We start from the raw sequence: 72,089 nt of genomic DNA, 5'->3' as shown, positions 1-72,089 counted from the left end.
TTAGAAAGCCAAATGTTTCAGGGGAGGAAAGAAAATGCCACAATGATTTGGGTTCTGCCAAGTTTCTGGTGGCTTGGGAAGCAAACCTGCAAACCATACATGCAGTCTCTGCTGGATTACTGCCACCATGGTAGTATCAGTTAGCACTAAAAGCCAGCAACCAGAAGATGAGTCCCAAAATGAAAGTGAATCCTTGCAGTGAATGAATATTTGGAGTGCGGGCTTCAACTATCCAGCTTCCTTGGGCTTCACTTGTCTGCAATCACTATTTCAAGGAGGTCTGTAGCCATTCCAGCATAACCCTGAACACTAAACATGAGGTACTAGCTCAATACCTAAACCAACATAATGCTACATAGCTTATCACCAGCAGGTATTCCCAGAATTCAAATGTAACATGGTGAAAGGGAAACACTTAGAAAAGGGATGCAAATGCCCCTTTCACTAAAAATCCCAGGTATTTTCACATGGCATGGAATATTTAGACTCCACAACTCATGTAGTGAACCCAGGGACCTGGACCAAGTGTGTCTAGTTTTCTGTTGTCCTCTTCTTGGAAACAGCATTTTATGTAGTTGTTGAAACAGGCCTTGAGATAAATTCGTAGCCCAAGATGGACTGGAACTCCCAAGGATCCATCCACCTCAGCCCCCAGATTGCTGGGATTATAGGCATGAGCGGCCATGCCAAGCATGTGCACAGAGATTCTTACATAATTTGTGAAATCCCACTACTGGTCTATAGGTAGCTTCTGTGCTTCAGACTTTAGGAATATGCCTCTCTTTGTTTTGGCTCCCCTTGTTCAGGTGTCCATTTCTATTGTGATAAGCTCCAAGGCCCCAGGCAAGGGGGTGGCTGCCCTTCCTCTCCTGTGTCCTTGGATGATTACAGCCCAGGTGAACAGGGTTCAAATATATTGGATCCTGTGCATTTGAAGAGGAAATGAGTAAAAATTCATGAGTTAATGTGGACATGCCAGGGAATTGAGGGGCCATGATAGAGACAAAACTTCAGGCCATGGGCTGAAGGCTGAGGCTTCTGTACCTCTAGCTTCTTGAATAGTGGGCCTGCTCAGCAATTGTGGGCTCTCAAATGTAATTTGATGGGTTTTGTTTTAATTTATTTTCTTTTTTGCTTTGGTTTTTTACATGGAAGGAACAGTACCATGGTTTGATGAAGCTGGAGTGTCTTACCTAAGAGAAATTTGAAAAAAGGGGCAATTCAGCAGCCAAGAATTTCTGAAATGCGCTTGGCGTTTTAAAAACAGTGACATAAACTTCAGCGGGTCATGTCCATGTCTCTTTACAAAAGATTTTACCTCCTATTTCATAGGAATTACTGTTTCTTTGAAAGGTCAACCTGCACTGAAATAAAGATAATCCCTCCTTTCCTCATTGGGCTTGAAACCACATCCTTTGTTACTTATATTTTCTTACGCAGAAACAGTTGGAAGTGAATACAGCAAGAGTTTCCCATTGGTGGAAATTCCACGGAGACACATGAAGTAATACTGCACAACTTCAAGTGAAGTGCACTGTCCCTTGACAATGGCAAGTCTGGGCAAACCTCTAGTAACTGAAAATCTTAGAAAGTCTGAAAGTGAGTGAATGAAAATGGGCCTCTCCACATTTGGACAGGGCCTCTCCTGAAGCACACATTTGTGGAAAAAGTAATTATGAGAGACGAATGAACTCCCAAAACGGAATGGAAATTTTCTTGTTTAGGCCTGGAACACTATGGCCTGGAGCCCTGTGGTTCTAACAGGATGAGCAAAGTGTGAGCAGAGATCAAAGTAAAACACACACCATTTAGGGAACTCGATATTTAACCAGGTGTCCAGAGTAGTGGCAAACTGTACTTGTGTCAATTTGCTCAAATCCTGTCTTCACAAGAAAGTAAATTCCAGCATGACCAGTGACTAGAGGAGGACACATTTCAAAGGACCTGTAAAAAGTCCAAAACTGAATTTAGCCCAACACTGAATTTAGATGAAAAGTAGCAGATCCTTTTTTTTCTTTCAAGTTTTAATAGGAGAAACTTATAACATGTAATAGCTGTTACATTCATAACTTCAGAGCTTTTGGAGAGGTCTAAATCACTATGAGTGAGGGCTTCCGAGACTCACAAATTTCAAAATAGTAAAACAAACAATTTGAAAAACCAATCAACCAATTAAATACAAACACTAAGTCCAAAGGGGTTCCCTGGTTTTAAAACCACTTATGGAATGCACAACTATTGAAGAGGCTTACTCTGCATTCTGCTTTACTCAGGCCCGGTACATGAGCAAGTGTGAAAGCAAAATTCAAAATGTTATGTGAAGTGACCATTTCATTGTTGAAACCATGACCCAAAAGATATTTTCTCTTTTGAAACTTCATACATTATCCATATATGTTCTCAAAGGGAAGGAATACACAGGATTTAGGCTGAATTTTTTTCAGTATTTTGTGTTCCACCAGATTTATTTGAAGATCTCCTGTCCTGCATCCACCGCCCAATGCAGAAGGACACACATAGGACAATCAACATGAGAAGTTCACTTCTACAGCCTGAATATATCATCATGAGAATATAATTTTCCTTTCATCATCAAAGATTTTTACATCAGGTTAACCAGCTCTCTTGCTTTCCCATGTATTTCCCTGGTTTTTGTACCTTGAAATGGGTGTGCACTCTTCTCAGGCTTGATCTCCATCTTCCCCCGCATTTCCAAACATATTCATCTGGGAAACATGTAAAGATCTTATTCCGGGCTTGTTAAATTGTTTTCAAATATATGCCCTTGAAATTCAACTTCCACCACTGTTTCTCATATCCAAAGCTATGTGCTTGCAGAGGATTTCTGCTGAGAAATTTCACAGAAAGCTCTTATACTGCAGTGAATGATGCCAGCAAGTCTTGACTGAATAGCTTAAGGAACAGTACTTAGCCAAATGACAGACATGACAAGGGAAAAGCATATGCTCAATGATAGGACATGGCAGAGATCATCTGCCAGGCCCTGGCATATTTCATATCCCATTGAAAGTACATCCATGTGTAGATTGGCAAGCATTTCCATCAACAAATTCTGAGCAGTCAAGCCTTCAGAGAGAATATTGTGGCACACCAGGCCAAGAATATTCATCCTATTTAAAACTTGCCCTACAAGGTCCTCTGTGCCACTGAGGTCTCCATGGCAACGCCCAGCATTGTGACTCAGATCTCCTACTGCACACTTGTGTCCTAGAGCCTAAAGTCCAGCTCACAATGGTGCTCAGCCAATTGCAGCCCAGTGTGGTTTCCTGGCAACCACAAGCTTGTGGATTTCTGTGAACTGTTTCAGCCCAACTCTGCAGCTTTCCACCTCATACACCCACAGCCATTCCAATCATGCAGTATTTGATTAGCCTCTCTATGTTGCCTCAGAATTTTTTTTACAGTTGTAGTGATCAAGAAAATTTGACATATTTTGAGAAGTGGAGGGAAGTAATTGAAAGACCTTTTGGTCTGTCTGTGGTCGATGGGTTCCAAACTTGACTACCCCAGTCTTTTAAATTTTCAAACCTAGAGCCTAAAATCCACCTCACAGTGATGTTCAGCCAGTCTCAGCCCAGTGTGTTTGCCTGGCAACCACAAGCCTGTGGGTTTCTGTGAACAGTTTCAGCCCAACTCTTCAGCTTTCCACCTCATACAACCACAGCCATTCCAATCATGCAGTATTTGATTAACCTCTCTAAGTTGCCTCAGAATTTTCTTTGAAGTTGTGGTGATCAAGCAAATTTGACATATTTTGACAAGTGGAGGGAAGTAATTGGCTCTGTCTTTAGCTCTGTTGGTGGTACATGGGGTCCAAACTTGACTAGCCCAGTCTATTCAATTTTCAAACTTAGAAAACCAAATGTTTCAGGGGAGGAAAGAAAATGCCACAATGATTTGGGTTCTGCCAAGTTTCTGGTGGCTTGGGAAGCAAACCTGCAAACCATACATGCAGTCTCTGCTGGATTACTGCCACGATGGTAGTATCAGTTAGCACTAAATGCCAGCATCCAGAAGATGAGTCCCAAAATGAAAGTGAACCCTTGCAGTACATGAATATTTGGAGTGCCTGCTTCAACTATCCAACTTCCTCAGGGTTCACTTGTCTGCAATCGCTATTTCAAGGAGGTCTGCAGCCATTCCAGCATAACCCTGAACACTAAACATGAGGTACTAGCTCAATACCTAAACCAACATAATGCTAGATAGCTTATCACCAGCAGGTTTTCTAAGAATTCAAATGTAACATGGTGAAAGGGAAACCCTTAGAAAAGGGATGCAAATGCCCCTTTCACTAAAAATCCCAGGTATTTTCTCATGGCATGGAATATTTAGACTCCACAACTCATGGAGTGAACCCAGGGACCTGGACCAAGTGTGTCTACTTTTCTGTTGTCCTCTTCTTGGAAACAGCATCTTATGTAGTTGTTCAAACAGGCCTTGAGATAAATTCGTAGCCCAAGATGGACTGGAACTCCCAAGGATCCATCCACCTCAGCCCCCAGATTGCTGGGATTATAGGCATGAGCGGCCATGCCAAGCATGTGCACAGAGATTCTTACATAATTTGTGAAATCCCACTACTGGTCTATAGGTAGCTTCTGTGCTTCAGACTTTAGGAATATGCCTCTCTTTGTTTTGGCTCCCCTTGTTCAGGTGTCCATTTCTATTGTGATAAGCTCCAAGGCCCCAGGCAAGGGGGTGGCTGCCCTTCCTCTGGTGTGTCCTTGGATGATTACAGCCCAGGTGAACAGGGTTCAAATATATTGGATCCTGTGCATTTGAAGAGGAAATGAGTAAAGATTCATGAGTTAATGTGGACATGCCAGGGAATTGATGGGCCATGATAGAGACAAAACTTCAGGCCATGGGTTGAAAGCTGAGGCTTCTGTACGTCTAGTTTCTTGAATAGTGGGCCTGCTGAGCAATTGTGGGCTCTCAAATGTAATTTGATGGGTTTGGTTTAATTTATTTTCTTTTTTGCTTTGGTTTTTTATATGGAAGGAACAGTAACATGGTTTGACGAAGCTGGAGTGTCTTACCTAAGAGAAATTTGAAAAAAGGGACAATTCAGCAGCCAAGAATTTCTCAAATGCCCTTGTCGTTTTAAAAAAAGTGACATAAAGTTGAGCGCGTGATGTCCATGTCTCTTTACCAAAGATTTTACCTCCTTTTTCATAGGATTTACTGTATCTTTGAAAGGTCAACCTGCACTGAAATAAAGATAATCCCTCCTTTCCTCATTGGGCTTGAAACCACATCCTTTGTTAGTTATATTTTCTTACACAGAAACACTTGGAGATGACTACAGCAAGAGTTTCCCATTGGTGGAAATTCCACGGAGACACATGAAGTAATACTGCACAACTTCAAGTGAAGTGCACTGTCCCTTGACAATGGCAAGTCTGGGCGAACCTCTAGTAACTGAAAACCTTAGAAAGTCTGAAAGTGAGTGAATGAAAATGGGCCTCTCCACATTTGGATAGGGCCTCTCCTGAAGCACACATTTGTGGAAAAAGTAATTATGAGAGACGAATGAACTCCCAAAACGGAATGGAAATTTTCTTGTTTAGGCCTGGAACGCTATGGCCTGGAGCCCTGTGGTTCTAACTGGATGAGCAAAGTGTGGGCAGAGATCAAAGTAAAACACACACCATTTAGGGAACTCGATATTTAACCAGGTGTCCAGAGTAGTGGTAAACTGTACTTGTGTCAATTTGCTCAAATCCTGTCTTCACAAGAAAGTAAATTCCAGCACGACCAGTGACTAGAGGAGGACACATTTCAAAGGACTTGTAAAAAGTCCAACACTGAATTTAGCCCAACACTGAATTTAGATGAAAAGTAGCAGAGTCTGTTTCTCTTTCAAGTTTTAATAGGAGAAACTTATAACATGTAATAGCTGTTACATGAATAACTTCAGAGCTTTTGGAGAGGTCTGAATCTCTATGAGTGAGGGCTTCCCTGACTCACAAAGTTAAAAATAGTAAAACAAACAATTTGAAAAACCAATCAACCAATTAAATACAAACACTAAGTCCAAAGGGGTTCCCTGGTTTTAAAACCACTTGTGGAATGCACAACCATTGAAGAGGCTTACTCTGCATTCTGCTTTACTCAGGCCCGGTACATGAGCAAGTGTGAAAGCAAAATTCAAAATGTTATGTGAAGTGACAATTTCATTGTTGAAACCATGACCCAAAAGACATTTTCTCTTTTGAAACTTCATACATTATCCATATATGTTCTCAAAGGGAAGGAATACACAGGATTTAGGCTGAATTTTTTTTTCAGTATTTTGTGTTCCACCAGATTTATTTGAAGATCTCCTGTCCTACATCCACCACCCAATGCAGAAGGCCACACATAGGACAACCAACATGAGAAGTTCACTTCTACAGCCTGATTATATCATCATGAGAATAAAATTTTCCTTTCATCATCAAAGGTATTTACATCAGATTAACCAGCTCTCTTGCTTTCCCATGTTTTTCCAGGGTTTTTGTACCTTGAAATGGGTGTGCACTCTTCTCAGGCTTGATATCCATCTTCCCCTGTATTTCCAAACATATTCATCTGGGAAACATGTAAAGATCTTATTCGGGGCTTGTTTCATTGTTTTCAAATATCTGCCCTTGAAATTCAACTTCCACCACTGTCTCTCATATCCAAAGCTATGTGCTTGCAGAGGATTTCTGCTGAGAAATTTCACAGAAAGCTCTTATACTTCAGGTGAATGATGCCAGCAAGTCTTGACTGAATAGCTTAGGGAACAGTACTCAGCCAAATGACAGACATGACAAGGGAAAAGCGTATGCTCAATGATAGGACATGGCAGAGATCATCTGCCAGGCCCTGGCATATTTCATATCCCATTGAAAGTACATCCATGTGTAGATTGGCAAGCATTTCCATCCAAAAATTCTGAGCAGTGAAGCCTTCAGAGAGAATATTGTGGCACACCAGGCCAAGAATATTCATCCTATTTAAAACTTGCCCTACAAGGTCCTCAGTGCCACTGAGGTCTCCATGGCAACGCCCAGCATTGTGACTCTGTCTCCTACTACACACTTGTGTCCTAGAGCCTAAAGTCCAGCTAACAATGGTGCTCAGCCAATTGCAGCCCAGTGTGGTTTCCTGGCAACCACAAGCTTGTGGATTTCTGTGAACTGTTTCAGCCCAACTCTGCAGCTTTCCACCTCATACAACCACAGCCATTCCAATCATGCAGTATTTGATTAGTCTCTCTATGTTGCCTCAGAATTTTTTTTACAGTTGTAGTGATCAAGAAAATTTGACATATTTTGAGAAGTGGAGGGAAGTAATTGAAAGGCCTTTTGGTCTGTCTGTGGTCGAAGGGTTCCAAACTTGACTACCCCAGTCTTTTAAATTTTCAAACCTAGAGCCTAAAATCCACCTCACAGTGATGTTCAGCCAGTCTCAGCCCAGTGTGGTTGCCTGGCAACCACAAGCCTGTGGGTTTCTGTGAACAGTTTCAGCCCAACTCTGCAGCTTTCCACCTCATACAACCACAGCCATTCCAATCGTGCAGTATTTGATTAACCTCTCTAAGTTGCCTCAGAATTTTCTTTGAAGTTGTGGTGATCAAGCATATTTGACATATTTTGACAAGTGGAGGGAAGTAGTTAGCACTGTCTTTAGCTCTGTTGGTGGTACATGGGGTCCAAACTTGACTAGCCCAGTCTATTCAATTTTCAAACTTAGAAAGCCAAATGTTTCAGGGGAGGAAAGAAAATGCCACAATGATTTGAGTTCTGCCAAGTTTCTGGTGGCTTGGGAAGCAAATCTGCAAACCATACATGCAGTCTCTGCTGGATTACTGCCCCCATGGTAGTATCAGTTAGCACTAAAAGCCAGCAAGCAGAAGATGAGTCCCAAAATGAAAGTGAATCCTTGCAGTGCATGAATATTTGGAGTGCCTGCTTCAACTATCCAGCTTCCTCGGGGTTCACTTGTCTGCAATCGCTATTTCAAGGAGGTCTGCAGCCATCCAGCATAACCCTGAACACTAAACATGAGGTACTAGCTCAATACCTAAACCAACATAATGCTACATAGCTTATCACCAGCAGGTTTTCTCAGAATTCAAATGTAACATGGTGAAAGGGAAACCCTTAGAAAAGGGATGCAAATGCCCCTTTCACTAAAAATCCCAGGTATTTTCTCATGGCATGGAATATTTAGACTCCACAACTCATGGAGTGAACCCAGGGACCTGGATCAAGTGTGTCTACTTTTCTCTTGTCCTCTTTTTGGAAACAGCATCTTATGTAGTTGTTGAAAGAGGCCTTGAGATAAATTCGTAGCCCAAGATGGACTGGAACTCCCAAGGATCCATCCACCTCAGCCCCCAGATTGCTGGGATTATAGGCATGAGCGGCCATGCCAAGCATGTGCACAGAGATTCTTACATAATTTGTGAAATCCCACTACTTGTCTATAGGTAGCTTCTGTGCTTCAGACTTTAGGAATATGCCTCTCTTTGTTTTGGCTCCCCTTGTTCAGGTGTCCATTTCTATTGTGATAAGCTCCAAGGCCCCAGGCAAGGGGGTGGCTGCCCTTCCTCTGGTGTGTCCTTGGATGATTACAGCCCAGGTGAACAGGGTTCAAATATATTGGATCCTGTGCATTTGAAGAGGAAATGAGTAAAGATTCATGAGTTAATGTGGACATGCCAGGGAATTGAGGGGCCATGATAGTGACAAAACTTCAGGCCATGGGCTGAAGGCTGAGGCTTCTGTACTTCTAGCTTCTTGAATCGTGGGCCTGCTGAGCAATTGTGGACTCTCAAATGTAATTTGATGGGGTTTGTTTTAATTTATTTTCTTTTTTGCTTTGGTTTTTTACATGGAAGGAACAGTACAATGGTTTGACGAAGCTGGAGTGTCTCACCTAAGAGAAATTTGAAAAAGGGGCACTTCAGTAGCCAAGAATTTCTGAAATTCCCTTGGCGTTTTAAAAACAGTGACATAAACTTCAGCGGGTCATGTCCATGTCTCTTTACAAAAGATTTTACCTCCTATTTCATAGGAATTACTGTTTCTTTGAAAGGTCAACCTGCACTGAAACAAAGATAATCCCTCCTTTCCTCATTGGGCTTGAAACCACATCCTTTGTTACTTATATTTTCTTACCCAGAAACACTTGGAGATGAATACAGCAAGAGTTTCCCATTGGTGCAAATTCCACGGAAACACATGAAGTAATACTGCACAACTTCAAGTGAAGTGCACTGTCCCTTGACAATGGCAAGTCTGCGCAAAACTCTAGTAACTGAAAATCTTAGAAAGTCTGAAAGTGAGTGAATGAAAATGGGCCTCTCCACATTTGGACAGGGCCTATCCTGAAGCACACATCTGTGGAAAAAGTAATTCTGAGAGACGAATGACCTCCCAAAACGGAATGGAAATTTTCTTGTTTAGGCCTGGAATGCTATGGCCTGGAGCCCTGTGGTTCTAACTGGATGAGCAAAGTGTGGGCAGAGATCAAAGTAAAACACACACCATTTAGGGAACTCGATATTTAACCAGGTGTCCAGAGTAGTGGTAAAATGTACTTATGTCAATTTGCTCAAATCCTGTCTTCACAAGAAAGTAAATTCCAGCAGGACCAGTGACTAGAGGAGGACACATTTCAAAGGACTTGTAAAAAGTCCAACACTGAATTTAGCCCAACACTGAATTTAGATGAAAAGTAGCAGAGTCTGTTTCTCTTTCAAGTTTTAATAGGAGAAACTTATAACATGTAATAGCTGTTACATGAATAACTTCAGAGCTTTTGGAGAGGTCTGAATCTCTATGAGTGAGGGCTTCCCTGACTCACAAAGTTAAAAATAGTAAAACAAACAATTTGAAAAACCAATCAACCAATTAAATACAAACACTAAGTCCAAACGGGTTCCCTGGTTTTAAAACCACTTATGGAATGCACAACCATTGAAGAGGCTTACTCTGCATTCTGCTTTACTCATGCCCGGTACATGAGCAAGTTTGAAAGCAAAATTCAAAATGTTATGTGAAGTGACCATTTCATTGTTGAAACCATGACCCAAAAGACATTTTCTCTTTTGAAACTTCATACATTATCCATATATGTTCTCAAAGGGAAGGAATACACAGGATTTAGGCTGAATTTTTTTTTCAGTATTTTGTGTTCCACCAGATTTATTTGAAGATCTCCTGTCCTACATCCACCGCCCAATGCAGAAGGCCACACATAGGAGAACCAACATGAGAAGTTCACTTCTACAGCCTGATTATATCATCATGAGAATATAATTTTCCTTTCATCATCAAAGGTTTTTACATCAGATTAACCAGCTCTCTTGCTTTCCCATGTTTTTCCCTGGTTTTTGTACCTTGAAATGGGTGTGCACTCTTCTCAGGCTTGATATCCATCTTCCCCTGTATTTCCAAACATATTCATCTGGGAAACATGTAAAGATCTTATTCGGGGCTTGTTTCATTGTTTTCAAATATCTGCCCTTGAAATTCAACTTCCACCACTGTCTCTCATATCCAAAGCTATGTGCTTGCAGAGGATTTCTGCTGAGAAATTTCACAGAAAGCTCTTATACTGCAGGTGAATGATGCCAGCAAGTCTTGACTGAATAGCTTAGGGAACAGTACTCAGCCAAATGACAGACATGACAAGGGAAAAGCGTATGCTCAATGATAGGACATGGCAGAGATCATCTGCCAGGCCCTGGCATATTTCATATCCCATTGAAAGTACATCCATGTGTAGATTGGCAAGCATTTCCATCCACAAATTCTGAGCAGTGAAGCCTTCAGAGAGAATATTGTGGCACACCAGGCCAAGAATATTCATCCTATTTAAATCTTGCCCTACAAGGTCCTCTGTGCCACTGAGGTCTGCATGGCAACGCCCAGCATTGTGACTCAGGTCTCCTACTGCACACTTGTGTCCTAGAGCCTAAAGTCCAGCTAACAATGGTGCTCAGCCAATTGCAGCCCAGTGTGGTTTCCTGGCAACCACAAGCTTGTGGATTTCTGTGAACTGTTTCAGCCCAACTCTGCAGCTTTCCACCTCATAAAACCACAGCCATTCCAATCATGCAGTATTTGATTAGTCTCTCTATGTTGCCTCAGAATTTTTTTTACAGTTGTAGTGATCAAGAAAATTTGACATATTTTGAGAAGTGGAGGGAAGTAATTGAAAGACCTTTTGGTCTGTCTGTGGTCGATGGGTTCCAAATTTGACGACCCCAGTCTTTTAAATTTTCAAACCTAGAGCCTAAAATCCACCTCACAGTGATGTTCAGCCAGTCTCAGCCCAGTGTGGTTGCCTGGCAACCACAAGCCTGTGGGTTTCTGTGAACAGTTTCAGCCCAACTCTGCAGCTTTCCACCTCATACAACCACAGCCATTCCAATCATGCAGTATTTGATTAACCTCTCTAAGTTGCCTCAGAATTTTCTTTGAAGTTGTGGTGATCAAGCAAATTTGACATATTTTGACAAGTGGAGGGAAGTAATTGGCTCTGTCTTTAGCTATGTTGGTGGTACATGGGGTCCAAACTTGACTAGCCCAGTCTATTCAATTTTCAAACTTAGAAAGCCAAATGTTTCAGGGGAGGAAAGAAAATGCCACAATGATTTGGGTTCTGCCAAGTTTCTGGTGGCTTGGGAAGCAAACCTGCAAACCATACATGCAGTCTCTGCTGGATTACTGCCACCATGGTAGTATCAGTTAGCACTAAAAGCCAGCAAGCAGAAGATGAGTCCCAAAATGAAAGTGAATCCTTGCAGTGCATGAATATTTGGAGTGCCTGCTTCAACTATCCAGCTTCCTCGGGGTTCACTTGTCTACAATCACTATTTCAAGGAGCTCTGCAGCCATTCCAGCATAACCCTGAACACTAAACATGAGGTACTAGCTCAATACCTAAACCAACATAATGCTACATAGCTTATCACCAGCAGGTTTTCTCAGAATTCAAATGTAACATGGTGAAAGGGAAACCCTTAGAAAAGGGATGCAAATGCCCCTTTCACTAAAAATCCCAGGTATTTTCTCATGGCATGGAATATTTAGACTCCACAACTCATGTAGTGAACCCAGGGACCTGGATCAAGTGTGTCTACTTTTCTGTTGTCCTCTTTTTGGAAACAGCATCTTATGTAGTTGTTGAAACAGGCCTTGAGATAAATTCGTAGCCCAAGATGGACTGGAACTCCCAAGGATCCATCCACCTCAGCCCCCAGATTGCTGGGATTATAGGCATGAGCGGCCATGCCAAGCATGTGCACAGAGATTCTTACATAATTTGTGAAATCCCACTACTGGTCTATAGGTAGCTTCTGTGCTTCAGACTTTAGGAATATGCCTCTCTTTGTTTTGGCTCCCCTTGTTCAGGTGTCCATTTCTATTGTGATAAGCTCCAAGGCCCCAGGCAAGGGGGTGGCTGCCCTTCCTCTGGTGTGTCCTTGGATGATTACAGCCCAGGTGAACAGGGTTCAAATATATTGGATCCTGTGCATTTGAAGAGGAAATGAGTAAAGATTCATGAGTTAATGTGGACATGCCAGGGAATTGAGGGGCCATGATAGAGACAAAACTTCAGGCCATGGGCTGAAGGCTGAGGCTTCTGTACCTGTAGCTTCTTGAATGGTGGGCCTGCTGAGCAATTGTGTGCTCTCAAATGTAATTTGATGGGTTTTGTTTTAATTTATTTTCTTTTTTGATTTGGTTTTTTACATGGAAGGAACAGTACCATGGTTTGACGAAGCTGGAGTGTCTTACCTAAGAGAAATTTGAAAAAAGGGGCACTTCAGTAGCCAAGAATTTCTGAAATGCCCTTGGCGTTTTAAAAACAGTGACATAAACTTCAGCGGGTCATGTCCATGTCTCTTTACAAAAGATTTTACCTCCTATTTCATAGGAATTACTGTTTCTTTGAAAGGTCAACCTGCACTGAAACAAAGATAATCCCTCCTTTCCTCATTGGCCTTGAAACCACATCTTTGTTACTTATATTTTCTTACCCAGAAACACTTGGAGATGAATACAGCAAGAGTTTCCCATAGGTGGAAATTCCACGGAGACACATGAAGTAATACTGCACAACTTCAAGTGAAGTGTACTGTCCCTTGACAATGGCAAGTCTGCGCAAACCTCTAGTAACTGAAAATCTTAGAAAGTCTGAAAGTGAGTGAATGAAAATGGGCCTCTCCACATTTGGACAGGGCCTATCCTGAAACACACATCTGTGGAAAAAGTAATTATGAGAGACGAATGAACTCCCAAAACGGAATGGAAATTTTCTTGTTTAGGCCTGGAACGCTATGGCCTGGAGCCCTGTGGTTCTAACTGGATGAGCAAAGTGTGGGCAGAGATCAAAGTAAAACACACACCATTTAGGGAACGCGATATTTAACCAGGTGTCCAGAGTAGTGGCAAACTGTACTTGTGTCAATTTGCTCAAATCCTGTCTTCACAAGAAAGTAAATTCCAGCAGGACCAGTGACTAGAGGAGGACACATTTCAAAGGACTTGTAAAAAGTCCAACACTGAATTTAGCCCAACACTGAATTTAGATGAAAAGTAGCAGAGTCTGTTTCTCTTTCAAGTTTTAATAGGAGAAACTTATAACATTTAATAGCTGTTACATGAATAACTTCAGAGCTTTTGGAGACGTCTGAATCTCTATGAGTGAGGGCTTCCCTGACTCACAAAGTTCAAAATAGTAAAACAAACAATTTGAAAAACCAATCAACCAATAAAATACAAATACTAAGTCCAAAGGGGTTCCCTGGTTTTAAAACCACTTATGGAATGCACAACCATTGAAGAGGCTTACTCTGCATTCTGCTTTACTCAGGCCCAGTACATGAGCAAGTGTGAAAGCAAAATTCAAAATGTTATGTGAAGTGACCATTTCATTGTTGAAACCATGACCCAAAAGACATTTTCTCTTTTGAAACTTCATACATTATCCATATATGTTCTCAAAGGGAAGGAATACACAGGATTCAGGCTGAATTTTTTTTCAGTATTTTGTGTTCCACCAGATTTATTTGAAGATTTCCTGTCCTACATCCACCGCCCAATGCAGAAGGCCACACATAGGAGAACCAACATGAAAAGTTCACTTCTACAGCCTGATTATATCATCATGAGAATATAATTTTCCTTTCATCATCAAAGGTTTTTACATCAGATTAACCAGCTCTCTTGCTTTCCCATGTTTTTCCCTGGTTTTTGTACCTTGAAATGGGTGTGCACTCTTCTCAGGCTTGATATCCATCTTCCCCTGTATTTCCAAACATATTCATCTGGGAAACATGTAAAGATCTTATTCGGGGCTTGTTTCATTGTTTTCAAATATCTGCCGTTTGTCGGTGTCACTCCCGGCCGGCAGGAAGGACACACAACAAAGTCTGGCAGTGGACAACCTTTTCTTTTATTTTCCTTCTCCGTACAGCCTGCCCCGGGAATCCTCCTGGCCGAAGCCTCTGTTGGTCCGCTCCCCGCGGCTCCTTGCGTGCTTCTCCCTACAGTCTGTCCCGAAGCCTCTACCGGTCCGCTCTCCGCGGCTCCTTGCGTGCTTCTCCCTACAGTCTGTCCCGAAGCCTCTACCGGTCCGCTCTCCGCGGCTCCTTGCGTGCTTCTTCTGCTTCTTTTGCTTCTTCTGCTTCTTCTGCTTCTTCTTTCGTGGCGGGAGAGGCACTCACTTTTATAGGGTTACAGTGGCCAATCAGTTCAAAGCGCGCGATGCGGGCTGATTGGCTAACATCAGTTGTTGCTAGGCAGACTATCTTACAGGGCAGGTTGTGAAGCAGGAGATCTTACAGGGCGGGCTGTTTACCAAGCAGGAAGCAGGAGATAAGCGCCATCTTAGCACACTCGATGGGAGGGGTAATCTAGCTCAGGCTTTGCTCTTTCCTACAGGCCTCACGTCCGCCAAGTAAGGCGACCGGGCTCGGGGTTGCGGCTCCCAACATCTCCCCCTTTTTCATTTTTTATGAATGTGCGCATCGTAGCCCTTCCTGGACTGGGTGCAGAGGCTTATGCCCTATGCGTAGGCCCACCGTAGGTCCTTGGCTTAGACCCTTTTCGCCCGTCCCATGGTCTGCCAAGGCCCTGAGTCCCTCGTCCTTTTTCTAGGGCCAGGCACAAACTGGACGGAACCTGGATGCACACAAACTTGCACTCATTTCCTCTCCGTAAAGAAATCCCCTCGGAGAGAAATTTAGACCTGGGCAGCATCTAACAGTCCAGTGGCTTAAGTGCAGGATGGGGTAGGGCCTGGCTTAGGTTGAGTCGCACCGGGGGAGTACGCTCTTACCCGTCATTGACTCTCCTACCCAGCTATGTCATAATTTTTTAGAGGAGGAGTGTGGGAAGCTCACCGCCCCTAGACTCGGTCGTAGGTTAGGCGAGCGAGCCATGCATATGCCTGAGGATCTTTTTGTCCATTTTGGGCTACCGCTATTTCTATTCATCTTGTTGGTTGTTCTGTGATGGATCTCTGGTAGGGCAGGTCTGATCTTCAGTCGAGGGCTTTGTTGCCCGTGTCAGTCTCTCCAGTACCCACAGTGGTTCTCGTCCCGGTTCCTGTGGGAAAACACAAACTGCGCCTCGGCTCCAGCTGATTACCGGATCCGGGCCCATCCATTGTCCTGTTAGGACATCTTTCCATTTAACCCACCCTTTATGGTTGGGGGAAGGGTTGCAGTGCTCCATAGCTGGGGAGCAATTATCATTATTTAAATTTAAAAAATTGTGTGTGAATAGTGCCATGGATAATCGTGCCTTTGGGGCCAGGCCTTGGCCTACTCCCCCTTTTTGTTTTTGTAAAATTTCTTTGAGGCTTCTATGAGCCCTCTCAATGATTCCTTGACCTTCGGGATTGTATGGGATACCATGTTTTAATTGAACCTCCATCATTTTGCAGAACTCATTGAAGGCTTTGCGTTATTTCCTGTACTGACGGAAGAGGGGGGAGTTCCCATGCGGCGGTCTCGCGGCGAGGGACCGCTTCCGGGAACGAGTTCCAGGGCGGAGCAGAAGGTTCTGTCTCCCTCCCCTGCCAGGGGGCGCTCAGAAGCTCTCTGCTTTTTCATAAGCCTAGCTGAGCGGAGCGCAATTCGCGGCGCAACGCAGCGAAAGAGCCTTGCGTCTCCCCATCAAGCGACTTAGACCCCTGACAGCTGGTCTCTTTGGCCTCCTCACCATTCAACCTTCCCTCGTCCTCGGAGTCAGACGACTCCAAGGCTTGAGCCCCGTCCTCCTCCTTAGCATCTTTGTTCCCCTTGACGGACCCCTCTCGGGAGCTCCCTGACTGGGCCTGCTCAAATACCCTGCGTACTTTTGTAAGCTCTTGAGAGCTTTCCCCGCAACCACCCTCACTCTTAGTGCCGCTACCTAGCATGTTTCCCATTTTTAATATATCTTCTGTTATTTTTACTTCTATGTTTATGTTTTACACTCTTTTATTACCTTAAGTTCTGGTGTTATGTTTCATACTCACCGCGTGAGGCCCAAGAAACCCGCCACTTACGCGTGAGGTTGAGAGGAGTCTAAAAACCCTGTAGGTGTGCGCCACCCAGGGCCCAGGTTTATCCTCTACTCACCTGTCTTGCAGCTCTGCGTTGGAGCGTTGTCCACTGCCACGTCTCGGGGGTGATCACCTCCCCGAACGGGCCACCAGATGTCGGTGTCACTCCCGGCCGGCAGGAAGGACACACAACAAAGTCTGGCAGTGGACAACCTTTTCTTTTATTTTCCTTCTCCGTACAGCCTGCCCCGGGAATCCTCCCGGCCGAAGCCTCTGTTGGTCCGCTCCCCGCGGCTCCTTGCGTGCTTCTCCCTACAGTCTGTCCCGAAGCCTCTACCGGTCCGCTCTCCGCGGCTCCTTGCGTGCTTCTCCCTACAGTCTGTCCCGAAGCCTCTACCGGTCCGCTCTCCACGGCTCCTTGCGTGCTTCTTCTGCTTCTTTTGCTTCTTCTGCTTCTTCTGCTTCTTCTTTCCTGGCGGGAGAGGCACTCACTTTTATAGGGTTACAGTGGCCAATCAGTTCAAAGCGCGCGATGCGGGCTGATTGGCTAACATCAGTTGTTGCTAGGCAGACTATCTTACAGGGCGGGTTGTGAAGCAGGAGATCTTACAGGGCGGGTTGTTTACCAAGCAGGAAGCAGGAGATAAGCGCCATCTTAGCACACTCGATGGGAGGGGTATTCTAGCTCAGGCTTTGCTCTTTCCTACAGGCCTCACGTCCGCCAAGGAAGGCGACCGGGCTCGGGGCTGCGGCTCCCAACAGCCGTTGAAATTCAACTTCCACCACTGTCTCTCATATCCAAAGCTATGTGCTTGCAGAGGATTTCTGCTGGGAAATTTCACAGAAAGCTCTTATACTGCAGGTGAATGATGCCAGCAAGTCTTGACTGAATAGCTTAGGGAACAGTACTCAGCCAAATGACAGACATGACAAGGGAAAAGCGTATGCTCAATGATAGGACATGGCAGAGATCATCTGCCAGGCCCTGGCATATTTCATATCCCATTGAAAGTACATCCATGTGTAGATTGGCAAGCATTTCCATCCACAAATTCTGAGCAGTGAAGCCTTCAGAGAGAATATTGTGGCACACCAGGCCAAGAATATTCATCCTATTTAAAACTTGCCCTACAAGGTCCTCTGTGCCACTGAGGTCTCCATGGCAACGCCCAGCATTGTGACTCAGGTCTCCTACTGCACACTTGTGTCCTAGAGCCTAAAGTCCAGCTAACAATGGTGCTCAGCCAATTGCAGCCCAGTGTGGTTTCCTGGCAACCACAAGCATGTGGATTTCTGTGAACTGTTTCAGCCCAACTCTGCAGCTTTCCACCTCATACAACCACAGCCATTCCAATCATGCAGTATTTGATTAGTCTCTCTATGTTGCCTCAGAATTTTTTTTACAGTTGTAGTGATCAAGAAAATTTGACATATTTTGAGAAGTGGAGGGAAGTAATTGAAAGACCTTTTGGTCTGTCTGTGGTCAATGGGTTCCAAACTTGACGACCCCAGTCTTTTAAATTTTCAAATCTTGAGCCTAAAATCCACCTCACAGTGATGTTCAGCCAGTCTCAGCCCAGTGTGGTTGCCTGGCAACCACAAGCCTGTGGGTTTCTGTGAACAGTTTCAGCCCAACTCTGCAGCTTTCCACCTCATAAAACCACAGCCATTCCAATCGTGCAGTATTTGATTAACCTCTCTAAATTGCCTCAGAATTTTCTTTGAAGTTGTGGTGATCAAGCAAATTTGACATATTTTGACAAGTGGAGGGAAGTAGTTGGCTCTGTCTTTAGCTCTGTTGGTGGTACATGGGGTCCAAACTTGACTAGCGCAGTCTATTCAATTTTCAAACTTAGAAAGCCAAATGTTTCAGGGGAGGAAAGAAAATGCCACAATGATTTGGGTTCTGCCAAGTTTCTGGTGGCTTGGGAAGCAAACCTGCAAACCATACATGCAGTCTCTGCTGGATTACTGCCACCATGGTAGTATCAGTTAGCACTAAAAGCCAGCAAGCAGAAGATGAGTCCCAAAATGAAAGTGAATCCTTGCAGTGCATGAATATTTGGAGTGCCTGCTTCAACTATCCAGCTTCCTCGGGGTTCACTTGTCTGCAATCGCTACTTCAAGGAGGTCTGCAGCCATTCCAGCATAACCCTGAACACTAAACATGAGGTACTAGCTCAATACCTAAACCAACATAATGCTAGATAGCTTATCACAAGCAGGTTTTCTCAGAATTCAAATGTAACATGGTGAAAGGGAAACCCTTAGAAAAGGGATGCAAATGCCCCTTTCCCTAAAAATCCCAGGTATTTTCTCATGGCATGGAATATTTAGACTCCACAACTCATGTAGTGAACCCAGGGACCTGGATCAAGTGTGTCTACTTTTCTGTTGTCCTCTTTTTGGAAACAGCATCTTATGTAGTTGTTGAAAGAGGCCTTGAGATAAATTCGTAGCCCAAGATGGACTGGAACTCCCAAGGATCCATCCACCTCAGCCCCCAGATTGCTGGGATTATAGGCATGAGCGGCCATGCCAAGCATGTGCACAGAGATTCTTACATAATTTGTGAAATCCCACTACTGGTCTATAGGTAGCTTCTGTGCTTCAGACTTTAGGAATATGCCTCTCTTTGTTTTGGATCCCCTTGTTCAGGTGTCCATTTCTATTGTGATAAGCTCCAAGGCCCCAGGCAAGGGGGTGGCTGACCTTCCTCTGGTGTGTCCTTGGATGATTACAGCCAAGGTGAACAGGGTTCAAATATATTGGATCCTGTGCATTTGAAGAGGAAATGAGTAAAGATTCATGAGTTAATGTGGACATGCCAGGGAATTGAGGGGCCATGATAGAGACAAAACTTCAGGCCATGGGCTGAAGGCTGAGGCTTCTGTACCTCTAGCTTCTTGAATGGTGGGCCTGCTGAGCAATTGTGTGCTCTCAAATGTAATTTGATTGGTTTTGTTTTAATTTATTTTCTTTTTTGCTTTGGATTTTTACATGGAAGGAACAGTACCATGGTTTGACGAAGCTGGAGTGTCTTACCTAAGAGAAATTTGAAAAAAGGGGCACTTCAGTAGCCAAGAATTTCTGAAATGCCCTTGACGTTTTAAAAACAGTGACATAAACTTCAGCGGGTCATGTCCATGTGTCTTTACAAAAGATTTTACCTCCTATTTCATAGGAATTACTGTTTCTTTGAAAGGTCAACCTGCACTGAAACAAAGATAATCCCTCCTTTCCTCATTGGCCTTGAAACCACATCTTTGTTACTTATATTTTCTTACCCAGAAACACTTGGAGATGAATACAGCAAGAGTTTCCCACTGGTGGAAATTCCACGGAGACACATGAAGTAATACTGCACAACTTCAAGTGAAGTGTACTGTCCCTTGACAATGGCAAGTCTGTGCAAACCTCTAGTAACTGAAAATCTTAGAAAGTCTGAAAGTGAGTGAATGAAAATGGGCCTCTCCACATTTGGACAGGGCCTATCCTGAAGCACACATCTGAGGAAAAAGTAATTATGAGAGACGAATGAACTCCCAAAACGGAATGGAAATTTTCTTGTTTAGGCCTGGAACGCTATGGCCTGGAGCCCTGTGGTTCTAACTGGATGAGCAAAGTGTGGGCAGAGATCAAAGTAAAACACACACCATTTAGGGAACTCGATATTTAACCAGGTGTCCAGAGTAGTGGCAAACTGTACTTGTGTCAATTTGCTCAAATCCTGTCTTCACAAGAAAGTAAATTCCAGCACGACCAGTGACTAGAGGAGGACACATTTCAAAGGACTTGTAAAAAGTCCAACACTGAATTTAGCCCAACACTGAATTTAGATGAAAAGTAGCAGAGTCTGTTTCTCTTTCAAGTTTTAATAGGAGAAACATATAACATGTAATAGCTGTTACATGAATAACTTCAGAGCTTTTGGAGAGGTCTGAATCTCTATGAGTGAGGGCTTCCCTGACTCACAAAGTTAAAAATAGTAAAACAAACAATTTGAAAAACCAATCAACCAATAAAATACAAACACTAAGTCCAAAGGGGTTCCCTGGTTTTAAAACCACTTATGGAATGCACAACCATTGAAGAGGCTTACTCTGCATTCTGCTTTACTCAGGCCCGGTACATGAGCAAGTGTGAAAGCAAAATTCAAAATGTTATGTGAAGTGACCATTTCATTGTTGAAACCATGACCCAAAAGACATTTTCTCTTTTGAAACTTCATACATTATCCATATATGTTCTCAAAGGAAAGGAATACACATGATTTAGGCTGAATTTTTTTTTCAGTATTTTGTGTTCCACCAGATTTATTTGAAGATTTCCTGTCCTACATCCACCGCCCAATGCAGGAGGCCACACATAGGAGAACCAACATGAGAAGTTCACTTCTACAGCCTGATTATATCATCATGAGAATATAATTTTCCTTTCATCATCAAAGGTTTTTACATCAGATTAACCAGCTCTCTTGCTTTCCCATGTTTTTCCCTGGTTTTTGTACCTTGAAATGGGTGTGCACTCTTCTCAGGCTTGATATCCATCTTCCCCTGTATTTCCAAACATATTCATCTGGGAAACATGTAAAGATCTTATTCGGGGCTTGTTTCATTGTTGTCAAATATCTGCCCTTGAAATTCAACTTCCACAACTATCTCTCATATCCAAAGCTATGTGCTTGCAGAGGATTTCTGCTGAGAAATTTCACAGAAAGCTCTTATACTGCAGGTGAATGATGCCAGCAAGTCTTGACTGAATAGCTTAGGGAACAGTACTCAGCCAAATGACAGACATGACAAGGGAAAAACGTATGCTCAATGATAGGACATGGCAGAGATCATCTGCCAGGCCCTGGCATATTTCATATCCCATTGAAAGTACATCCATGTGTAGATTGGCAAGCATTTCCATCCACAAATTCTGAGCAGTGAAGCCTTCAGAGAGAATATTGTGGCACACCAGGCCAAGAATATTCATCCTATTTAAAACTTGCCCTACAAGGTCCTCTGTGCCACTGAGGTCTCCATGGCAACGCCCAGCATTGTGACTCAGGTCTCCTACTGCACACTTGTGTCCTAGAGCCTAAAGTCCAGCTAACAATGGTGCTCAGCCAATTGCAGCCCAGTGTGGTTTCCTGGCAACCACAAGCTTGTGGATTTCTGTGAACTGTTTCAGCCCAACTCTGCAGCTTTCCACCTCATACAACCACAGCCATTCCAATCATGCAGTATTTGATTAGTCTCTCTATGTTGCCTCAGAATTTTTTTTACAGTTGTAGTGATCAAGAAAATTTGACATATTTTGAGAAGTGGAGGGAAGTAATTGAAAGACCTTTTGGTCTGTCTGTGGTCGATGGGTTCCAAATTTGACGACCCCAGTCTTTTAAATTTTCAAACCTAGAGCCTAAAATCCACCTCACAGTGATGTTCAGCCAGTCTCAGCCCAGTGTGTTTGCCTGGCAACCAAAAGCCTGTGGGTTTCTGTGAACAGTTTCAGCCCAACTCTGCAGCTTTCCACCTCATAAAACCACAGCCATTCCAATCGTGCAGTATTTGATTAACCTCTCTAAGTTCCCTCAGAATTTTCTTTGAAGTTGTGGTGATCAAGCAAATTTGACATATTTTGACAAGTGGAGGGAAGTAGTTGGCTCTGTCTTTAGCTCTGTTGGTGGGACATGGGGTCCAAACTTGACTACCACAGTCTATTCAATTTTCAAACTTAGAAAGCCAAATGTTTCAGGGGAGGAAAGAAAATGCCACAATGATTTGGGTTCTGCCAAGTTTCTGGTAGCTTGGGAAGCAAACCTGCAAACCATACATGCAGTCTCTGCTGGATTACTGCCACCATGGTAGTATCAGTTAGCACTAAAAGCCAGCAAGCAGAAGATGAGTCCCAAAATGAAAGTGAATCCTTGCAGTGCATGAATATTTGGAGTGCCTGCTTCAACTATCCAGCTTCCTCGGGGTTCACTTGTCTGCAATCGCTATTTCAAGGAGCTCTGCAGCCATTCCAGCATAACCCTGAACACTAAACATGAGGTACTAGCTCAATACCTAAACCAACATAATGCTACATAGCTTATCACCAGCAGGTTTTCTCAGAATTCAAATGTAACATGGTGAAAGGGAAACCCTTAGAAAAGGGATGCAAATGCCCCTTTCACTAAAAATCCCAGGTATTTTCTCATGGCATGGAATATTTAGACTCCACAACTCATGTAGTGAACCCAGGGACCTGGATCAAGTGTGTCTACTTTTCTGTTGTCCTCTTTTTGGAAACAGCATCTTATGTAGTTGTGGAAAGAGGCCTTGAGATAAATTCGTAGCCCAAGATGGACTGGAACTCCCAAGGATCCATCCACCTCAGCCCCCAGATTGCTGGGATTATAGGCATGAGCGGCCATGCCAAGCATGTGCACAGAGATTCTTACATAATTTGTGAAATCCCACTACTGGTCTATAGGTAGCTTCTGTGCTTCAGACTTTAGGAATATGCCTCTCTTTGTTTTGGCTCCCCTTGTTCAGGTGTCCATTTCTATTGTGATAAGCTCCAAGGCCCCAGGCAAGGGGGTGGCTGCCCTTCCTCTGGTGTGTCCTTGGATGATTACAGCCCAGGTGAACAGGGTTCAAATATATTGGATCCTGTGCATTTGAAGAGGAAATGAGTAAAGATTCATGAGTTAATGTGGACATGCCAGGGAATTGAGGGGCCATGATAGAGACAAAACTTCAGGCCATGGGCTGAAGGCTGAGGCTTCTGTACCTCTAGCTTCTTGAATGGTGGGCCTGCTGAGCAATTGTGTGCTCTCAAATGTAATTTGATGGGTTTTGTTTTAATTTATTTTCTTTTTTGCTTTGGTTTTTTACATGGAAGGAACAGTACCATGGTTTGACGAAGCTGGAGTGTCTTACCTAAGAGAAATTTGAAAAAAGGGGCACTTCAGTAGCCAAGAATTTCTGAAATGCCCTTGACGTTTTAAAAACAGTGACATAAACTTCAGCGGGTCATGTCCATGTGTCTTTACAAAAGATTTTACCTCCTATCTCATAGGAATTACTGTTTCTTTGAAAGGTCAACCTGCACTGAAACAAAGATATCCCTCCTTTCCTCATTGGCCTTGAAACCACATCTTTGTTACTTATATTTTCTTACCCAGAAACACTTGGAGATGAATACAGCAAGAGTTTCAAACTGGTGGAAATTCCACGGAGACACATGAAGTAATACTGCACAACTTCAAGTGAAGTGTACTGTCCCTTGACAATGGCAAGTCTGTGCAAACCTCTAGTAACTGAAAATCTTAGAAAGTCTGAAAGTGAGTGAATGAAAATGGGCCTCTCCACATTTGGACAGGGCCTATCCTGAAGCACACATCTGAGGAAAAAGTAATTATGAGAGACGAATGAACTCCCAAAACGGAATGGAAATTTTCTTGTTTAGGCCTGGAACGCTATGGCCTGGAGCCCTGTGGTTCTAACTGGATGAGCAAAGTGTGGGCAGAGATCAAAGTAAAACACACACCATTTAGGGAACTCGATATTTATCCAGGTGTCCAGAGTAGTGGCAAACTGTACTTGTGTCAATTTGCTCAAATCCTGTCTTCACAAGAAAGTAAATTCCAGCACGACCAGTGACTAGAGGAGGACACATTTCAAAGGACTTGTAAAAAGTCCAACACTGAATTTAGCCCAACACTGAATTTAGATGAAAAGTAGCAGAGTCTGTTTCTCTTTCAAGTTTTAATAGGAGAAACTTATAACATGTAATAGCTGTTACATGAATAACTTCAGAGCTTTTGGAGAGGTCTGAATCTCTATGAGTGAGGGCTTGCCTGACTCACAAAGTTAAAAATAGTAAAACAAACAATTTGAAAAACCAATCAACCAATAAAATACAAACACTAAGTCCAAAGGGGTTCCCTGGTTTTAAAACCACTTATGGAATGCACAACCATTGAAGAGGCTTACTCTGCATTCTGCTTTACTCAGGCCCGGTACATGAGCAAGTGTGAAAGCAAAATTCAAAATGTTATGTGAAGTGACCATTTCATTGTTGAAACCATGACCCAAAAGACATTTTCTCTTTTGAAACTTCATACATTATCCATATATGTTCTCAAAGGAAAGGAATACACAGGATTTAGGCTGAATTTTTTTTTCAGTATTTTGTGTTCCACCAGATTTATTTGAAGATTTCCTGTCCTACATCCACCGCCCAATGCAGGAGGCCACACATAGGAGAACCAACATGAGAAGTTCACTTCTACAGCCTGATTATATCATCATGAGAATATAATTTTCCTTTCATCATCAAAGGTTTTTACATCAGATTAACCAGCTCTCTTGCTTTCCCATGTTTTTCCCTGGTTTTTGTACCTTGAAATGGGTGTGCACTCTTCTCAGGCTTGATATCCATCTTCCCCTGTATTTCCAAACATATTCATCTGGGAAACATGTAAAGATCTTATTCGGGGCTTGTTTCATTGTTTTCAAATATCTGCCCTTGAAATTCAACTTCCACCACTATCTCTCATATCCAAAGCTATGTGCTTGCAGAGGATTTCTGCTGAGAAATTTCACAGAAAGCTCTTATACTGCAGGTGAATGATGCCAGCAAGTCTTGACTGAATAGCTTAGGGAACAGTACTCAGCCAAATGACAGACATGACAAGGGAAAAGCGTATGCTCAATGATAGGACATGGCAGAGATCATCTGCCAGGCCCTGGCATATTTCATATCCCATTGAAAGTACATCCATGTGTAGATTGGCAAGCATTTCCATCCACAAATTCTGAGCAGTGAAGCCTTCAGAGAGAATATTGTGGCACACCAGGCCAAGAATATTCATCCTATTTAAAACTTGCCCTACAAGGTCCTCTGTGCCACTGAGGTCTCCATGGCAACGCCCAGCATTGTGACTCAGGTCTCCTACTGCACACTTGTGTCCTAGAGCCTAAAGTCCAGCTAACAATGGTGCTCAGCCAATTGCAGCCCAGTGTGGTTTCCTGGCAACCACAAGCTTGTGGATTTCTGTGAACTGTTTCAGCCCAACTCTGCAGCTTTCCACCTCATACAACCACAGCCATTCCAATCATGCAGTATTTGATTAGTCTCTCTATGTTGCCTCAGAATTTTTTTTACAGTTGTAGTGATCAAGAAAATTTGACATATTTTGAGAAGTGGAGGGAAGTAATTGAAAGACCTTTTGGTCTGTCTGTGGTCGATGGGTTCCAAATTTGACGACCCCAGTCTTTTAAATTTTCAAACCTAGAGCCTAAAATCCACCTCACAGTGATGTTCAGCCAGTCTCAGCCCAGTGTGTTTGCTGGGCAACCAAAAGCCTGTGGGTTTCTGTGAACAGTTTGAGCCCAACTCTGCAGCTTTCCACCTCATAAAACCACAGCCATTCCAATCGTGCAGTATTTGATTAACCTCTCTAAGTTGCCTCAGAATTTTCTTTGAAGTTGTGGTGATCAAGCAAATTTGACATATTTTGACAAGTGGAGGGAAGTAGTTGGCTCTGTCTTATCTCTGTTGGTGGGACATGGGGTCCAAACTTGACTACCGCAGTCTATTCAATTTTCAAACTTAGAAAGCCAAATGTTTCAGGGGAGGAAAGAAAATGCCACAATGATTTGGGTTCTGCCAAGTTTCTGGTGGCTTGGGAAGCAAACCTGCAAACCATACATGCAGTCTCTGCTGGATTACTGCCACCATGGTAGTATCAGTTAGCACTAAAAGCCAGCAAGCAGAAGATGAGTCCCAAAATGAAAGTGAATCCTTGCAGTGCATGAATATTTGGAGTGCCTGCTTCAACTATCCAGCTTCCTCGGGGTTCACTTGTCTGCAATCGCTATTTCAAGGAGCTCTGCAGCCATTCCAGCATAACCCTGAACACTAAACATGAGGTACTAGCTCAATACCTAAACCAACATAATGCTACATAGCTTATCACCAGCAGGTTTTCTCAGAATTCAAATGTAACATGGTGAAAGGGAAACCCTTAGAAAAGGGATGCAAATGCCCCTTTCACTAAAAATCCCAGGTATTTTCTCATGGCATGGAATATTTAGACTCCACAACTCATGTAGTGAACCCAGGGACCTGGATCAAGTGTGTCTACTTTTCTGTTGTCCTCTTTTTGGAAACAGCATCTTATGTAGTTGTGGAAAGAGGCCTTGAGATAAATTCGTAGCCCAAGATGGACTGGAACTCCCAAGGATCCATCCACCTCAGCCCCCAGATTGCTGGGATTATAGGCATGAGCGGCCATGCCAAGCATGTGCACAGAGATTCTTACATAATTTGTGAAATCCCACTACTGGTCTATAGGTAGCTTCTGTGCTTCAGACTTTAGGAATATGCCTCTCTTTGTTTTGGATCCCCTTGTTCAGGTGTCCATTTCTATTGTGATAAGCTCCAAGGCCCCAGGCAAGGGGGTGGCTGCCCTTCCTCTGGTGTGTCCTTGGATGATTACAGCCCAGGTGAACAGGGTTCAAATATATTGGATCCTGTGCATTTGAAGTGGAAATGAATAAAGATTCATGAGTTAATGTGGACATGCCAGGGAATTGAGGGGCCATGATAGAGACAAAAGTTCAGGCCATGGGCTGAAGGCTGAGGCTTCTGTACCTCTAGCTTCTTGAATGGTGGGCCTGCTGAGCAATTGTGTGCTCTCAAATGTAATTTGATGGGTTTTGTTTTAATTTATTTTCTTTTTTGCTTTGGTTTTTTACATGGAAGGAACAATACCATGGTTTGACGAAGCTGGAGTGTCTTACCTAAGAGAAATTTGAAAAAAGGGGCACTTCAGTAGCCAAGAATTTCTGAAATGCCCTTGGCGTTTCAAAAACAGTGACATAAACTTCAGCGGGTCATGTCCATGTCTCTTTACAAAAGATTTTACCTCCTATTTCATAGGAATTACTGTTTCTTTGAAAGGTCAACCTGCACTGAAACAAAGATAATCCCTTCTTTGCTCATTGGCCTTGAAACCACATCTTTGTTACTTATATTTTCTTACCCAGAAACACTTGGAGATGAATACAGCAAGAGTTTCCCACTGGTGGAAATTCCACGGAGACACATGAAGTAATACTGCACAACTTCAAGTGAAGTGTACTGTCCCTTGACAATGGCAAGTCTGTGCAAACCTCTAGTAACTGAAAATCTTAGAAAGTCTGAAAGTGAGTGAATGAAAATGGGCCTCTCCACATTTGGACAGGGCCTATCCTGAAGCACACATCTGAGGAAAAAGTAATTATGAGAGACGAATGAACTCCCAAAACGGAATGGAAATTTTCTTGTTTAGGCCTGGAACGCTATGGCCTGGAGCCCTGTGGTTCTAACTGGATGAGCAAAGTGTGGGCAGAGATCAAAGTAAAACACACACCATTTAGGGAACTCGATATTTATCCAGGTGTCCAGAGTAGTGGCAAACTGTACTTGTGTCAATTTGCTCAAATCCTGTCTTCACAAGAAAGTAAATTCCAGCACGACCAGTGACTAGAGGAGGACACATTTCAAAGGACTTGTAAAAAGTCCAACACTGAATTTAGCCCAACACTGAATTTAGATGAAAAGTAGCAGAGTCTGTTTCTCTTTCAAGTTTTAATAGGAGAAACTTATAACATGTAATAGCTGTTACATGAATAACTTCAGAGCTTTTGGAGAGGTCTGAATCTCTATGAGTGAGGGCTTGCCTGACTCACAAAGTTAAAAATAGTAAAACAAACAATTTGAAAAACCAATCAACCAATAAAATACAAACACTAAGTCCAAAGGGGTTCCCTGGTTTTAAAACCACTTATGGAATGCACAACCATTGAAGAGGCTTACTCTGCATTCTGCTTTACTCAGGCCCGGTACATGAGCAAGTGTGAAAGCAAAATTCAAAATGTTATGTGAAGTGACCATTTCATTGTTGAAACCATGACCCAAAAGACATTTTCTCTTTTGAAACTTCATACATTATCCATATATGTTCTCAAAGGAAAGGAATACACAGGATTTAGGCTGAATTTTTTTTTCAGTATTTTGTGTTCCACCAGATTTATTTGAAGATTTCCTGTCCTACATCCACCGCCCAATGCAGGAGGCCACACATAGGAGAACCAACATGAGAAGTTCACTTCTACAGCCTGATTATATCATCATGAGCATATAATTTTCCTTTCATCATCAAAGGTTTTTACATCAGATTAACCAGCTCTCTTGCTTTCCCATGTTTTTCCCTGGTTTTTGTACCTTGAAATGGGTGTGCACTCTTCTCAGGCTTGATATCCATCTTCCCCTGTATTTCCAAACATATTCATCTGGGAAACATGTAAAGATCTTATTCGGGGCTTGTTTCATTGTTTTCAAATATCTGCCCTTGAAATTCAACTTCCACCACTATCTCTCATATCCAAAGCTATGTGCTTGCAGAGGATTTCTGCTGAGAAATTTCACAGAAAGCTCTTATACTGCAGGTGAATGATGCCAGCAAGTCTTGACTGAATAGCTTAGGGAACAGTACTCAGCCAAATGACAGACATGACAAGGGAAAAGCGTATGCTCAATGATAGGACATGGCAGAGATCATCTGCCAGGCCCTGGCATATTTCATATCCCATTGAAAGTACATCCATGTGTAGATTGGCAAGCTTTTCCATCCACAAATTCTGAGCAGTGAAGCCTTCAGAGAGAATATTGTGGCACACCAGGCCAAGAATATTCATCCTATTTAAAACTTGCCCTACAAGGTCCTCTGTGCCACTGAGGTCTCCATGGCAACGCCCAGCATTGTGACTCAGGTCTCCTACTGCACACTTGTGTCCTAGAGCCTAAAGTCCAGCTAACAATGGTGCTCAGCCAATTGCAGCCCAGTGTGGTTTCCTGGCAACCACAAGCTTGTGGATTTCTGTGAACTGTTTCAGCCCAACTCTGCAGCTTTCCACCTCATACAACCACAGCCATTCCAATCATGCAGTATTTGATTAGTCTCTCTATGTTGCCTCAGAATTTTTTTTACAGTTGTAGTGATCAAGAAAATTTGACATATTTTGAGAAGTGGAGGGAAGTAATTGAAAGACCTTTTGGTCTGTCTGTGGTCGATGGGTTCCAAATTTGACGACCCCAGTCTTTTAAATTTTCAAACCTAGAGCCTAAAATCCACCTCACAGTGATGTTCAGCCAGTCTCAGCCCAGTGTGTTTGCCTGGCAACCAAAAGCCTGTGGGTTTCTGTGAACAGTTTCAGCCCAACTCTGCAGCTTTCCACCTCATAAAACCACAGCCATTCCAATCGTGCAGTATTTGATTAACCTCTCTAAGTTGCCTCAGAATTTTCTTTGAAGTTGTGGTGATCAAGCAAATTTGACATATTTTGACAAGTGGAGGGAAGTAGTTGGCTCTGTCTTATCTCTGTTGGTGGGACATGGGGTCCAAACTTGACTAGCCCAGTCTATTCAATTTTCAAACTTAGAAAGCCAAATGTTTCAGGGGAGGAAAGAAAATGCCACAATGATTTGGGTTCTGCCAAGTTTCTGGTGGCTTGGGAAGCAAACCTGCAAACCATACATGCAGTCTCTGCTGGATTACTGCCACCATGGTAGTATCAGTTAGCACTAAAAGCCAGCAAGCAGAAGATGAGTCCCAAAATGAAAGTGAATCCTTGCAGTGCATGAATATTTGGAGTGCCTGCTTCAACTATCCAGCTTCCTCGGGGTTCACTTGTCTGCAATCGCTATTTCAAGGAGCTCTGCAGCCATTCCAGCATAACCCTGAACACTAAACATGAGGTACTAGCTCAATACCTAAACCAACATAATGCTACATAGCTTATCACCAGCAGGTTTTCTCAGAATTCAAATGTAACATGGTGAAAGGGAAACCCTTAGAAAAGGGATGCAAATGCCCCTTTCACTAAAAATCCCAGGTATTTTCTCATGGCATGGAATATTTAGACTCCACAACTCATGTAGTGAACCCAGGGACCTGGATCAAGTGTGTCTACTTTTCTGTTGTCCTCTTTTTGGAAACAGCATCTTATGTAGTTGTGGAAAGAGGCCTTGAGATAAATTCGTAGAACAAGATGGACTGGAACTCCCAAGGATCCATCCACCTCAGCCCCCAGATTGCTGGGATTATAGGCATGAGCGGCCATGCCAAGCATGTGCACAGAGATTCTTACATAATTTGTGAAATCCCACTACTGGTCTATAGGTAGCTTCTGTGTTTCAGACTTTAGGAATATGCCTCTCTTTGTTTTGGATCCCCTTGTTCAGGTGTCCATTTCTATTGTGATAAGCTCCAAGGCCCCAGGCAAGGGGGTGGCTGCCCTTCCTCTGGTGTGTCCTTGGATGATTACAGCCCAGGTGAACAGGGTTCAAATATATTGGATCCTGTGCATTTGAAGTGGAAATGAATAAAGATTCATGAGTTAATGTGGACATGTCAGGGAATTGAGGGGCCATGATAGAGACAAAAGTTCAGGCCATGGGCTGAAGGCTGAGGCTTCTGTACCTCTAGCTTCTTGAATGGTGGGCCTGCTGAGCAATTGTGTGCTCTCAAATGTAATTTGATGGGTTTTGTTTTAATTTATTTTCTTTTTTGCTTTGGTTTTTTACATGGAAGGAACAATACCATGGTTTGACGAAGCTGGAGTGTCTTACCTAAGAGAAATTTGAAAAAGGGGGCACTTCAGTAGCCAAGAATTTCTGAAATGCCCTTGGCGTTTCAAAAACAGTGACATAAACTTCAGCGGGTCATGTCCATGTCTCTTTACAAAAGATTTTACCTCCTATTTCATAGGAATTACTGTTTCTTTGAAAGGTCAACCTGCACTGAAACAAAGATAATCCCTCCTTTGCTCATTGGCCTTGAAACCACATCTTTGTTACTTATATTTTCTTACCCAGAAACACTTGGAGATGAATACAGTAAGAGTTTCCCACTGGTGGAAATTCCACGGAGACACATGAAGTAATACTGCACAACTTCAAGTGAAGTGTACTGTCCCTTGACAATGGCAAGTCTGCGCAAACCTCTAGTAACTGAAAATCTTAGAAAGTCTGAAAGTGAGTGAATGAAAATGGGCCTCTCCACATTTGGACAGGGCCTATCCTGAAGCACACATCTGTGGAAAAAGTAATTATGAGAGACGAATGAACTCCCAAAACGGAATGGAAATTTTCTTGTTTAGGCCTGGAACGCTATGGCCTGGAGCCCTGTGGTTCTAACTGGATGAGCAAAGTGTGGGCAGAGATCAAAGTAAAACACACACCATTTAGGGAACTCGATATTTAACCAGGTGTCCAGAGTAGTGGCAAACTGTACTTGTGTCAATTTGCTCAAATCCTGTCTTCACAAGAAAGTAAATTCCAGCACGACCAGTGACTAGAGGAGGACACATTTCAAAGGACTTGTAAAAAGTCCAACACTGAATTTAGCCCAACACTGAATTTAGATGAAAAGTAGCAGAGTCTGTTTCTCTTTCAAGTTTTAATAGGAGAAACTTATAACATGTAATAGCTGTTACATGAATAACTTCAGAGCTTTTGGAGAGGTCTGAATCTCTATGAGTGAGGGCTTCCCTGACTCACAAAGTTAAAAATAGTAAAACAAACAATTTGAAAAACCAATCAACCAATAAAATACAAACACTAAGTCCAAAGAGGTTCCCTGGTTTTAAAACCACTTATGGAATGCACAACCATTGAAGAGGCTTACTCTGCATTCTGCTTTACTCAGGCCCGGTACATGAGCAAGTGTGAAAGCAAAATTCAAAATGTTATGTGAAGTGACCATTTCATTGTTGAAACCATGACCCAAAAGACATTTTCTCTTTTGAAACTTCATACATTATCCATATATGTTCTCAAAGGAAAGGAATACACAGGATTTAGGCTGAATTTTTTTTTCAGTATTTTGTGTTCCACCAGATTTATTTGAAGATTTCCTGTCCTACATCCACCGCCCAATGCAGAAGGCCACACATAGGAGAACCAACATGAGAAGTTCACTTCTACAGCCTGATTATATCATCATGAGAATATAATTTTCCTTTCATCATCAAAGGTTTTTACATCAGATTAACCAGCTCTCTTGCTTTCCCATGTTTTTCCCTGGTTTTTGTACCTTGAAATGGGTGTGCACTCTTCTCAGGCTTGATATCCATCTTCCCCTGTATTTCCAAACATATTCATCTGGGAAACATGTAAAGATCTTATTCGGGGCTTGTTTCATTGTTTTCAAATATCTGCCCTTGAAATTCAACTTCCACCACTGTCTCTCATATCCAAAGCTATGTGCTTGCAGAGGATTTCTGCTGAGAAATTTCACAGAAAGCTCTTATACTGCAGGTGAATGATGCCAGCAAGTCTTGACTGAATAGCTTAGGGAACAGTACTCAGCCAAATGACAGACATGACAAGGGAAAAGCGTATGCTCAATGATAGGACATGGCAGAGATCATCTGCCAGGCCCTGGCATATTTCATATCCCATTGAAAGTACATCCATGTGTAGATTGGCAAGCATTTCCATCCACAAATTCTGAGCAGTGAAGCCTTCAGAGAGAATATTGTGGCACACCAGGCCAAGAATATTCATCCTATTTAAAACTTGCCCTACAAGGTCCTCTGTGCCACTGAGGTCTCCATGGCAACGCCCAGCATTGTGACTCAGGTCTCCTACTGCACACTTGTGTCCTAGAGCCTAAAGTCCAGCTAACAATGGTGCTCAGCCAATTGCAGCCCAGTGTGGTTTCCTGGCAACCACAAGCTTGTGGATTTCTGTGAACTGTTTCAGCCCAACTCTGCAGCTTTCCACCTCATACAACCACAGCCATTCCAATCATGCAGTATTTGTTTAGTCTCTCTATGTTGCCTCAGAATTTTTTTTACAGTTGTAGTGATCAAGAAAATTTGACATATTTTGAGAAGTGGAGGGAAGTAATTGAAAGACCTTTTGGTCTGTCTGTGGTCGATGGGTTCCAAACTTGACTACCCCAGTCTTTTAAATTTTCAAACCTAGAGCCTAAAATCCACCTCACAGTGATGTTCAGCCAGTCTCAGCCCAGTGTGGTTGCCTGGCAACCACAAGCCTGTGGGTTTCTGTGAACAGTTTCAGCCCAACCCTGCAGCTTTCCACCTCATAAAACCACAGCCATTCCAATCGTGCAGTATTTGATTAACCTCTCTAAGTTGCCTCAGAATTTTCTTTGAAGTAGTGGGGATCAAGCAAATTTGACATATTTTGACAAGTGGAGGGAAGTAGTTGGCTCTGTCTTTAGCTCTGTTGGTGGTACATGGGGTCCAAACTTGACTAGCCCAGTCTATTCAATTTTCAAACTTAGAAAGCCAAATGTTTCAGGGGAGGAAAGAAAATGCCACAATGATTTGGGTTCTGCCAAGTTTCTGGTGGCTTGGGAAGCAAACCTGCAAACCATACATGCAGTCTCTGCTGGATTACTGCCACCATGGTAGTATCAGTTAGCACTAAAAGCCAGCAAGCAGAAGATGAGTCCCAAAATGAAAGTGAATCCTTGCAGTGCATGAATATTTGGAGTGCCTGCTTCAACTATCCAGCTTCCTCGGGGTTCACTTGTCTGCAATCGCTACTTCAAGGAGGTCTGCAGCCATTCCAGCATAACCCTGAACACTAAACATGAGGTACTAGCTCAATACCTAAACCAACATAATGCTAGATAGCTTATCACAAGCAGGTTTTCTCAGAATTCAAATGTAACATGGTGAAAGGGAAACCCTTAGAAAAGGGATGCAAATGCCCCTTTCCCTAAAAATCCCAGGTATTTTCTCATGGCATGGAATATTTAGACTCCACAACTCATGTAGTGAACCCAGGGACCTGGATCAAGTGTGTCTACTTTTCTGTTGTCCTCTTTTTGGAAACAGCATCTTATGTAGTTGTTGAAACAGGCCTTGAGATAAATTCGTAGCCCAAGATGGACTGGAACTCCCAAGGATCCATCCACCTCAGCCCCCAGATTGCTGGGATTATAGGCATGAGCGGCCATGCCAAGCATGTGCACAGAGATTCTTACATAATTTGTGAAATCCCACTACTGGTCTATAGGTAGCTTCTGTGCTTCAGACTTTAGGAATATGCCTCTCTTTGTTTTGGCTCCCCTTGTTCAGGTGTCCATTTCTATTGTGATAAGCTCCAAGGCCCCAGGCAAGGGGGTGGCTGCCCTTCCTCTGGTGTGTCCTTGGATGATTACAGCCCAGGTGAACAGGGTTCAAATATATTGGATCCTGTGCATTTGAAGTGGAAATGAATAAAGATTCATGAGTTAATGTGGACATGCCAGGGAATTGAGGGGCCATGATAGAGACAAAACTTCAGGCCATGGGCTGAAGGCTGAGGCTTCTGTACCTCTAGCTTCTTGAATGGTGGGCCTGCTGAGCAATTGTGTGCTCTCAAATGTAATTTGATGGGTTTTGTTTTAATTTATTTTCTTTTTTGCTTTGGTTTTTTACATGGAAGGAACAGTTCCATGGTTGACGAAGCTGGAGTGTCTTACTTAAGAGAAATTTGAAAAAAGGGGCACTTCAGTAGCCAAGAATTTCTGAAATGCCCTTGGCGTTTTAAAAACAGTGACATAAACTTCAGCGGGTCATGTCCATGTCTCTTTACAAAAGATTTTACCTCCTATTTCATAGGAATTACTGTTTCTTTGAAAGGTCAACCTGCACTGAAACAAAGATAATCCCTCCTTTCCTCATTGGGCTTGAAACCACATCCTTTGTTACTTATATTTTCTTACCCAGAAACACTTGGAGATGAATACAGCAAGAGTTTCCCACTGGTGGAAATTCCACGGAGACACATGAAATAATACTGCACAACTTCAAGTGAAGTGTACTGTCCCTTGACAATGGCAAGTCTGCGCAAACCTCTAGTAACTGAAAATCTTAGAAAGTCGGAAAGTGAGTGAATGAAAATGGGCCTCTCCACATTTGGACAGGGCCTATCCTGAAGCACATATCTGTGGAAAAAGTAATTCTGAGAGACGAATGAACTCCCAAAACGGAATGGAAATTTTCTTGTTTAGGCCTGGAACGCTATGGCCTGGAGCCCTGTGGTTCTAACTGGATGAGCAAAGTGTGGGCAGAGATCAAAGTAAAACACACACCATTTAGGGAACTCGATATTTAACCAGGTGTCCAGAGTAGTGGCAAACTGTACTTGTGTCAATTTGCTCAAATCCTGTCTTCACAAGAAAGTAAATTCCAGCACGACCAGTGACTAGAGGAGGACACATTTCAAAGGACTTGTAAAAAGTCCAACACTGAATTTAGCCCAACACTGAATTTAGATGAAAAGTAGCAGAGTCTGTTTCTCTTTCAAGTTTTAATAGGAGAAACTTATAACATGTAATAGCTGTTACATGAATAACTTCAGAGCTTTTGGAGAGGTCTGAATCTCTATTAGTGAGGGCTTCCCTGACTCACAAAGTTCAAAATAGTAAAACAAACAATTTGAAAAACCAATCAACCAATTAAATACAAACACTAAGTCCAAAGGGGTTCCCTGGTTTTAAAACCACTTATGGAACGCACAACTATTGAAGAGGCTTACTCTGCATTCTGCTTTACTCAGGCCCGGTACATGAGCAAGTGTGAAAGCAAAATTCAAAATGTTATGTGAAGTGACCATTTCATTGTTGAAACCATGACCCAATAGACATTTTCTCTTTTGAAACTTCATACATTATCCATATATGTTCTCAAAGGGAAGGAATACACAGGATTTAGGCTGAATTTTTTTTTCAGTATTTTGTGTTCCACCAGATTTATTTGAAGATCTCCTGTCCTACATCCACCGCCCAATGCAGAAGGCCACACATAGGAGAACCAACATGAGAAGTTCACTTCTACAGCCTGATTATATCATCATGAGAATATAATTTTCCTTTCATCATCAAAGGTTTTTACATCAGATTAACCAGCTCTCTTGCTTTCCCATGTTTTTCCCTGGTTTTTGTACCTTGAAATGGGTGTGCACTCTTCTCAGGCTTGATATCCATCTTCCCCTGTATTTCCAAACATATTCATCTGGGAAACATGTAAAGATCTTATTCGGGGCTTGTTTCATTGTTTTCAAATATCTGCCCTTGAAATTCAACTTCCACCACTGTCTCTCATATCCAAAGCTATGTGCTTGCAGAGGATTTCTGCTGAGAAATTTCACAGAAAGCTCTTATACTGCAGGTGAATGATGCCAGCAAGTCTTGACTGAATAGCTTAGGGAACAGTACTCAGCCAAATGACAGACATGACAAGGGAAAAGCGTATGCTCAATGATAGGACAAGGCAGAGATCATCTGCCAGGCCCTGGCATATTTCATATCCCATTGAAAGTACATCCATGTGTAGATTGGCAAGCATTTCCATCCACAAATTCTGAGCAGTGAAGCCTTCAGAGAGAATATTGTGGCACACCAGGCCAAGAATATTCATCCTATTTAAAACTTGCCCTACAAGGTCCTCTGTGCCACTGAGGTCTCCATGGCAACGCCCAGCATTGTGACTCAGGTCTCCTACTGCACACTTGTGTCCTAGAGCTTAAAGTCCAGCTAACAATTGTGCTCAGCCAATTGCAGCCCAGTGTGGTTTCCTGGCAACCACAAGCTTGTGGATTTCTGTGAACTGTTTCAGCCCAACTCTGCAGCTTTCCACCTCATAAAACCACAGCCATTCCAATCATGCAGTATTTGATTAGTCTCTCTATGTTGCCTCAGAATTTTTTTTACAGTTGTAGTGATCAAGAAAATTTGACATATTTTGAGAAGTGGAGGGAAGTAATTGAAAGACCTTTTGGTCTGTCTGTGGTCGATGGGTTCCAAACTTGACTACCCCAGTCTTTTAAATTTTCAAACCTAGAGCCTAAAATCCACCTCACAGTGATGTTCAGCCAGTCTCAGCCCAGTGTGGTTGCCTGGCAACCACAAGCCTGTGGGTTTCTGTGAACAGTTTCAGCCCAACTCTGCAGCTTTCCACCTCATAAAACCACAGCCATTCCAATCGTGCAGTATTTGATTAACCTCTCTAAGTTGCCTCAGAATTTTCTTTGAAGTTGTGGTGATCAAGCAATTTTGACATATTTTGACAAGTGGAGGGAAGTAGTTGGCTCTGTCTTTAGCTCTGTTGGTGGTACATGGGGTCCAAACTTGACTAGCGCAGTCTATTCAATTTTCAAACTTAGAAAGCCAAATGTTTCAGGGGAGGAAAGAAAATGCCACAATGATTTGGGTTCTGCCAAGTTTCTGGTGGCTTGGGAAGCAAACCTGCAAACCATACATGCAGTCTCTGCTGGATTACTGCCACCATGGTAGTATCAGTTAGCACTAAAAGCCAGCAAGCAGAAGATGAGTCCCAAAATGAAAGTGAATCCTTGCAGTGCATGAATATTTGGAGTGCCTGCTTCAACTATCCAGCTTCCTCGGGGTTCACTTGTCTGCAATCGCTATTTCAAGGAGTTCTGCAGCCATTCGAGCATAACCCTGAACACTAAACATGAGGTACTAGCTCAATACCTAAACCAACATAATGCTAGATAGCTTATCACCAGCAGGTTTTCTCAGAATTCAAATGTAACATGGTGAAAGGGAAACCCTTAGAAAAGGGATGCAAATGCCCCTTTCACTAAAAATCCCAGGTATTTTCTCATGGCATGGAATATTTAGACTCCACAACTCATGTAGTGAACCCAGGGACCTGGATCAACTGTGTCTACTTTTCTCTTGTCCTCTTTTTGGAAACAGCATCTTATGTAGTTGTTGAAAGAGGCCTTGAGATAAATTCGTAGCCCAAGATGGACTGGAACTCCCAAGGATCCATCCACCTCAGCCCCCAGATTGCTGGGATTATAGGCATGAGCGGCCATGCCAAGCATGTGCACAGAGATTCTTACATAATTTGTGAAATCCCACTACTGGTCTATAGGTAGCTTCTGTGCTTCAGACTTTAGGAATATGCCTCTCTTTGTTTTGGCTCCCCTTGTTCAGGTGTCCATTTCTATTGTGATAAGCTCCAAGGCCCCAGGCAAGGGGGTGGCTGCCCTTCCTCTGGTGTGTCCTTGGATGATTACAGCCCAGGTGAACAGGGTTCAAATATATTGGATCCTGTGCATTTGAAGAGGAAATGAGTAAAGATTCATGAGTTAATGTGGACATGCCAGGGAATTGAGGGGCCATGATAGAGACAAAACTTCAGGCCATGGGCTGAAGGCTGAGGCTTCTGTACCTCTAGCTTCTTGAATGGTGGGCCTGCTGAGCAATTGTGTGCTCTCAAATGTAATTTGATGGGTTTTGTTTTAATTTATTTTCATTTTTGCTTTGGTTTTTTACATGGAAGGAACAATACCATGGTTTGACGAAGCTGGAGTGTCTTACCTAAGAGAAATTTGAAAAAAGGGGCACTTCAGTAGCCAAGAATTTCTGAAATGCCCTTGGCGTTTCAAAAACAGTGACATAAACTTCAGCGGGTCATGTCCATGTCTCTTTACAAAAGATTTTACATCCTATTTCATAGGAATTACTGTTTCTTTGAAAGGTCAACCTGCACTGAAACAAAGATAATCCCTCCTTTCCTCATTGGCCTTGAAACCACATCCTTTGTTACTTATATTTTCTTACCCAGAAACACTTGGAGATGAATACAGCAAGAGTTTCCCACTGGTGGAAATTCCACGGAGACACATGAAGTAATACTGCACAACTTCAAGTGAAGTGTACTGTCCCTTGACAATGGCAAGTCTGCGCAAACCTCTAGTAACTGAAAATCTTAGAAAGTCTGAAAGTGAGTGAATGAAAATGGGCCTCTCCACATTTGGACAGGGCCTATCCTGAAGCACACATCTGTGGAAAAAGTAATTATGAGAGACGAATGAACTCCCAAAACGGAATGGAAATTTTCTTGTTTAGGCCTGGAACGCTATGGCCTGGAGCCCTGTGGTTCTAACTGGATGAGCAAAGTGTGGGCAGAGATCAAAGTAAAACACACACCATTTAGGGAACTCGATATTTAACCAGGTGTCCAGAGTAGTGGCAAACTGCACTTGTGTCAATTTGCTCAAATCCTGTCTTCACAAGAAAGTAAATTCCAGCACGACCAGTGACTAGAGGAGGACACATTTCAAAGGACTTGTAAAAAGTCCAACACTGAATTTAGCCCAACACTGAATTTAGATGAAAAGTAGCAGAGTCTGTTTCTCTTTCAAGTTTTAATAGTAGAAACTTATAACATGTAATAGCTGTTACATGAATAACTTCAGAGCTTTTGGAGAGGTCTGAATCTCTATGAGTGAGGGCTTCCCTGACTCACAAAGTTAAAAATAGTAAAACAAACAATTTGAAAAACCAATCAACCAATAAAATACAAACACTAAGTCCAAAGGGGTTCCCTGGTTTTAAAACCACTTATGGAATGCACAACCATTGAAGAGGCTTACTCTGCATTCTGCTTTACTCAGGCCCGGAACATGAGCAAGTGTGAAAGCAAAATTCAAAATGTTATGTGAAGTGACCATTTCATTGTTGAAACCATGACCCAAAAGACATTTTCTCTTTTGAAACTTCATACATTATCCATATATGTTCTCAAAGGGAAGGAATACACAGGATTTAGGCTGAATTATTTTTTCAGTATTTTGTGTTCCACCAGATTTATTTGAAGATTTCCTGTCCTACATCCACCACCCAATGCAGAAGGCCACACATAGGAGAACCAACATGAGAAGTTCACTTCTACAGCCTGATTATATCATCATGAGAATATAATTTTCCTTTCATCATCAAAGGTTTTTACATCAGATTAACCAGCTCTCTTGCTTTCCCATGTTTTTCCCTGGTTTTTGTACCTTGAAATGGGTGTGCACTCTTCTCAGGCTTGATATCCATCTTCCCCTGTATTTCCAAACATATTCATCTGGGAAACATGTAAAGATCTTATTCGGGGCTTGTTTCATTGTTTTCAAATATCTGCCCTTGAAATTCAACTTCCACCACTGTCTCTCATATCCAAAGCTATGTGCTTGCAGAGGATTTCTGCTGAGAAATTTCACAGAAAGCTCTTATACTGCAGGTGAATGATGCCAGCAAGTCTTGACTGAATAGCTTAGGGAACAGGACTCAGCCAAATGACAGACATGACAAGGGAAAAGCGTATGCTCAATGATAGGACATGGCAGAGATCATCTGCCAGGCCCTTGCATATTTCATATCCCATTGAAAGTACATCCATGTGTAGATTGGCAAGCATTTCCATCCACAAATTCTGAGCAGTGAAGCCTTCAGAGAGAATATTGTGGCACACCAGGCCAAGAATATTCATCCTATTTAAAACTTGCCCTACAAGGTCCTCTGTGCCACTGAGGTCTCCATGGCAACGCCCAGCATTGTGACTCAGGTCTCCTACTGCACACTTGTGTCCTAGAGCCTAAAGTCCAGCTAACAATGGTGCTCAGCCAATTGCAGCCCAGTGTGGTTTCCTGGCAACCACAAGCTTGTGGATTTCTGTGAACTGTTTCAGCCCAACTCTGCAGCTTTCCACCTCATACAACCACAGCCATTCCAATCATGCAGTATTTGATTAGTCTCTCTATGTTGCCTCAGAATTTTTTTTACAGTTGTAGTGATCAAGAAAATTTGACATATTTTGAGAAGTGGAGGGAAGTAATTGAAAGACCTTTTGGTCTGTCTGTGGTCGATGGGTTCCAAACTTGACTACCCCAGTCTTTTAAATTTTCAAACCTAGAGCCTAAAATCCACCTCACAGTGATGTTCAGCCAGTCTCAGCCCAATGTGGTTGCCTGGCAACCACAAGCCTGTGGGTTTCTGTGAACAGTTTCAGCCCAACTCTGCAGCTTTCCACCTCATAAAACCACAGCCATTCCAATCGTGCAGTATTTGATTAACCTCTCTAAGTTGCCTCAGAATTTTCTTTGAAGTTGTGGTGATCAAGCAAATTTGACATATTTTGACAAGTGGAGGGAAGTAGTTGGCTCTGTCTTTAGCTCTGTTGGTGGTACATGGGGTCCAAACTTGACTAGCGCAGTCTATTCAATTTTCAAACTTAGAAAGCCAAATGTTTCAGGGGAGGAAAGAAAATGCCACAATGATTTGGGTTCTGCCAAGTTTCTGGTGGCTTGGGAAGCAAACCTGCAAACCATACATGCAGTCTCTGCTGGATTACTGCCACCATGGTAGTATCAGTTAGCACTAAAAGCCAGCAAGCAGAAGATGAGTCCCAAAATGAAAGTGAATCCTTGCAGTGCATGAATATTTGGAGTGCCTGCTTCAACTATCCAGCTTCCTCGGGGTTCACTTGTCTGCAATCGCTATTTCAAGGAGCTCTGCAGCCATTCCAGCATAACCCTGAACACTAAACATGAGGTACTAGCTCAATACCTAAACCAACATAATGCTAGATAGCTTATCACCAGCAGGTTTTCTCAGAATTCAAATGTAACATGGTGAAAGGGAAACCCTTAGAAAAGGGATGCAAATGCCACTTTCACTAAAAATCCCAGGTATTTTCTCATGGCATGGAATATTTAGATTCCACAACTCATGTAGTGAACCCAGGGACCTGGATCAAGTGTGTCTACTTTTCTCTTGTCCTCTTTTTGGAAACAGCATCTTATGTAGTTGTTGAAAGAGGCCTTGAGATAAATTCGTAACCCAAGATGGACTGGAACTCCCAAGGATCCATCCACCTCAGCCCCCAGATTGCTGGGATTATAGGCATGAGCGGCCATGCCAAGCATGTGCACAGAGATTCTTACATAATTTGTGAAATCCCACTACTGGTCTATAGGTAGCTTCTGTGCTTCAGACTTTAGGAATATGCCTCTCTTTGTTTTGGCTCCCCTTGTTCAGGTGTCCATTTCTATTGTGATAAGCTCCAAGGCCCCAGGCAAGGGGGTGGCTGCCCTTCCTCTGGTGTGTCCTTGGATGATTACAGCCCAGGTGAACAGGGTTCAAATATATTGGATCCTGTGCATTTGAAGAGGAAATGATTAAAGATTCATGAGTTAATGTGGACATGCCAGGGAATTGAGGGGCCATGATAGAGACAAAACTTCAGGCCATGGGCTGAAGGCTGAGGCTTCTGTACCTCTAGCATCTTGAATAGCGGACCTGCTGAGCAATTGTGTGCTCTCAAATGTAATTTGATGGGTTTTGTTTTAATTTATTTTCTTTTTTGCTTTGGTTTTTTACATTGAAGGAACTGTACCATGGTTTGACGAAGCTGGAGTGTCTTACCTAAGAGAAATTTGAAAAAAGGGGCACTTCAGTAGCCAAGAATTTCTGAAGTGCCCTTGGCGTTTTAAAAACAGTGACATAAACTTCAGCGGGTCATGTCCATGTCTCTTTACAAAAGATTTTATCTCCTATTTCATAGGAATTACTGTTTCTTTGAAAGGTCAACCTGCACTGAAACAAAGATAATCCATCCTTTCCTCATTGGGCTTGAAACCACATCCTTTGTTACTTATATTTTCTTATGCAGAAACACTTGGAGATGAATACAGCAAGAGTTTCCCATTGGTGGAAATTCCACGGAGACACATGAAGTAATACTGCACAACTTCAAGTGAAGTGCACTGTCCCTTGACAATGGCAAGTCTGCGCAAACCTCTAGTAACTGAAAATCTTAGAAAGTCGGAAAGTGAGTGAATGAAAATGGGCCTCTCCACATTTGGACAGGGCCTATCCTGAAGCACATATCTGTGGCAAAAGTAATTCTGAGAGACGAATGAACTCCCAAAACGTAATGGAAATTTTCTTGTTTAGGCCTGGAACGCTATGGTCTGGAGCCCTGTGGTTCTAACTGGATGAGCAAAGTGTGGGCAGAGATCAAAGTAAAACACAAACCATTTAGGGAACTCGATATTTAACCAGGTGTCCAGAGTAGTGGCAAACTGTACTTGTGTCAATTTGCTCAAATCCTGTCTTCACAAGAAAGTAAATTCCAGCACGACCAGTGACTAGAGGAGGACACATTTCAAAGGACTTGTAAAAAGTCCAACACTGAATTTAGCCCAACACTGAATTTAGATGAAAAGTAGCAGAGTCTGTTTCTCTTTCAAGTTTTAATAGGAGAAACTTATAACATGTAATAGCTGTTACATGAATAACTTCAGAGCTTTTGGAGAGGTCTGAATCTCTATGAGTGAGGGCTTCCCTGACTCACAAAGTTAAAAATAGTAAAACAAACAATTTGAAAAATCAATCAACCAATTAAATACAAACACTAAGTCCAAAGGGGTTCCCTGGTTTTAAAACCACTTATGGAACGCACAACTATTGAAGAGGCTTACTCTGCATTCTGCTTTACTCAGGCCCGGTACATGAGCAAGTGTGAAAGCAAAATTCAAAATGTTATGTGAAGTGACCATTTCATTGTTGAAACCATGACCCAATAGACATTTTCTCTTTTGAAACTTCATACATTATCCATATATGTTCTCAAAGGGAAGGAATACACAGGATTTAGGCTGAATTTTTTTTTTTCAGTATTTTGTGTTCCATCAGATTTATTTGAAGATCTCCTGTCCTACATCCACCGCCCAATGCAGAAGGCCACACATAGGAGAACCAACATGAGAAGTTCACTTCTACAGCCTGATTATATCATCATGAGAATATAATTTTCCTTTCATCATCAAAGGTTTTTACATCAGATTAACCAGCTCTCTTGCTTTCCCATGTTTTTCCCTGGTTTTTGTACCTTGAAATGGGTGTGCACTCTTCTCAGGCTTGATATCCATCTTCCCCTGTATTTCCAAACATATTCATCTGGGAAACATGTAAAGATCTTATTCGGGGCTTGTTTCATTGTTTTCATATATCTGCCCTTGAAATTCAACTTCCACCACTTTCTCTCATATCCAAAGCTATGTGCTTGCAGAGGATTTCTGCTGAGAAATTTCACAGAAAGCTCTTATACTGCAGGTGAATGATGCCAGCAAGTCTTGACTGAATAGCTTAGGGAACAGTACTCAGCCAAATGACAGACATGACAAGGGAAAAGCGTATGCTCAATGATAGGACATGGCAGAGATCATCTGCCAGGCCCTGGCATATTTCATATCCCATTGAAAGTACATCCATGTGTAGATTGGCAAGCATTTCCATCCACAAATTCTGAGCAGTGAAGCCTTCAGAGAGAATATTGTGGCACACCAGGCCAAGAATATTCATCCTATTTAAAACTTGCCCTACAAGGTCCTCTGTGCCACTGAGGTCTCCATGGCAATGCCCAGCATTGTGACTCAGGTCTCCTACTGCACACTTGTGTCCTAGAGCCTAAAGTCCAGCTAACAATGGTGCTCAGCCAATTGCAGCCCAGTGTGGTTTCCTGGCAACCACAAGCTTGTGGATTTCTGTGAACTGTTTCAGCCCAACTCTGCAGCTTTCCACCTCATACAACCACAGCCATTCCAATCATGCAGTATTTGATTAGTCTCTCTATGTTGCCTCAGAATTTTTTTTACAGTTGTAGTGATCAAGAAAATTTGACATATTTTGAGAAGTGGAGGGAAGTAATTGAAAGACCTTTTGGTCTGTCTGTGGTCGATGGGTTCCAAACTTGACTACCCCAGTCTTTTAAATTTTCAAACCTAGAGCCTAAAATCCACCTCACAGTGATGTTCAGCCAGTCTCAGCCCAGTGTGGTTGCCTGGCAACCAAAAGCCTGTGGGTTTCTGTGAACAGTTTCAGCCCAACTCTGCAGCTTTCCACCTCATAAAACCACAGCCATTCCAATCGTGCAGTATTTGATTAACCTCTCTAAGTTGCCTCAGAATTTTCTTTGAAGTTGTGGTGATCAAGCAAATTTGACATATTTTGACAAGTGGAGGGAAGTAGTTGGCTCTGTCTTTAGCTCTGTTGGTGGTACATTGGGTCCAAACTTAACTAGCCCAGTCTATTCAATTTTCAAACTTAGAAAGCCAAATGTTTCAGGGGAGGAAAGAAAATGCCACAATGATTTGGGTTCTGCCAAGTTTCTGGTGGCTTGGGAAGCAAACCTGCAAACCATACATGCAGTCTCTGCTGGATTACTGCCACCATGGTAGTATCAGTTAGCACTAAAAGCCAGCAAGCAGAAGATGAGTCCCAAAATGAAAGTGAATCCTTGCAGTGCATGAATATTTGGAGTGCCTCCTTCAACTATCCAGCTTCCTCGGGGTTCACTTGTCTGCAATCGCTACTTCAAGGAGCTCTGCAGCCATTCCAGCATAACCCTGAACACTAAACATGAGGTACTAGCTCAATACCTAAACCAACATAATGCTAGATAGCTTATCACCAGCAGGTTTTCTCAGAATTCAAATGTAACATGGTGAAAGGGAAACCCTTAGAAAAGGGATGCAAATGCCCCTTTCACTAAAAATCCCAGGTATTTTCTCATGGCATGGAATATTTAGACTCCACAACTCATGTAGTGAACGCAGGGACCTGGATCAAGTGTGTCTACTTTTCTCTTGTCCTCATTTTGGAAACAGCATCTTATGTAGTTGTTGAAACAGGCCTTGAGATAAATTCGTAGCCCAAGATGGACTGGAACTCCCAAGGATCCATCCACCTCAGCCCCCAGATTGCTGAGATTATAGGCATGAGCGGCCATGCCAAGCATGTGCACAGAGATTCTTACATAATTTGTGAAATCCCACTACTGGTCTATAGGTAGCTTCTGTGCTTCAGACTTTAGGAATATGCCTCTCTTTGTTTTGGCTCCCCTTGTTCAGGTGTCCATTTCTATTGTGATAAGCTCCAAGGCCCCAGGCAAGGGGGTGGCTGCCCTTCCTCTGGTGTGTCCTTGGATGATTACAGCCCAGGTGAACAGGGTTCAAATATATTGGATCCTGTGCATTTGAAGAGGAAATGAGTAAAGATTCATGAGTTAATGTGGACATGCTAGGGAATTGAGGGGCCATGATAGAGACAAAACTTCAGGCCATGGGCTGAAGGCTGAGGCTTCTGTACCTATAGCTTCTTGAATGGTGGGCCTGTTGAGCAATTGTGTGCTCTCAAATGTAATTTGATGGGTTTTGTTTTAATTTATTTTCTTTTTTGCTTTGGTTTTTTACATGGAAGGAACAGTACCATGGTTTGACGAAGCTGGAGTGTCTTACCTAAGAGAAATTTGAAAAAAGGGGCACTTCAGTAGCCAAGAATTTCTGAAATGCCCTTGGCGTTTTAAAAACAGTGACATAAACTTCAGCGGGTCATGTCCATGTCTCTTTACAAAAGATTTTACCTCCTATTTCATAGGAATTACTGTTTCTTTGAAAGGTCAACCTGCACTGAAACAAAGATAATCCCTCCTTTCCTCATTGGGCTGGAAACCACATCTTTGTTGCTTATATTTTCTTACCCAGAAACACTTGGAGATGAATACAGCAAGAGTTTCCCATTGGTGGAAATTCCACGGAGACACATGAAGTAATACTGCACAACTTCAAGTGAAGTGTACTGTCCCTTGACAATGGCAAGTCTGCGCAAACCTCTAGTAACTGAAAATCTTAGAAAGTCTGAAAGTGAGTGAATGAAAATGGGCCTCTCCACATTTGGACAGGGCCTATCTTGAAGCACACATCTGTGGAAAAAGTAATTATGAGAGAGGAATGAACTCCCAAAACGGAATGGAAATTTTCTTGTTTAGGCCTGGAACGCTATGGCCTGGAGCCCTGTGGTTCTAACTGGATGAGCAAAGTGTGAGCAGAGATCAAAGTAAAACACACACCATTTAGGGAACAAGATATTTAACCAGGTGTCCAGAGTAGTGGCAAACTGTACTTGTGTCAATTTGCTCAAATCCTGTCTTCACAAGAAAGTAAATTCCAGCACGACCAGTGACTAGAGGAGGACACATTTCAAAGGACTTGTAAAAAGTCCAACACTGAATTTAGCCCAACACTGAATTTCGATGAAAAGTAGCAGAGTCTGTTTGTCTTTCAAGTTTTAATAGGAGAAACTTATAACATGTAATAGCTGTTACATGAATAACATCAGAGCTTTTGGAGAGGTCTGAATCTCTATGAGTGAGGGCTTCCCTGACTCACAAAGTTCAAAATAGTAAAACAAACAATTTGAAAAACCAATCAACCAATAAAATACAAACACTAAGTCCAAAGGGGTTCCCTGGTTTTAAAACCACTTATGGAATGCACAACTATTGAAGAGGCTTACTCTGCATTCTGCCTTACTCAGGCCCGGTACATGAGCAAGTGTGAAAGCAAAATTCAAAATGTTTTGTGAAGTGACCATTTCATTGTTGAAACCATGACCCAAAAGACATTTTCTCTTTTGAAACTTCATACATTTTCAATATCTGTTCTCAAAGGGAAGGAATACACAGGATTTACGCTGAATTTCTTTTTCAGTATTTTGTGTTCCACCAGATTTATTTGAAGATCTCCTGTCCTGCATCCACCGCCCAATGCAGAAGGCCACACATAGGACAACCAACATGAGAAGTTCACTTCTACAGCCTGAATGTATCATCATGGGAATATAATTTTCCTTTCGTCATCAAAGATTTTTACATCAGATTTACCAGCTCTCTTGCTTTCCCATGTTTTTCCCTGGTTTTTGTACCTTGAAATGGGTGTGCACTCTTCTCAGGCTTGATCTCCATCTTCCCCCGCATTTCCAAACATATTCATCTGGGAAACATGTAAAGATCTTATTCGGGACTTGTTAAATTGTTTTCAAATATCTGCCCTTGAAATTCAACTTCCACTGCTGTCTCTCATATCCAAAGCTATGTGCTTGCAGAGGATTTCTGCTGAGAAATTTCACAGAAAGCTCTTATACTGCAGTGAATGATGCCAGCAAGTCTTGACTGAATAGCTTAGGGAACAGTACTCAGCCAAATGACAGACATGACAAGGGAAAAGCGTATGCTCAATGATAGGACATGGCAGAGATCATCTGCCAGGCCCTGGCATATTTCATATCCCATTGAAAGTACATCCATGTGTAGATTGGCAAGCATTTCCATCCACAAATTCTGAGCAGTGAAGCCTTCAGAGAGAATATTGTGGCACACCAGGCCAAGAATATTCATCCTATTTAAAACTTGCCCTACAAGGTCCTCTGTGCCACTGAGGTCTCCATGGCAACGCCCAGCATTGTGACTCAGGTCTCCTACTGCACACTTGTGTCCTAGAGCCTAAAGTCCAGCTCACAATGGTGCTCAGCCAATTGCAGCCCAGTGTGGTTTCCTGGCAACCACAAGCTTGTGGATTTCTGTGAACTGTTTCAGCCCAACTCTGCAGCTTTCCACCTCATACAACCACAGCCATTCCAATCATGCAGTATTTGATTAGCCTCTCTATGTTGCCTCAGAATTTTTTTTACAGTTGTAGTGATCAAGAAAATTTGACATATTTTGAGAAGTGGAGGGAAGTAATTGAAAGACCTTTTGGTCTGTCTGTGGTCGATGGGTTCCAAACTTGACTACCCCAGTCTTTTAAATTTTCAAACCTAGAGCCTAAAATCCACCTCACAGTGATGTTCAGCCAGTCTCAGCCCAGTGTGGTTGCCTGGCAACCACAAGCCTGTGGGTTTCTGTGAACAGTTTCAGCCCAACTCTGCAGCTTTCCACCTCATACAACCACAGCCATTTCAATCATGCAGTATTTGATTAACCTCTCTAAGTTGCCTCAGAATTTTCTTTGAAGTTGTGGTGATCAAGCAAATTTGACATATTTTGACAAGTGGAGGGAAGTAATTGGCTCTGTCTTTAGCTCTGTTGGTGGTACATGGGGTCCAAACTTGACTAGGCCAGTCAATTCAATTTTCAAACTTAGAAAGCCAAAACTTTCAGGGGAGGAAAGAAAATGCCACAATGATTTGGGTTCTGCCAAGTTTCTGGTGGCTTGGGAAGCAAACCTGCAAACCATACATGCAGTCTCTGCTGGATTACTGCCACCATGGTAGTATCAGTTAGTACTAAAAGCCAGCAACCAGAAGATGAGTCCCAAAATGAAAGTGAATCCTTGCAGTGCATGAATATTTGGAGTGCGTGCTTCAACTATCCAGCTTCCTCAGGGTTCACTTGTCTGCAATCGCTATTTCAAGGAGGTCTGCATCCATTCCAGCATAACCCTGAACACTAAACATGAGGTACTAGCTCAATACCTAAACCAACATAATGCTAGATAGCTTATCACCAGCAGGTTTTCTCAGAATTCAAATGTAACATGGTGAAAGGGAAACCCTTAGAAAAGGGATGCAAATGCCCCTTTCACTAAAAATCCCAGGTATTTTCTCATGGCATGGAATATTTAGACTCCACAACTCATGGAGTGAACCCAGGGACCTGGACCAAGTGTGTCTAGTTTTCTGTTGTCCTCTTCTTGGAAACAGCATCTTATGTAGTTGTTGAAAGAGGCCTTGAGATAAATTCGTAGCCCAAGATGGACTGGAACTCCCAAGGATCCATCCACCTCAGCCACCAGATTGCTGGGATTATAGGCATGAGCGGCCATGCCAAGCATGTGCACAGAGATTCTTACATAATTTGTGAAATCCCACTACTGGTCTATAGGTAGCTTCTGTGCTTCAGACTTTAGGAATATGCCTCTCTTTGTTTTGGCTCCCCTTGTTCAGGTGTCCATTTCTATTGTGATAAGCTCCAAGGCCCCAGGCAAGGGGGTGTCTGCCCTTCCTCTGGTGTGTCCTTGGAAGATTACAGCCCAGGTGAACAGGGTTCAAATATATTGGATCCTGTGCATTTGAAGAGGAAATGAGTAAAGATTCATGAGTTAATGTGGACATGCCAGGGAATTGAGGGGCCATGATAGAGACAAAACTTCAGGCCATGGGCTGAAGGCTGAGGCTTCTGTACCTCTAGCTTCTTGAATAGTGGGCCTGCTGAGCAATTGTGGGCTCTCAAATGTAATTTGATGGGTTTTGTTTTAATTTATTTTCTTTTTTGCTTTGGTTTTTTACATGGAAGGAACAGTACCATGGTTTGACGAAGCTGGAGTGTCTTACCTCAGAGAAATTTGAAAAAAGGGGCAATTCAGTAGCCAAGAATTTCTGAAATGCCCTTGGCGTTTTAAAAACAGTGACATAAACTTCAGCGGGTCATGTCCATGTCTCTTTACAAAAGATTTTACCTCCTATTTCATAGGAATTACTGTTTCTTTGAAAGGTCAACCTGCACTGAAATAAAGATAATCCCTCCTTTCCTCATTGGGCTTGAAACCACATCCTTTGTTACTTATATTTTCTTACCCAGAAACACTTGGAAGTGAATACAGCAAGAGTTTCCCATTGGTGGAAATTCCAGAGACTCATGAAGTAATACTGCACAACTTCAAGTGAAGTGCACTGTCCCTTGACAATGGCAAGTCTGGGCAAACCTCTAGTAACTGAAAATCTTAGAAAGTCTGAAATTGAGTGAATGAAAATGGGCCTCTCCACATTTGGACAGGGCCTCTCCTGAAGCACACATTTGTGGGAAAAGTAATTATGAGAGACGAATGAACTCCCAAAACGGAATGGAAATTTTCTTGTTTATGCCTGGAACGCTATGGCCTGGAGCCCTGTGGTTCTAACTGGATGAGCAAAGTGTGAGCAGAGATCAAAGTAAAACACACACCATTTAGGGAACAAGATATTTAACAGGAGTCCAGAGCAGTGGCAAACTGTACTTGTGTCAATTTGCTCAAATCCTGTCTTCACAAGAAAGTAAATTCCAGCACGACCAGTGACTAGAGGAGGACACATTTCAAAGGACTTGTAAAAAGTCCAACACTGAATTTAGCCCAACACTGAATTTCGATGAAAAGTAGCAGAGTCTGTTTGTCTTTCAAGTTTTAATAGGAGAAACTTATAACATGTAATAGCTGTTACATGAATAACATCAGAGCTTTTGGAGAGGTCTGAATCTCTATGAGTGAGGGCTTCCCTGACTCACAAAGTTCAAAATAGTAAAACAAACAATTTGAAAAACCAATCAACCAATAAAATACAAACACTAAGTCCAAAGGGGTTCCCTGGTTTTAAAACCACTTATGGAATGCACAACTATTGAAGAGGCTTACTCTGCATTCTGCTTTACTCAGGCCCGGTACATGAGCAAGTGTGAAAGCAAAATTCAAAATGTTATGTGAAGTGACCATTTCATTGTTGAAACCATGACCCAAAAGACATTTTCTCTTTTGAAACTTCATACATTTTCCATATCTGTTCTCAAAGGGAAGGAATACACAGGATTTAGGCTGAATTTCTTTTTCAGTATTTTGTGTTCCACCAGATTTATTTGAAGATCTCCTGTCCTGCATCCACCGCCCAATGCAGAAGGCCACACATAGGACAACCAACATGAGAAGTTCACTTCTACAGCCTGAATATATCATCATGGGAATATAATTTTCCTTTCGTCATCAAAGATTTTTACATCAAATTAACCAGCTCTCTTGCTTTCCCATGTTTTTCCCTGGTTTTTGTACCTTGAAATGGGTGTGCACTCTTCTCAGGCTTGATCTCCATCTTCCCCCGCATTTCCAAACATATTCATCTGGGAAACATGTAAAGATCTTATTCGGGACTTGTTAAATTGTTTTCAAATATCTGCCCTTGAAATTCAACTTCCACTGCTGTCTCTCATATCCAAAGCTATGTGCTTGCAGAGGATTTCTGCTGAGAAATTTCACAGAAAGCTCTTATACTGCAGTGAATGATGCCAGCAAGTCTTGACTGAATAGCTTAGGGAACAGTACTCAGCCAAATGACAGACATGACAAGGGAAAAGCGTATGCTCAATGATAGGACATGGCAGAGATCATCTGCCAGGCCCTGGCATATTTCATATCCCATTGAAAGTACATCCATGTGTAGATTGGCAAGCATTTCCATCCACAAATTCTGAGCAGTGAAGCCTTCAGAGAGAATATTGTGGCACACCAGGCCAAGAATATTCATCCTATTTAAAACTTGCCCTACAAGGTCCTCTGTGCCACTGAGGTCTCCATGGCAACGCCCAGCATTGTGACTCAGGTCTCCTACTGCACACTTGTGTCCTAGAGCCTAAAGTCCAGCTCACAATGGTGCTCAGCCAATTGCAGCCCAGTGTGGTTTCCTGGCAACCACAAGCTTGTGGATTTCTGTGAACTGTTTCAGCCCAACTCTGCAGCTTTCCACCTCATAAAACCACAGCCATTCCAATCATGCAGTATTTGATTAGCCTCTCTATGTTGCCTCAGAATTTTTTTTACAGTTGTAGTGATCAAGAAAATTTGACATATTTTGAGAAGTGGAGGGAAGTAATTGAAAGACCTTTTGGTCTGTCTGTGGTCGATGGGTTCCAAACTTGACTACCCCAGTCTTTTAAATTTTCAAACCTAGAGCCTAAAATCCACCTCACAGTGATGTTCAGCCAGTCTCAGCCCAGTGTGGTTGCCTGGCAACCACAAGCCTGTGGGATTCTGTGAACAGTTTCAGCCCAACTCTGCAGCTTTCCACCTCATACAACCACAGCCATTCCAATCGTGCAGTATTTGATTAACCTCTCTAAGTTGCCTCAGAATTTTCTTTGAAGTTGTGGTGATCAAGCAAATTTGACATGTTTTGACAAGTGGAGGGAAGTAATTGGCTCTGTCTTTAGCTCTGTTGGTGGTACATGGGGTCCAAACTTGACTAGGCCAGTCTATTCAATTTTCAAACTTAGAAAGCCAAATGTTTCAGGGGAGGAAAGAAAATGCCACAATGATTTGGGTTCTGCCAAGTTTCTGGTGGCTTGGGAAGCAAACCTGCAAACCATACATGCAGTCTCTGCTGGATTACTGCCACCATGGTAGTATCAGTTAGTACTAAAAGCCAGCAACCAGAAGATGAGTCCCAAAATGAAAGTGAATCCTTGCAGTGAATGAATATTTGGAGTGCCTGCTTCAACTATCCAGCTTCCTCAGGGTTCACTTGTCTGCAATCGCTATTTCAAGGAGGTCTGCAGCCATTCCAGCATAACCCTGAACACTAAACATGAGGTACTAGCTCAATACCTAAACCAACATAATGCTAGATAGCTTATCACCAGCAGGTTTTCTCAGAATTCAAATGTAACATGGTGAAAGGAAAACCTTAGAAAAGGGATGCAAATGCCCCTTTCACTAAAAATCCCAGGTATTTTCTCATGGCATGGAATATTTAGACTCCACAACTCATGGAGTAAACCCAGGGAACTGGACCAAGTGTGTCTAGTTTTCTGTTGTCCTCTTCTTGGAAACAGCATCTTATGTAGTTGTTGAAAGAGGCCTTGAGATAAATTCGTAGCCCAAGATGGACTGGAACTCCCAAGGATCCATCCACCTCAGCCACCAGATTGCTGGGATTATAGGCATGAGCGGCCATGCCAAGCATGTGCACAGAGATTCTTACATAATTTGTGAAATCCCACTACTGGTCTATAGGTAGCTTCTGTGCTTCAGACTTTAGGAATATGCCTCTCTTTGTTTTGGCTCCCCTTGTTCAGGTGTCCATTTCTATTGTGATAAGCTCCAAGGCCCCAGGCAAGGGGGTGGCTGCCCTTCCTCTGGTGTGTCCTTGGAAGATTACAGCCCAGGTGAACAGGGTTCAAATATATTGGATCCTGTGCATTTGAAGAGGAAATGAGTAAAGATTCATGAGTTAATGTGGACATGCCAGGGAATTGAGGGGCCATGATAGAGACAAAACTTCAGGCCATGGGCTGAAGGCTGAGGCTTCTGTACCTCTAGCTTCTTGAATAGTGGGCCTGCTGAGCAATTGTGGGCTCTCAAATGTAATTTGATGGGTTTTGTTTTAATTTATTTTCTTTTTTGCTTTGGTATTTTACATGGAAGGAACAGTACCATGGTTTGACGAAGCTGGAGTGTCTTACCTCAGAGAAATTTGAAAAAAGGGGCAATTCAGTAGCCAAGAATTTCTGAAATGCCCTTGGCGTTTTAAAAACAGTGACATAAACTTCAGTGGGTCATGTCCATGTCTCTTTACAAAAGATTTTACCTCCTATTTCATAGGAATTACTGTTTCTTTGAAAGGTCAACCTGCACTGAAATAAAGATAATCCCTCCTTTCCTCATTGGGCTTGAAACCACATCCTTTGTTACTTATATTTTCTTACCCAGAAACACTTGGAAGTGAATACAGCAAGAGTTTCCCATTGGTGGAAATTCCAGAGACTCATGAAGTAATACTGCACAACTTCAAGTGAAGTGCACTGTCCCTTGACAATGGCAAGTCTGGGCAAACCTCTAGTAACTGAAAATCTTAGAAAGTCTGAAATTGAGTGAATGAAAATGGGCCTCTCCACATTTGGACAGGGCCTCTCCTGAAGCACACATTTGTGGGAAAAGTAATTATGAGAGACGAATGAACTCCCAAAACGGAATGGAAATTTTCTTGTTTATGCCTGGAACGCTATGGCCTGGAGCCCTGTGGTTCTAACTGGATGAGCAAAGTGTGAGCAGAGATCAAAGTAAAACACACACCATTTAGGGAACAAGATATTTAACAGGTGTCCAGAGCAGTGGCAAACTGTACTTGTGTCAATTTGCTCAAATCCTGTCTTCACAAGAAAGTAAATTCCAGCACGACCAGTGACTAGAGGAGGACACATTTCAAAGGACTTGTAAAAAGTCCAACACTGAATTTAGCCCAACACTGAATTTCGATGAAAAGTAGCAGAGTCTGTTTGTCTTTCAAGTTTTAATAGGAGAAACTTATAACATGTAATAGCTGTTACATGAATAACATCAGAGCTTTTGGAGAGGTCTGAATCTCTATGAGTGAGGGCTTCCCTGACTCACAAAGTTAAAAATAGTAAAACAAACAATTTGAAAAACCAATCAACCAATAAAATACAAACACTAAGTCCAAAGGGGTTCCCTGGTTTTAAAACCACTTATGGAACGCACAACTATTGAAGAGGCTTACTCTGCATTCTGCTTTACTCAGGCCCGGTACATGAGCAAGTGTGAAAGCAAAATTCAAAATGTTATGTGAAGTGACCATTTCATTGTTGAAACCATGACCCAAAAGACATTTTCTCTTTTGAAACTTCATACATTTTCCATATCTGTTCTCAAAGGGAAGGAATACACAGGATTTAGGCTGAATTTCTTTTTCAGTATTTTGTGTTCCACCAGATTTATTTGAAGATCTCCTGTCCTGCATCCACCGCCCAATGCAGAAGGCCACACATAGGACAACCAACATGAGAAGTTCACTTCTACAGCCTGAATGTATCATCATGGGAATATAATTTTCCTTTCGTCATCAAAGATTTTTACATCAGATTAACCAGCTCTCTTGCTTTCCCATGTTTTTCCCTGGTTTTTGTACCTTGAAATGGGTGTGCACTCTTCTCAGGCTTGATCTCCATCTTCCCCCGCATTTCCAAACATATTCATCTGGGAAACATGTAAAGATCTTATTCGGGACTTGTTAAATTGTTTTCAAATATCTGCCCTTGAAATTCAACTTCCACTGCTGTCTCTCATATCCAAAGCTATGTGCTTGCAGAGGATTTCTGCTGAGAAATTTCACAGAAAGCTCTTATACTGCAGTGAATGATGCCAGCAAGTCTTGACTGAATAGCTTAGGGAACAGTACTCAGCCAAATGACAGACATGACAAGGGAAAAGCGTATGCTCAATGATAGGACATGGCAGAGATCATCTGCCAGGCCCTGGCATATTTCATATCCCATTGAAAGTACATCCATGTGTAGATTGGCAAGCATTTCCATCCACAAATTCTGAGCAGTGAAGCCTTCAGAGAGAATATTGTGGCACACCAGGCCAAGAATATTCATCCTATTTAAAACTTGCCCTACAAGGTCCTCTGTGCCACTGAGGTCTCCATGGCAACGCCCAGCATTGTGACTCAGGTCTCCTACTGCACACTTGTGTCCTAGAGCCTAAAGTCCAGCTCACAATGGTGCTCAGCCAATTGCAGCCCAGTGTGGTTGACTGGCAACCACAAGCTTGTGGATTTCTGTGAACTGTTTCAGCCCAACTCTGCAGCTTTCCACCTTATACAACCACAGCCATTCCAATCATGCAGTATTTGATTAGCCTCTCTATGTTGCCTCAGAATTTTATTTACAGTTGTAGTGATCAAGAAAATTTGACATATTTTGAGAAGTGGAGGGAAGTAATTGAAAGAACTTTTGGTCTGTCTGTGGTCGATGGGTTCCAAACTTGACTACCCCAGTCTTTTAAATTTTCAAACCTAGAGCCTAAAATCCACCTCACAGTGATGTTCAGCCAGTCTCAGCCCAGTGTGGTTGCCTGGCAACCACAAGCCTGTGGGATTCTGTGAACAGTTTCAGCCCAACTCTGCAGCTTTCCACCTCATACAACCACAGCCATTCCAATCATGCAGTATTTGATTAACCTCTCTAAGTTGCCTCAGAATTTTCTTTGAAGTTGTGGTGATCAAGCAAATTTGACATATTTTGACAAGTGGAGGGAAGTAATTGGCTGTGTCTTTAGCTCTGTTTGTGTTACATGGGGTCCAAACTTGACTAGGCCAGTCTATTCAATTTTCAAACTTAGAAAGCCAAATGTTTCAGGGGAGGAAAGAAAATGCCACAATGATTTGGGTTCTGCCAAGTTTGTGGTGGCTTGGGAAGCAAACCTGCAAACCATACATGCAGGCTCTGCTGGATTACTGCCACCATGGTAGTATCAGTTAGCACTAAAAGCCAGCAACCAGAAGATGAGTCCCAAAATGAAAGTGAATCCTTGCAGTGCATGAATATTTGGAGTGCCTGCTTCAACTATCCAGCTTCCTCAGGGTTCACTTGTCTGCAATCGCTATTTCAAGGAGGTCTGCATCCATTCCAGCATAACCCTGAACACTAAACATGAGGTACTAGCTCAATACCTAAACCAACATAATGCTAGATAGCTTATCACCAGCAGGTTTTCTCAGAATTCAAATGTAACATGGTGAAAGGGAAACCCTTAGAAAAGGGATGCAAATGCCCCTTTCACTAAAAATCCCAGGTATTTTCTCATGGCATGGAATATTTAGACTCCACAACTCATGGAGTGAACCCAGGGACCTGGACCAAGTGTGTCTACTTTTCTGTTGTCCTCTTTTTGGAAACAGCATCTTATGTAGTTGTTGAAAGAGGCCTTGAGATAAATTCGTAGCCCAAGATGGACTGGAACTCCCAAGGATCCATCCACCTCAGCCCCCAGATTGCTGGGATTATAGGCATGAGCGGCCATGCCAAGCATGTGCATAGAGATTCTTACATAATTTGTGAAATCCCACTACTGGTCTATAGGTAGCTTCTGTGCTTCAGACTTTAGGAATATGCCTCTCTTTGTTTTGGCTCCCCTTGTTCAGGTGTCCATTTCTATTGTGATAAGCTCCAAGGCCCCAGGCAAGGGGGTGGCTGCCCTTCCTCTGGTGTGTCCTTGGATGATTACAGCCCAGGTGAACAGGGTTCAAATATATTGGATCCTGTGCATTTGAAGAGGAAATGAGTAAAGATTCATGAGTTAATGTGGACATGCCAGGGAATTGAGGGGCCATGATAGAGACAAAACTTCAGGCCATGGGCTGAAGGCTGAGGCTTCTGTACCTCTAGTTTCTTGAATAGTGGGCCTGCTGAGCAATTGTGGGCTCTCAAATGTAATTTGATGGGTTTGGTTTAATTTATTTTCTTTTTTGCTTTGGTTTTTTATATGGAAGGAACAGTAGCATGGTTTGACGAAGCTGGAGTGTCTTACCTAAGAGAAATTTGAAAAAAGGGGCAATTCAGCAGCCAAGAATTTCTGAAATGCACTTGGCGTTTTAAAAACAGTGACATAAACTTGAGCGGGTCATGTCCATGTCTCTTTACAAAAGATTTTACCTCCTATTTCATAGGAATAACTGTTTCTTTGAAAGGTCAACCTGCACTGAAATAAAGATAAACCTCCTTTCCTCATTGGGCTTGAAACCACATCCTTTGTTACTTATATTTTCTTACCCAGAAACACTTGGAGATGAATACAGCAAGAGTTTCCCATTGGTGGAAATTCCACGGAGACACATGAAGTGTGAGAGTCGACCCCCCTGCTACAACCCCCTCCCCAGAGCGGGGAATGAAAGAGTTGACTCCCTAACTTCCCAGAGCTATCAAAACAGAGCAGTAAAGAGTGCTTCACTCCCTAAACCTTTTCCCAGGAGATAGTCAGAGCGGGGCCAAAAGGAATGTCTCTGCTAGTCATTAGCCACTAGATGTTCTGTTCTTTGTAAAGATAGAGATAAGCAAAAGAATGTACTGTATAAACAGGACCAGGGAGCACCTGGCACTCTAAGGTCAACCCAAGACCCTCGGTCTCCATGGTTACTCAGCCCCAGACCCTCAAATCAGCATTAGCCAGGTCCTGCGCCGCTCAAAATTAACCAATGCGATTTGCTTCTGTAAACTTGCTTGCCTCCTGCGTGTACCTTTAAAAACCCTGCACAAATTCCCCTCGGGGCCCCTCCGCACACGTTTGCCTGAGGGACCCCATGCGCATGGAAATAAACTTTCTTTTCCTCACCAAGAGCTGAGTCCTTGGGGTCTCTTTCCCTGCGGCGTTGGCCCTAACATCTTGGAGGCCCCAGCGAGATTAGCACGTCTCACGGGAGGTGACCCCAACGGCTCTACGGGTGAGTACGACTGGTCGCTTTTCATACCACCGGTGTTTACGCCCCGAGCCATACGGCTCCGATCTAGGGGCAATTTTTGTTATCTGTTTCGTACTCTGTTCCCTGGTGACTGGGGGACGCCCCACACGGTTTCCGTGGTTCACCGTCTGCGATAGGGTCTCCCTATCAATCTGGGGGATTTCGATTCCCAATCTGTGGTCCGTCTGGGCCAATCTGGAGACACCCTTTGAGGTGACTCATCTGGGGGATTTCGATTCCCAGTCTGTGGTCCACCCGGGCCAATCTGGAGACATCCTGTAAGGTGTCTCATTTGGAGTGAAACTGATGCGTATGCATGTGAATGAAGTGGCCGGCCTGATTGTTTTGTGTGTCGTGGGTGCTGTGTTAGGTTATTTGTTGTACCGCGCTTGCGTTAACCGCCCTGTGACAATAGAACGTCATGGGACAGTTGACCTCATCCCCATTGTCCCTCACCCTCGACCATTGGTCGGAGGTGCGGAAGAGGGCTCACGATCTCTCCTTGCAGGTCAAGAAGAGTAAGTGGCAGGATTTCTGCTCGACTGAGTGGCCTGCTTTCTCTGTGGGGTGGCCACCAGAGGGGACTTTTCATCTGCCCCTCATTCTAGCAGTTAAGGACGTCATCTTCCGCCCCGGACGAAGGGGGCACCCTGATCAAGTCGCTTACATCCTGGTATGGCAGGACCTCAGGGAGGAACCCCCATTATGGGTAAAATCCTTTCTTCCCCCTTCTGACTCATCTGTACCAAAGCTTTTAGCTCTGAAAGGACCTCCCACTTCGGCTCCGGTCCTGCCCGAGTCTCAGCCTGATCTACCCTTACTCGACTATGACCAGCCTCCTCCTTCTCAGCCGACTCAACCTCCCCGGTACCCACTCTCTCCTCCAGCCTCCTCGTCCGAATCGAGTGCTGCTTCTCCGTCAGCCCCCTCTTCACCTGAGCTAAATTCCTCTTCTCCTCCGGTACCCACGTCCCCTCTATATCCCCCACTCCCTGCGATGGCTTGCCCCGAGCCCACACCTCCGGGGCCCACGGGCCCAGCCCAGAACACTCGGAGCAAGCTACGGCCTGAGGATCCAGTCGTTGCCCTCCCTCTCCATCGCTATGGGCCCATGATAGACGATGGGACAGATGGAGGGCAGATGCCCGCTTTACAGTACTGGCCTTTTTCTACCTCAGATCTCTATAACTGGAAAAACAATAACCCTCCTTTTTCTGATGATCCTTCTAAGCTAACAGGTCTAATGGATTCTGTTATGTTCTCCCACCAACCCACATGGGACGACTGTCAACAGCTCCTAGGGGTCCTGTTCACCACCGAGGAAAGAGACCGCATCCTCCTGGAAGCCCGGAAAGCTGTTCCCGGAGAGGATGGCAGACCCACCCAGAGACCAGACCGGATCAATGACTTCTTCCCCTTAAAGCGCCCCAACTGGGACCCCAACTCACCTGCTGGTAGGCAGCATCTTTCTATCTATCGCCAGACTCTAATGGCAGGTCTCCGGGCGGCCGCAAGGCGCCCCACTAATCTGGCCAAGGTAAGAGAAGTTACCCAAGGACCTACTGAGACTCCCTCAGTTTTTCTAGAACGCCTGATGGAAGCTTACCGGCGATATATGCCTTTTAACCCTGAGGAGGAAGGCCGAAAAGGCTCGATAGCTATGGCCTTTATAGGACAATCGGCCCCTGATATAAGACGTAAGCTCCAAAGGCTAGATGGTCTCCAAGACCTGACTCTGAGGGATCTTGTTAAGGAAGCGGAAAAGGTCTACTATAAGCGGGAGACAGAGGAAGAGAAAGAGTTAGCTAGGGACAAAAGACGAAACAAGGAATTAACTAAGATGTTGGCCACAGTTATTCAGGGAAAACCTGAGCCAGGAAAGGGAAAGCCCACTCGCCCTCCATTAGACCCTGATCAATGTGCATATTGTAAGGAAAAAGGACACCTGATCAAAGACTGTGAAAAGTTAAAAAAGAAACGGGCCAAAGAAGAACGAGAAAGACAGTCCTCACAGCGATCCCGAGCCCCCATGCTCGCCCTAGATGAAGAAGACTAGAGGACGGGTCCTCGGCCCAAAAGGCCGAACTGATTGCTTTGACTAAGGCTCTAGAGCTTGCTAAAGGAAAGCGAGTGAACATTTACACGGATAGCCGATATGCTTTTGCAACGGCCCACATCCACGGGGCCATATACCGCCAGCGGGGGCTTCTGACCTCCGCAGGAAAAGAAATAAAACACAAACAGGAAATCCTCCAGTTGCTCGCTGCAGTTATGTTGCCCCAGAAGGTGGCGATAATACACTGTAACAGTCACCAGAAAGGGACTGATCCCGTCACAAGGGGAAACAACCTGGCCGATCAGGCAGCAAAATCTGCAGCCATGGGAGACTCACAGATGTTGGTGACTGATGTCAAAGATTCTCCTCAAAAGGAGAAAGCTCAGATTAACCAAACCCCTAAAACACCTGATTTGACTGCTTACATACAACAGGCCCACCGGCTCACTCATTTGGGAGCTAAAAAGCTAAGCCTACTGGCCCAACGCCAAGACTTCCCAGGGGCATCCCCCACTGCCATACGTCAGGTCGCCAATCGGGTGGTGGCTAATTGTGAGGCATGTCAATTGACCAATGCCTACCCTGCCAAGCTGGCCCCCGGCAAAAGGCTACGCGGCACCAGACCTGGACAATACTGGGAAGTGGACTTTACAGAAGTTAAGCCTGCCCGATGCGGACTAAAATATCTGCTAGTTTTTGTAGACACCTTTTCTGGATGGACTGAGGCTTTTCCTACCAAAAAGGAAACCGCTGCCGTGGTAACAAAAAAATTGATGGAAGAAATATTTCCCCGGTTCGGATTGCCAAAGGTAATAGGGTCTGATAATGGACCGGCGTTTGTGGCTAAGGTAAGTCAGGGACTGGCCAACATATTGGGGATTGATTGGAAATTACATTGTGCTTATAGACCCCAAAGTTCAGGACAGGTAGAGAGAATGAATAGAACTATTAAAGAGACCCTCACTAAATTGGCTCATGAGACTGGCTTAAAAGATTGGACGATGCTCCTGCCGTATGCCCTTTTTCGCGCGCGAAACACCCCATCCACCAAACCCCCTAACCTTACTCCCTTCGAAGTCCTTTTTGGCACTCCACCCCCCATTCGAGATCTCACTCCCTTAATTGAGCATGCTGCCTTGTTGCCAACCTCCCTGTCTGACAGGCTCATCGCCCTTGACAACCTGCAGAGGGACGTGTGGACGCAGCTAGCCTTGGCCTATGCTCCCAGTGAGTTCCCCGCGCCACATCCGTACCAGGTGGGAGACTTTGTGTTCATCCGGCGCCACCAACAAGAGACTCTACAGCCTCGCTGGAAAGGACCGTATCAGGTCCTATTGACTACTCCTACAGCGGTAAAGGTTGACGGAGTCGCCTCTTGGATCCACGCGTCACACCTAAAGCCTGCCTCGGCACCAGTGGACGGCTCCTGGGAACTCAAACGGTCTGATAACCCCCTGAAGCTAAAGTTGCGCCGAAGGACCCCCTGAGATTATTCAGAGTACTACCCTTATGTGTCCCTCTAAGATGACCCGTATGGGACCCCAGACTTTAACCCTCCGGGCTCTAATGGGATTACTTATATTAATAATCCCCACTGTAGCTAGCCCCCATCGCCCCTGGAAATGGTCGTTAATACGATGGGGGGACTCACGTGTGGGTAGCACCTGGGAAGGATCAGGAAGTCCATGGTTTGCGCCCACACCCTGTTGGTTCTTTCCAGGGCTCCAATGTCCCAAACAAAGTCATTTTTATCTTTGTCCCGCACCAACCAGGAGTAGATCATATTGTAATTCCCCAGGAGAATATTTTTGTGCTTATTGGGGCTGTGAAACCGCTGCAACAGGGTGGCAACCCGCCTTCCCCGATAAACACCTTAAAATGACATGGGGGCCGCCGGGATGCAGCCTAGATAACTACCCACCGGCTGGTCAGAGATCCTGTCAGGTTCTAAATATCACTGTCACCACTCCTGAGGACCCAGGTTGGCTGACAGGACGCACCTGGGGACTTCGAGTCTATGAGCCAGGTAAAGACAGGGGAAGCCTTATTCTTATAAAAAAGGTTCCCCTGCAGGCCCCATTTGTGCCCATAGGCCCAAACTTTACTCTAAAGCCAAAATATAATCAGCCTACTATAGATCCTGTTACTACTGTTCAAACAACCATAGTAAGTCCCTCAGCCATAACAGTTTCTCAAGCTCCGCTACTCCAGACAGATCACGTACCTGTCCCTCAATATTCACATTCTAACCTACTCAGTTTGATTAAAGGAGCATACATGGCTTTAAATCATACCCGACCTGATCTCCCCCAATCCTGTTGGCTATGTCTAAGTCCTAATCCCCCGTATTATGAGGGAACCGCTCTAAATGACTCTTATACACTAACCCCCAACCCCGGCCAATGCGATTGGAATCAAGTATACCACACTCTCCCCCTTCCTGGCCTCGCTGGTCAAGGAACTTGTATAGGAGCAGTTGATAACTGGCCAACAAGCTTGCAACATCTTTGCCTCACACACACTAATTCCTTTCCCAAAGATCAGTACCTCGTCCCTCCTACTGGAGCCTTTTGGCTATGTACCAATGGGCTCACTCCTTGTGTCTCCACTAACGTCCTCCTTGCAGACAGCAGCTCCTGCATCCTTATAGACCTTATGCCACGCATTAAATATCTCCCCCCTAACACACTCCCCCTCATGGGAGGTCGATATAAACGAGAACCTGTCTCCCTGACCCTAGCAGTCCTATTGGGGATAGGTGTGGCGGGGGGGATAGGAACTGGCACAGCAGCCCTCATTACTGGGCATCAGTCTCGCCAACAGCTCCTTGCAGTAGTAAACCAAGATTTACAGGCCTTAGAAACTTCTATAACTGCGTTACAACAATCTCTCTCGTCTCTATCTGAAGTAGTGTTACAGAACAGAAGAGGCTTAGATCTTCTATTTTTAAAAGAAGGCGGTCTCTGCGCTGCACTTAGAGAAGAATGTTGTTTCTACACTGATCATACTGGGATTGTAAAAGACACAATGGAAAAGCTGAGAGAGAGAATCAAATCTCGAGAGCCCCCTTCAAGTGAAGCCAAAATGTTTTCCTTCTGGGAATCAATCCTGCCCTATGTTCTCCCTTTACTGGGACCCCTGGCCGGATTCATTATAGTCATGGCTATAGCCCCTTGCCTCATTAACCGAGTAACCCAATTTGTGAGGGCTCAGATCTCTCAGGTAAAAGTTATGGTGCTACGCCAACAATATGAGCCCTTACCTATACAGGACCTTTAGGATTAAAAGTCATTGGAAAAATAAAAGGGGGGAGTGTGAGAGTCGACCCCCCTGCTACAACCCCCTCCCCAGAGCGGGGAATGAAAGAGTTGACTCCCTAACTTCCCAGAGCTATCAAAACAGAGCAGTAAAGAGTGCTTCACTCCCTAAACCTTTTCCCAGGAGATAGTCAGAGCGGGGCCAAAAGGAATGTCTCTGCTAGTCATTAGCCACTAGATGTTCTGTTCTTTGTAAAGATAGAGATAAGCAAAAGAATGTACTGTATAAACAGGACCAGGGAGCACCTGGCACTCTAAGGTCAACCCAAGACCCTCGGTCTCCATGGTTACTCAGCCCCAGAACCTCAAATCAGCATTAGCCAGGTCCTGCGCCGCTCAAAATTAACCAATGCGAATTCCTTCTGTAAACTTGCTTGCCTCCTGCGTGTACCTTTAAAAACCCTGCACAAATTCCCCTCGGGGCCCCTCCGCACACGTTTGCCTGAGGGACCCCATGCACATGGAAATAAACTTTCTTTCCTCACCAAGAGCTGAGTCCTTGGGGTCTCTTTCCCTGCGGCGTTGGCCCTAACAGAAGTAATACTGCACAACTTCAAGTGAAGTGCACTGTCCCTTGACAATGGCAAGTCTGGGCAAACCTCTAGTAACTGAAAATCTTAGAAAGTCTGAAAGTGAGTGAATGAAAATGGGCCTCTCCACATTTGGACAGGGCCTCTCCTGAAGCACACATTTGTGGAAAAAGTAATTATGAGAGACGAATGAACTCCCAAAACGGAATGGAAATTTTCTTGTTTAGGCCTGGAACGCTATGGCCTGGAGCCCTGTGTTTCTAACTGGATGAGCAAAGTGTGAGCAGAGATCAAAGTAAAACACACACCATTTAGGGAACTCGATATTTAACCAGGTGTCCAGAGTAGTGGCAAACTGTACTTGTGTCAATTTGCTCAAATCCTGTCTTCATAAGAAAGTAAATTCCAGCACGACCAGTGACTAGAGGAGGACACATTTCAAAGGAATTGTAAAAAGTCCAACACTGAATTTAGCCCAACACTGAATTTCGATGAAAAGTAGCAGAGTCTGTTTGTCTTTCAAGTTTTAATAGGAGAAACTTATAACATGTAATAGCTGTTACATGAATAACTTCAGAGCTTTTGGAGAGGTCTGAATCTCTATGAGTGAGGGCTTCCCTGACTCACAATGTTAAAAATTGTAAAACAAACAATTTGAAAAACCAATCAACCAATAAAATACAAACACTAAGTCCAAAGGGGTTCCCTGGTTTTAAAACCACTTATGGAACGCACAACTATTGAAGAGGCTTACTCTGCATTCTGCTTTACTCAGGCCCGGTACATGAGCAAGTGTGAAAGCAAAATTCAAAATGTTATGTGAAGTGACCATTTCATTGTTGAAACCATGACCCAATAGACATTTTCTCTTTTGAAACTTCATACATTATCCATATATGTTCTCAAAGGGAAGGAATACACAGGATTTAGGCTGAATTTTTTTTTCAGTATTTTGTGTTCCACCAGATTTATTTGAAGATCTCCTGTCCTGCATCCACCGCCCAATGCAGAAGGCCACACATAAGAGAACCAACATGAGAAGTTCACTTCTACAGCCTGATTATATCATCATGAGAATATAATTTTCCTTTCGTCATCAAAGATTTTTACATCAGATTAAACAGCTCTCTTGCTTTCCCATGTTTTTCCCTGGTTTTTGTACCTTGAAATGGGTGTGCACTCCTCTCAGGCTTGATCTCCATCTTCCCCCGCATTTCCAAACATATTCATCTGGGAAACATGTAAAGATCTTATTCGGGACTTGTTAAATTGTTTTCAAATATCTGCCCTTGAAATTCAACTTCCACTGCTGTCTCTCATATCCAAAGCTATGTGCTTGCAGAGGATTTCTGCTGAGAAATTTCACAGAAAGCTCTTATACTGCAGTGAATGATGCCAGCAAGTCTTGACTGAATAGCTTAGGGAACAGTACTCAGCCAAATGACAGACATGACAAGGGAAAAGCGTATGCTCAATGATAGGACATGGCAGAGATCATCTGCCAGGCCCTGGCATATTTCATATCCCATTGAAAGTACATCCATGTGTAGATTGGCAAGCATTTCCATCCACAAATTCTGAGCAGTGAAGCCTTCAGAGAGAATATGGTGGCACACCAGGCCAAGAATATTCATCCTATTTAAAACTTGCCCTACAAGGTCCTCTGTGCCACTGAGGTCTCCATGGCAACGCCCAGCATTGTGACTCAGGTCTCCTACTCCACACTTGTGTCCTAGAGCCTAAAGTCCAGCTCACAATGGTGCTCAGCCAATTGCAGCCCAGTGTGGTTGACTGGCAACCACAAGCTTGTGGATTTCTGTGAACTGTTTCAGCCCAACTCTGCAGCTTTCCACCTCATACAACCACAGCCATTCCAATCATGCAGTATTTGATTAGCCTCTCTATGTTGCCTCAGAATTTTTTTTACAGTTGTAGTGATCAAGAAAATTTGACATATTTTGAGAAGTGGAGGGAAGTAATTGAAAGACCTTTTGGTCTGTCTGTGGTCGATGGGTTCCAAACTTGACTACCCCAGTCTTTTAAATTTTCAAACCTAGAGATTAAAATCAACCTCACAGTGATGTTCAGCCAGTCTCAGCCCAGTGTGGTTGCCTGGCAACCACAAGCCTGTGGGTTTCTGTGAACAGTTTCAGCCCAACTCTGCAGCTTTCCACCTCATACAACCACAGCCATTCCAATCATGCAGTATTTGATTAACCTCTCTAAGTTGCCTCAGAATTTTCTTTGAAGTTGTGGTGATCAAGCAAATTTGACATATTTTGACAAGTGGAGGGAAGTAATTGGCTGTGTCTTCAGCTCTGTTTGTGTTACATGGGGTCCAAACTTGACTAGCCCAGTCTATTCAATTTTCAAACTTAGAAAGCCAAATGTTTCAGGGGAGGAAAGAAAATGCCACAATGATTTGGGTTCTGCCAAGTTTGTGGTGGCTTGGGAAGCAAACCTGCAAACCATACATGCAGTCTCTGCTGGATTACTGCCACCATGGTAGTATCAGTTAGCACTAAAAGCCAGCAACCAGAAGATGAGTCCCAAAATGAAAGTGAATCCTTGCAGTGCATGAATATTTGGAGTGCCTGCTTCAACTATCCAGCTTCCTCAGGGTTCACTTCTCTGCAATCGCTATTTCAAGGAGGTCTGCAGCCATTCCAGCATAACCCTGAACACTAAACATGAGGTACTAGCTCAATACCTAAACCAACATAATGCTAGATAGCTTATCACCAGCAGGTTTTCTCAGAATTCAAATGTAACATGGTGAAAGGGAAACCTTAGAAAAGGGATGCAAATGCCCCTTTCACTAAAAATCCCAGGTATTTTCTCATGGCATGGAATATTTAGACTCCACAACTCATGGAGTGAACCCAGGGACCTGGACCAAGTGTGTCTAGTTTTCTGTTGTCCTCTTCTTGGAAACAGCATCTTATGTAGTTGTTGAAAGAGGCCTTGAGATAAATTCATAGCCCAAGATGGACTGGAACTCCCAAGGATCCATCCACCTCAGCCCCCAGATTGCTGGGATTATAGGCATGAGCGGCCATGCCAAGTATGTGCATAGAGATTCTTACATAATTTGTGAAATCCCACTACTGGTCTATAGGTAGCTTCTGTGCTTCAGACTTTAGGAATATGCCTCTCTTTGTTTTGGCTCCCCTTGTTCAGGTGTCCATTTCTATTGTGATAAGCTCCAAGGCCCCAGGCAAGGGGGTGGCTGCCCTTCCTCTGGTGTGTCCTTGGATGATTACAGCCCAGGTGAACAGGGTTCAAATATATTGGATCCTGTGCATTTGAAGAGGAAATGAGTAAAGATTCATGAGTTAATGTGGACATGCCAGGGAATTGAGGGGCCATGATAGAGACAAAACTTCAGGCCATGGGCTGAAGGCTGAGGCTTCTGTACCTCTAGTTTCTTGAATAGTGGGCCTGCTGAGCAATTGTGGGCTCTCAAATGTAATTTGATGGGTTTTGTTTTAATTTATTTTCTTTTTTGCTTTGGTTTTTTACATGGAAGGAACAGTACCATGGTTTGACGAAGCTGGAGTGTCTTACCTAAGAGAAATTTGAAAAAAGGGGCAATTCAGCAGCCAAGAATTTCTGAAATGCACTTGGCGTTTTAAAAACAGTGACATAAACATGAGCGGGTCATGTCCATGTCTCTTTACAAAAGATTTTACCTCCTATTTCATAGGAATTACTGTTTCTTTGAAAGGTCAACCTGCACTGAAATAAAGATAAACCTCCTTTCCTCATTGGGCTTGAAACCACATCCTTTGTTACTTATATTTTCTTACGCAGAAACACTTGGAGATGAATACAGCAAGAGTTTCCCATTGGTGGAAATTCCACGGAGACACATGAAGTAATACTGCACAACTTCAAGTGAAGTGCACTGTCCCTTGACAATGGCAAGTCTTGGCAAACCTCTAGTAACTGAAAATCTTAGAAAGTCTGAAAGTGAGTGAATGAAAATGGGCCTCTCCACATTTGGACAGGGCCTCTCCTGAAGCACACATTTGTGGAAAAAGTAATTATGAGAGACGAATGAACTCCCAAAACGGAATGGAAATTTTCTTGTTTAGGCCTGGAACGCTATGGCCTGGAGCCCTGTGGTTCTAACTGGATGAGCAAAGTGTGAGCAGAGATCAAAGTAAAACACACACCATTTAGGGAACTCGATATTTAACCAGGTGTCCAGAGTAGTGGCAAACTGTACTTGTGTCAATTTGCTCAAATCCTGTCTTCACAAGAAAGTAAATTCCAGCACGACCAGTGACTAGAGGAGGACACATTTCAAAGGAATTGTAAAAAGTCCAACACTGAATTTAGCCCAACACTGAATTTAGATGAAAAGTAGCAGAGTCTGTTTGTCTTTCAAGTTTTAATAGGAGAAACTTATAACATGTAATAGCTGTTACATGAATAACTTCAGAGCTTTTGGAGAGGTCTGAATCTCTATGAGTGAGGGCTTCCCTGACTCACAATGTTAAAAATTGTAAAACAAACAATTTGAAAAATCAATCAACCAATAAAATAGAAACACTAAGTCCAAAGGGGTTCCCTGGTTTTAAAACCACTTATGGAACGCACAACTATTGAAGAGGCTTACTCTGCATTCTGCTTTACTCAGGCCCGGTACATGAGCAAGTGTGAAAGCAAAATTCAAAATGTTATGTGAAGTGACCATTTCATTGTTGAAACCATGACCCAATAGACATTTTCTCTTTTGAAACTTCATACATTATCCATATATGTTCTCAAAGGGAAGGAATACACAGGATTTAGGCTGAATTTTTTTTTCAGTATTTTGTGTTCCACCAGATTTATTTGAAGATCTCCTGTCCTGCATCCACCGCCCAATGCAGAAGGCCACACATAAGAGAACCAACATGAGAAGTTCACTTCTACAGCCTGATTATATCATCATGAGAATATAATTTTCCTTTCATCATCAAAGATTTTTACATCAGATTAACCAGCTCTCTTGCTTTCCCATGTTTTTCCCTGGTTTTTGTACCTTGAAATGGGTGTGCACTCTTCTCAGGCTTGATCTCCATCTTCCCCCGTATTTCCAATCATATTCATCTGGGAAACATGTAAAGATCTTATTCGGGGCTTGTTTCATTGTTTTCAAATATCTGCCCTTGAAATTCAACTTCCACCACTGTCTCTAATATCCAAAGCTATGTGCTTGCAGAGGATTTCTGCTGAGAAATTTCACAGAAAGCTCTTATACTGCAGTGAATGATGCCAGCAAGTCTTGACTGAATAGCTTAGGGAACAGTACTCAGCCAAATGACAGACATGACAAGGGAAAAGCGTATGCTCAATGATAGGACATGGCAGAGATCATCTGCCAGGCCCTGGCATATTTCATATCCCATTGAAAGTACATCCATGTGTAGATTGGCAAGCATTTCCATCCACAAATTCTGAGCAGTGAAGCCTTCAGAGAGAATATTGTGGCACACCAGGCCAAGAATATTCATCCTATTTAAAATTTGACCTACAAGGTCCTCTGTGCCACTGAGGTCTCCATGGAAACGCCCAGCATTGTGACTCAGGTCTCCTACTGCACACTTGTATTCTAGAGCCTAAAGTCCAGCTCACAATGGTGCTCAGCCAATTGCAGCCCAGTGTGGTTTCCTGGCAACCACAAGCTTGTGGATTTCTGTGAACTGTTTCAGCCCAACTCTGCAGCTTTCCACCTCATACAACCACAGCCATTCCAATCATGCAGTATTTGATTAGCCTCTCTATGTTGCCTCAGCATTTTTTTTACAGATGTAGTGATCAAGAAAATTTGACATATTTTGAGAAGTGGAGGGAAGTAATTGAAAGACCTTTTGGTCTGTCTGTGGTCGATGGGTTCCAAACTTGACTACCCCAGTCTTTTAAATTTTCAAACCTAGAGCCTAAAATCCACCTCACAGTGATGTTCAGCCAGTCTCAGCCCAGTGTGGTTGCCTGGCAACCACAAGCCTGTGGGTTTCTGTGAACAGTTTCAGCCCAACTCTGCAGCTTTCCACCTCATACAACCACAGCCATTCCAATCATGCAGTATTTGATTAACCTCTCTAAGTTGCCTCAGAATTTTCTTTGAAGTTGTGGTGATCAAGCAAATTTGACATATTTTGAGAAGTGGAGGGAAGTAATTGGCTCTGTCTTTAGCTCTGTTGGTGGTACATGGGGTCCAAACTTGACTAGGCCAGTCTATTCAATTTTCAAACTTAGAAAGCCAAATCTTTCAGGGGAGGAAAGAAAATGCCACAATGATTTGGGTTCTGCCAAGTTTCTGGTGGCTTGGGAAGCAAACCTGCAAACCATACATGCAGTCTCTCCTGGATTACTGCCACCATGGTAGTATCAGTTAGTACTAAAAGCCAGCAACCAGAAGATGAGTCCCAAAATGAAAGTGAATCCTTGCAGTGCATGAATATTTGGAGTGCCTGCTTCAACTATCCAGCTTCCTCAGGGTTCACATGTCTGCAATCGCTATTTCAAGGAGGTCTGCAGTCATTCCAGCATAACCCTGAACACTAAACATGAGGTACTAGCTCAATACCTAAACCAACATAATGCTAGATAGCTTATCACCAGCAGGTTTTCTGAGAATTCAAATGTAACATGGTGAAAGGGAAACCCTTAGAAAAGGGATGCAAATGCCCCTTTCACTAAAAATCCCAGGTATTTTCTCATGGCATGGAATATTTAGACTCCACAACTCATGGAGTGAACCCAGGGACCTGGACCAAGTGTGTCTAGTTTTCTGTTGTCCTCTTCTTGGAAACAGCATCTTATGTAGTTGTTGAAAGAGGCCTTGAGATAAATTCGTAGCCCAAGATGGACTGGAACTCCCAAGGATCCATCCACCTCAGCCCCCAGATTGCTGGGATTATAGGCATGAGCTGCCATGCCAAGCA

At 43.3% G+C, this 72,089-nt stretch overlaps 1 protein-coding gene across 1 annotated transcript; it reads left to right on the top strand.

Annotated features, from left to right (window-relative positions):
- The first annotated feature begins 60,075 nt into the window (after positions 1-60,075).
- Positions 60,076-62,512, top strand: LOC134474940 (uncharacterized). Its single transcript, XM_063244020.1, has 3 exons — positions 60,076-60,115; positions 61,359-62,152; positions 62,467-62,512. The coding sequence occupies exons 1-3, from the start codon at positions 60,076-60,078 to the stop codon at positions 62,479-62,481; spliced, it is 849 nt and encodes a 282-aa protein (XP_063100090.1). The 3' UTR covers positions 62,482-62,512.
- The last annotated feature ends 9,577 nt before the right edge of the window (positions 62,513-72,089 follow it).

Source organism: Cavia porcellus, unplaced genomic scaffold (assembly GCF_034190915.1).
Source record: "Cavia porcellus strain 051 isolate PalLab524CR breed Dunkin Hartley unplaced genomic scaffold, mCavPor4.1 scaffold_45, whole genome shotgun sequence".
NCBI classification, from domain to species: Eukaryota; Metazoa; Chordata; class Mammalia; order Rodentia; family Caviidae; genus Cavia; species Cavia porcellus.
Note: the sequence above shows the minus strand (reverse complement) of the source record. Positions and strands in the feature narration are given on the sequence as shown.

Excerpts from the sequence above, each read along its gene's own strand:
- LOC134474940 (XM_063244020.1), top strand. The coding sequence starts at position 60,076 with ATGACCAGCCTCCTCCTTCTCAGCCGACTCAACCTCCCCG. Across the intron at positions 60,116-61,358 it reads CAGCCGACTCAACCTCCCCG|AGCTTGCTAAAGGAAAGCGA; the intron begins GTACCCACTCTC and ends CTAAGGCTCTAG.